General features: G+C 37.2%; 1 protein-coding gene and 1 long non-coding RNA gene across 2 annotated transcripts; both read right to left on the bottom strand.

The window, feature by feature from the left end:
* Positions 1 to 33141: 33141 nt before the first annotated feature.
* On the bottom strand, positions 33142 to 53566 carry LOC122290151. The gene is made up of 3 exons (XR_006236308.1): positions 53244 to 53566; positions 51539 to 52713; positions 33142 to 33200 (listed from the first exon to the last, which is right to left on the bottom strand). It is a non-coding gene; the product is annotated as an uncharacterized LOC122290151 (long non-coding RNA).
* An 8833-nt stretch (positions 53567 to 62399) lies between these two features.
* On the bottom strand, positions 62400 to 65211 carry LOC122290228 (UPF0481 protein At3g47200-like). The gene is made up of 2 exons (XM_043097824.1): positions 64602 to 65211; positions 62400 to 63883 (listed from the first exon to the last, which is right to left on the bottom strand). The coding sequence occupies exons 1-2, from the start codon at positions 64684 to 64686 to the stop codon at positions 62559 to 62561; spliced, it is 1410 nt and encodes a 469-aa protein (XP_042953758.1). The 5' UTR covers positions 64687 to 65211; the 3' UTR covers positions 62400 to 62558.
* Between the last annotated feature and the right edge of the window lie 6878 nt (positions 65212 to 72089).

Genomic DNA, 72089 nt, shown 5'->3' with positions numbered 1-72089 from the left:
GGAAACCGGTGGGGAGGTGCGCCGGAGGGAGACGAAGAGGATGGTGGGGGTGGTGTGCCACACGGTGGCCGGCGGCGGTGGGGCTGGGCTGAGGAACGATCCGGCGTGAGGGAGAGAGAAGAGAGAGAGAGGCCGGGGGGGGAAGGGTCGATCGGGGAGAGAGAAAGAGAAAAAGAAAAGAAAGAAAAAAAGAAAAAGAAAGGAAAAAAAAAAGAAAGAAGGAAAAAGAGAAAAAGGAAAAAGAAAAAGAGATGTAGGGAAAAGATGAGGTCTAATCCTCATTCCGGGAAACAAAACTAAACTGCCAAAAAGAGATTAAAAACCACAAAACAATTTAAAGAAATAAAACACAACATCAAATAAATTAAAAACTAATTTTAAAACGTAAATAAATTAAAAGAAATAACTAATATATTAATTAAAATAAAAACAACCATATCAGCAAAAATACACTCAAAAACGGGTCATCACAGGTAACTCCAACGTTAGCTTACAGTAACTGTTTTGCTCACTTTGAAGATCAATCCACTCAAAAAAGTCACATTGTTTATTCATCTTATAGTTTGGACAATTGAAAAACCTTCTGCCAAAAAGTATTTGCTTTTCCAGAAATTCGAAGCTTCGCTTGGGAGCCACAATAGCACAGTGGTCTCTCCAAACTTGACCCGGAATGAGAAGCAGAACTCATTTGCTATCATGATATAATCAGCAAACAGAGCCCCCACATCAGTATATATCAGACAGTATATATATGCTTGAATGCAAAGACATATACACTGCAGCTATGGCATACTTTAAAGCAATGAAGATATATACTAACTACCCCGTTTAGGAGACCCAAAAGTTTAGTGTTATCATTCAAGTTTCCCACTAAGTACATAAACCAAAAAAAAAAAAAAAAACATGCAAGGGTCGGCTACGCAAGGGAGGGGATAAAACAAAGAACCAAAAAATACAATTAACAAAATAAGAAAAAAGGGAGATAGAAAAGAGGCATGTTGATGGCTATTATGTGTCACAGCTAGGTCTTACAGCTAGCTGTGACACCCAAGGCATGGCAATATGCACATAATTGTTATAAAAAACAGGCATGACAATATGCACATAATTGTTATAAAAAACATTAGTTTTGTTATTAATACAGTAAATCAAACTATCCAAATAAGACAAAATAATAGTGTGGTTACTTATTTTGCATGTTTAGAATCCAAAATATAAGACAAAGTTAGAGAAATTTTTATGAACTAACAAAGGCTACAGATGCAGAACAGACAACTGAAACATGCAAAAGTTACAAATATGGTAGTCAATAAACATGCAAACCAAACAACCGATCAATAATAAATTTTTTTGTAACATTAAGTCCAGCATTGACAGCAAAATTTCTATAGAAAACAAAGGCTACATATGCACAACAGACAACTAAAACATGCCAGAGTAACAAATCTTTGCAAGTCAAGAAACATGCAAACCAAAACAACCCATCTAAGAACAGGTTATGGGCTTCAATCAGTAAGTCCAGCCCAAACACAATTACTTTCAAAAACAACAAAAATCCCACACTCCTAAACCATAAGCCGTCTGATCCATCCTCATGTTCCAGGAAATTTTCTCGTGTTACACCCTTCCTTTTGCAACCATTTTCATTACTTAAACAGAATTCATACGAAACCAAATACATTTCTCCTAAACAGCGATAGTCCAACTTCCAAATATTCATTACAATAAGAAAATATGAAATGGTAATCTCGCAAATACACAAAATAATGAAATACAAAAAATCGCAACTATACAACAAATACAAAAATTACAAAAATGCAAAAACCCAAAAATATAACAATACCATAATGCAAAAATAAAATAATAATGTAAATGAAAAACCTGGAGAGGTGCGACTGATTACCAGTTTCGGGGGAGAGGGTTAGGGTTCGGGTTAGATCTAGGGGGTTAGGGTTTCGGTGTGGGACGAAGGGTTAGGGTTAGGGTTCGGGTTAGGGTTAGATCTAGGGGGTTAGGGTTTCGGTCTAACCTAGGCTGCTTAGGGTTAGGGTTCAATATTGGATGAAGGGGAAGGGATTTTGAAGGGTCGGTTGCAGCTAGTGGACACGAGGATTTCGAGTTCCTGCACTCAGGCTGACACATATACAGCGAGAGAGAGAGAGAGATTTCACAGCAGAGCAACGATAGCGAGATAAAACCAGAGAGAAAGGGGGAAATTTATGAGAAATCGCAGCAGAGACGAGGGAGGGGGAGAACCAGAGAGGAAGGGGGGAAATGTCAAAATGAGCAGAGAGGGGTTCGGAGGGAGGGAATCGAGTGAGCTGATGAATGTTTTCATTTAAAGTGACACAGTGCGTTTTGCATTTTTCATAAAATAATCCACGTTAGCAAGCCATTTGCAAGCCGTTTACATCAAACGACTGCACTTAGACTTTTTCTATTCAGAATCATCTCTTTTGCATATCTATTTTATCATTCAAACAAAATTTTCATATTGACTTATACATATTTGAAACAAAATAATAATAAAATATGATGTTTTATTATTTTGGAGGAGAGAGAAATAATAGAGAGTGTGTGAAAGAGTGTGGGAGGAGAGAGAAAGAATAAATAAATTATATTTTAGAAAGTAAATAGTAGATATATAAAAGTGTAAAGTTACTGTTTATAACTAGCTAAATATTTGAAGATGGATAATCCAATGCAGTTGAATTTATGCTCATATTATGCAAAAATGACTTTGCATATATATATATACATAGACCAATGTGAATACTCTAATAAGTGTCTATCCCACATAAAGAGTAATTTTCTTGTTTTTGTTGTGTAGTTACATTTTTAACTCTGAGTTGTTTTTATTTTTAAACCAATAAAAAACTCTGCTTTACTTTTACATTTTTGCCCATTGATCTTCTAATACAACAAGTATTAATTGCAACAAGTATTAATTGCTAATTAAAAGTTTTTGCCCCTTCTTTGTTCTCTAGCTCTGAAGCTTTGCGTCGTCAAGTATGATTTGTTATTTTCCTTATTCTCAGTTAATTTTTTTTTATTGCTTATTACATAATCTGTTTACAGAGCACTTAGATGTAAACAAAAATTACATAACCTCCTAGGAATGTATGAAAAGGATTAAAAGGCCAAACAACAGGGACAATCGAAATTAATCTTGGATTTGTATCTCTGTCAGTGTTACATCAGAAGCTACTAACTGCTAACATATACAATATCTGGACAAAAACAAAAAAAGTAAGATCTAAACAAATTGTATATCTGCTAACATATACAATAACAGGAAAATAAATCCCAACAGATTGAATAAAGACTTTCAACTCAATAAATAAATGAAATACAAAAATCAAAAGATGTAGTACATGTATAGATCTTAACATATTTTTTAAAGTCAGAACGAAACTCAGAGTGACAAAAAAGATCAATATAGATAGGAAAGAAGTCAACTTTTCAAAACCTATGAATTACACATACGTTCAGATCACATCCAAACAAATATCATCCATACCGAGTATGAAAAATAGTACAAGAAAATACATTTGCAAACAAGTAAAGGGAAAAAATTATTACACAAACAGAAATAATAATAAAATAACTTATTTTAGATGTACAAAAAACAATTCCTCCATATCTGAAAAATAAACTTTCAGATTTGTAAAGTTTTGTAAGGATCTTTGAGATCTCGGTGATGCTAAATACAAGAGACAAGAGAAGAGATTAGAACTTCAACTTTCTAGATTAATAGTCAATCCTTTAATCAATTTACACCCCACTTCCAAATCTTTTATAGAACCCCAAAATATGCCGAAGAAAAAGAAAAAAAAATCTCACATTAGTCGTATGTGTTGAAGTGGTCCGTGAGTTTGGGTGTGGCTAGAACTCTCTAGTTCGGTAAATGGCGGTGCATGGCGATTCTAAGTGGTGATTCGTCATGGATGCTAACAGAACGGAGAAGAGAGAGAGAGAGAGAGGGCGGGTTGAAAAATAGAGGAGTTCGACACAAGAGGTGAAGAAGGGTGTAAATGTAAAGAAGAAAAAGATAAGCTTTTGTCATTAGGTAATGGAGAAGAAGAAGAAACGGCAAGCCGAGGAGGAGAAAGCGAGGGAGATCTAGAAGAAGGTTGGATAGATACTGGGTGACCATGTCGGTGGAAGAAGAAGAAGAGAGAGAGAGAGAGAGAGAGAGAGAGAGAGAGAGAGAGAGAGAGAGAGAGAGGTAGGTGGGTTGGGGGTAAAGGAAAAGACAGGGGTTACTTTGGACTTTTGTCTTCACATGTGAAAATTAAAGAGAGAACTTGGTTCAGGTGGGTTGGGGGGAAAGGAAAAGAGGTGAAAATAATACATACAAAAATAAGAGATAAAGAAATAGATAAGGAAAAAATAAAATCTGGAGAGCAACTACTGTTTGGGGAGTAGCCAGATCACACATGGCGTGGCTTAAGTGAAATGACCAAAAACTCCCTACAACAAACTCCACGTTTCATCTCATTTCACCTATTTCAAATTCTTTTTACTTCATCTCTCCCCCCTTCGTCGCCTAAGCACATGCTCCCCCCCACCCCCAACCACCTTCATTGCCCATTTTCTCTCCCATCCCCCTGCGTCGCCCATCTTTTACAGGATCTGAAAGGAGTGGTCATAGGGAGGCTATGGTGGAGCTGGTGGTTTTGTTGACTGGCGAGGTGGTGGTACAATGATTCAGTGGTGCAGATTTGGCCATGAGGGAGAGAGGACCCGTGAGGAAGAGGGCGTGTGAGGGAGAGAGGAAGGTTGGCGTGGGCTAAGGAAGGAAGGTATGGCCGAGGGGTGGAGGTTCGGCGTACTCGTGGGCTACAACATGTGGCTGTAGGTGGCAGATTTGAGCTGCGAAGTGGGAAATTTGTGGAGAGAGAGAGGGAGTGCGTGAGAGAGAAGACGGAGGAGCTACAAGCCTCAGACAGAGGAGCTACAAGCCTCAGGCTGAGGGAAGAGGAAAGGCTCGGTGGTTGTGTTCGGTGGCTGCGATGGGAGGCCCAATTGACAACAACGGTGGATCTGGGTTGTAATGGGGACACGTGTTAGAAGAGAGAAATGGGAAGGAGAGGTAGAGGGGCTATGTGAGGACCGGCTTTAGGAAAAAAAAAAAAAAAAGCAGCCACGTAGGGTGTGCAATGTGTGCACCGCTATAGTGGCTGCTCCCTGGAATAACTCAAAAAAAAAAAATATATATAATAAATTTTAAAATCAAATTTTTTATTCTTGATCTAAAATTAAAATTTTTTTCTTATAAAATAAAATGACAAGTTTCAATAAATATTTCTTAGGAGAATAGAGTCATCTAAATAATTAGAGTTCTTAACATAAAATAAATTAATGATTATTAAATAATCTTCTTAAAATAATAAAATTATTTAAATAAATTAATATTTTAAAACTATATTATTTTCGAAACTCCAAAATATAAAAAGGTTTACTTGAAAATTAGTCGTTGTTATAATACTACAAATACCTCATTTAAAATGATTTTGGTAAAATATTTAGAAGATTAATTTTAGAATACTTGACTCAATTTAAAATTCATCAGCTAGATTTAAAATAAAGACCTTAAATTTAAAATAATTGTTTTAAAGAAATGATATTCATCATCTCCATACTACACATTAATATGTAATTTTTTATTTTTTTGATGCGTAGACACACATATTTAAATATTAATATATATATGTTTAAATTGAATGGCAAAAATAAGAAATCACATGTTATGTATAATATAGGAGATGATGAGTTGAATTTTTTTTCTATAATTTATTATTTCTACTTTTTATAGTAATTTCTTTGTTTAGAAAATAAAAAATTATGTAAAATTAAACTGAAGGGCACGTTGTCCTTTCCTAGTATATATACAAATTTGTTGCGGATAGTTCTTCTTCTTTTCAAAAAACATATTTTAAAATATATTTAAACGTATTTTTACAAAAAACAAAATATAAATTTATTAATAATTACTTTCATAATTATTAAATAAAAAATATATAAACAGTCAAATTAAAAGATAAAATCAAAGGATAAATTAGCATTTTCTTAAAAATTATCTGTTGTAGTTGGGTCATGCATCTTGCACCCATTAAAACTGTAAGAAAAAATATAGTTGCAAGCATAACTATGCATTAATATATACATCAATCTAATATGATAAGTCAAAAAGTAGATTTTATTGAAAATAGTGCTAATTTAAATTTTGAATATGAAACATAAGTATTGATACACAGATTAGTATGCGATTTTGCTTATATGTTGTAAAATTTAATAATTTTTGTAAATATTTGCAAAATAATAAAAAATAAAATAAAATCCACTAGTAATAAAATCTTAGAAGCAAACTAGAATTTTCCTTATTTGTATTAGTTAAATAGAAAATTGTTATTTGTACTTGTTCGTGTTTTTTAATAAATAGAATTATTTGTAATTTTTTTGTTTAATATCTTATCATGGTGAATTTTTTAAATTCATTTAATTTTTAAGATTATGAGTTATATGGGTTAATAATTGTGGGTCATTGAGTGCTTATTAAATTGTTTCTGTTTTTCTATATATATTTAATAAGAACGGCCTCCAGTTTAGCCCCATGAAAAACACTTGCATTTTGTTTTTCAAGGAAAATCGCTTGTACGTTTGAATATTTTTTTCTCATTAATTTTATTACTTAAGGCCCAGTTTGGACGTTGAAATGAAATAAAATAAAAATGAAAAATTTGTGAATGATAGTGAAATAATTTGAGTTAAGATATTTTATTAGATTTAAAAAAATAAAAGAGAAAAAGTTGAATAAAAATATAATAAAGTTAAAATATTCTTACAATATAATTTTTTAATATTATTTTTATTTTGAGATTTGAAAATATTGACTTATTTTTTTGTATTATTTGAAAATTTGAAAAAGTTATAATGATTAAATGAAAATGTTGAAAATTTGAAATTGAAAAAAGTGTATTTTTATGTGTTTAAATATTGAGATGAGATTGAATAAAATGAGATGAGACCATATTGCAATCCAACCGGGACCTTAATTTCTTACTGACTGTATGTTTATGGTCCAAGCTCATGCAAGCATTTTTTAGTATTAAATTGGCTACCTTATTCTTATTATTGCCCGGTTGCTAGGGCTGTAAATGAACCAGTTTATTTGATAGTCAGCTCGATATTCGCCTAGTTAAACTTGAATCGTAAATATATATATATATATCAATTGTAAAAGCAAATGCCCGCTCGATTAGTAAATGATACATACCCGACGAAACCCAACTCGACTCGACTAAAGCTAATTAAGGCTAATTACGGCTTGCTTGTTTATATTTGAGTTGACTCATTAGCTCAATTCAATTAAAGCTCATTTATATACTGATCAGTATATACATGCACATATGTATATATACGTACATATATATTAGCTAATAATATAAGCATAATACTTTATAATTAAATATATAATATGTAACCTAATTACTTATATGTTATCATGTTATGCATGTGTATGTATTAATAATTTATGTATGTATATAATATATTGTTATTATGGATAAATATTAACTAACAACATATTAATTATTTATAGATTTTTAAAATCATATAATTTAATAGAGATTCTACTTGTTAATTGTATAAATTTAATATTATATTATATTTATTTATTTAATTTATTAAATATTAAATCATTTTTAATAAATAAATAAAATAAATAACTCGAGCCGAGCTAGAGCTTGAGTTGGGAGTTTAGCCTACCGAATTGAGCTCGAACAAAGGTTAAATAAATATCTCGAGCTAGCAAGTTAATGACTAGTTCAGTTCGGCACGACTATAGTCTTACAAACTCTTACTGATTGCTATATCTTTTATAAAAGAGAAATAATTAAATTCTAAATAGACAAGTCTCATATAAATACTTATAAAAAAATAGATCTCACATTTAGAAAGTGTAAAAACAATTATTATTAATTAGTGGGACCTATTTTGTTACAAAAGATTTATACGAGACTTATCTATTTAGAACTTTAATAGACATTACTTTTTATCAAATGTCCACCATTCATTAATTGTCTTTTTATTCAATGAATAATGCTGGGAGCCGAGAAACTGCCTACATTATACCATAATATAAATTGTAATTTTTTTCTTCAAATATTTTTTAACCCTTTAAATTATTTTTAACAAATTTACAAACTCATTAAAAATAAAAAAATTAGTATCAGTCACTTTTGGGGCATTGTTCTTGATTCCCCAAGCATTTTCCTTGTTCAATTGTCGTCTTGATCTACTATTCATTCTTAGTGGTGAATTTTCATTTCCGTACGAAAATAATGTGAAGTTTTTAGAAAAAAGAAAAAATAAATAAATGTGTATATTCTTGAAAATTTTTCAAATAAAATAGAGTTGTTTTTATTAATAAAACTTTGAGCTCAACCACTTATGCAAAGTTGATTTGAACTATACGACAATTAATTTGATTATTGAATCTTGGAAGAATATTGAAAGAGATAAGTCAATAGGAGGTTTGTTGAATCGATTCATTTTAAACTTTATAAACCATAGAAGGATTGAATCTCCTTAAAAGACTGTAATTTTCGTGCCTCAGTCCAAATTGGTTTTACCTGCATTTTAATTCATTGTAATTTCTATTATGTTTTATTTTACTATGTATTTCATTAATAGTACTTATAATTTTTACTAACGTACGTAATAATACATGCGATATGTTAATTATTGATATATTGAAAATTATAAAATTTAAAATTTATATTAAAAATCTAATAAAGAATAAAATAGATCTTATAAATAAAATTATAAATATATATAGCATTATTGTTAACTAATTAATTAGATATATGTTTTTTTTTAAGGAATAAAAAAACAAAAACAAAATCACCGGTGCACCCATTCTTGCCCGCTTTCCCATAAACGGTGTCTTCGTCATCGAAGGCAGGACCAAAAACATTATGCAACGCCATACGCCATGCCACTTGCCCTTCCCATATTCAACAGTTGATTATTTATCAGATCATGTTTTCAATCCCAATTCTTTTACGGGTACGATCACTTCAAATTCTTTCTCTCTTTCTCAAAAAAGGATCTGTATATGGCCTTCTTTGCTCACTTTCTTTGAATTTTTGTAATGATGGAAGCTTTTTTGCAAATGAAACGGTTTTGTTTTTTAAGAAGTGGAAGGCACTGCTGGTCGTACCAAGGAAACTTGTTAAGAGATGGACCAATGGTTACATGATTAATTTTTACCATTTGCTTATGCAATTCTTTAAATGTCCCTACCAACGACCACGGTACAGCAAGCATTAAATGCATCGACAAGAAGAAATTGCAGAGATTGGTTACTTCAATGGCTGGGAAGTTAACCCAGGTCTCTGCCTGACCTGCACATCCATGTGTTCAAGTTTCGTTGGCATGTCCTGGAAACCATGGCAGTCCAGGTTGAAGGCACCGTTTTGACTCCGACATGGGAACAATGGGTCCCAGAAACAGGCACCACAAATCATGTATTATTGTAACCAGAATTGCAGCAACCAGAGCGTCGACAGCCACTCTGGGTAAGTCCCAAGGATCACCCAGTTTCTCATCAATTCTGCACATGTAGATGAATTACTATTAGGGAAGGCCAATATAATGTTGATAGGTGAGAATAATATATAATTTTTTTAAGAGAATCCCATGTATAAATTTTTTTAGCGATCTGGGCATGGATATGCCTATAGATATGTAAGGTATATTCTGCACTATGGTATTCTTTCCACTTCAGATAAATAGAGGAAATTTTCCAGAATATATGCACTCACATTGGTCAAGGCGACGAAGACGTTCCTATTTCTAGCAATGCGGTCAGATGTTGAGTTTATGCAAGTCTTAGAGAAGAAGGAAACCTTAAACAGTTCAAAATGACTGGTAGTTAAATCCCTACCTCAGAAACATGGTGAAGCTCACGATGAAGTAGATGGCATAAAATAAGGACCCGACATTGTACATGGATGAACGTATGATCCACAAATTCATAATAAGGAAACTGCACATATTCAACATAAAGGATCATTCTCTATGCATTGTAGATTTTCATAGTATTTTCTATATACAAGTAGTAGACTTTCATAACAGTAATGAAAAGAATAAACAAGAAAGTGTTTCCTCAATATGGTAATCATATTCAGTCGGTTTGGATTCTTAGATTCTTGATGCCATCGATAAGGCTGTCGATAATGTCTGCATTGTTAAGAATAAATAAAGCCTCCAAAAAGTCCTGGTATTACCGCGGCATTATAATTTATCTACCTTTAACGTCCCACTCACATTCCAAGGTTGCATGAATTCCAAATCTATGTAAGGTTAGATGAAAGATGTTGATAATAAAATGGAGCGAAAACAGTGTCATAACATACATTGGAAATGGCTAAAGTCTCGAGGTATGCTATGAAATAGGCAAGAGCCAAAATCCATGCAGCCTCAGTGGTAATCCATTGAACTTTCTCTGGCAAGTCAGCAACAAAATGCCGTAGTCGGCGAAGTGTTGTGTTCGATGTAACGTGATAAAACCGAAAGCAAACATGTGTGAGAAGGAAAGTTGTGTGTGGTACCTGCAAATTAAGAAACAGATTAATTTATTATAAGAAATGATAACATGTAGTGAGAAGACGTAAGAAGACTTCATGTTCTGTGGCTTACATTGTGGGGATTATAAGTTGGGTATCTCCGGCCCAACGAGTGTGACGAGTTGAATGGGTTTAAAAATAGACCAAAGGCTGGTTGATTTTGTGAATAAGTGGCTATTCAAGTGAATAAGCTGGTATCATAAACAACCAAATATCAATAGAGCTAAGTGTGTATTGATGTTTGAGTTAGAAAGCAATGTAATCATATTTCATTCTCACGCGCTGGGATAAAATTGATCATTCGGTTTGATCCATTTTTTAGCAGTTTCCTCAACTAGACCGAACTGATCTGTTCTATTTTTATGGACCCAAAACTGATAGCAGCTTATTCACTTGAATCTTTGGCCTAGTTTAGTTTGTAGTTATTTTTGGATACGATTGAGATTTTATTTCATTTTATTTTATTAGGCTTCATGGTTAGGTTAAATCATTTGACATTTTAGAAGTTGAGTGGAGTCCTATTAGTTCTTATTAAATATTTGATCCATTAAAATAAAACCAAAGAAATTATTTGGACTGCTCTAATCGGCCGAGTCCATTTGTTAAGACCTTTCACTACTCAAGACTTGGGCCAGAATTTTGAAATGAACCCACTTGATTATTCGAAGGCCCAGGCCCAGATCCATTTGCTCTAAACTGGGAGACCCAAGGTCCAGTTTAGTTATAAACTACCCACCATGAACATCTCCTTCAACTAGGGTTCACGGTAGCACATGAAATCCCCATTGTTAGGGGCGAAACTACTAAGGAGCTTGGAGGGGCTTCAGCCTCGTCAAAATTTTCAAAATTTAATGAAAATTAGAACTTTAAAGGTGTTTTTATAAAATAGACTATATGAAAATTAGTATTTAACCCCCTAAACTATTTTTTTAACCCACCCAAAAACCAGATTTTATGGTTCTAGCTACTGTCCTCCAGCTTTTTTTTTTTTTTTTTTTTTTTTTTTTTTTTTTTTTTTTCAGTAGAATAGTTCACATACACACATATATATTATATATATATATATAGATGTATATGTATGTACATTCAAATATGGGAGGTTAAGACTAGCACCTTTCCACGTGAAGTCCAGCAGCCATGTCTCCTAGCCACCACGTTGTTGCTGTTGCTATCATCTTCAGCCACCACATTTCTGTCGTCCCTATTAAGTATTGAGTGAAAAAGAGAGTTGAACAAGAGGAAGATGAGAGAAAATTGTATTCTCATTCAAAATGGTGATAAAAAGGAAAACTTATGTTTTTCAGTACATTGCAACCACATATATATATGCTACATATTGCAGCTGCTCTAGTTGAAAATGATAAAGAATACAAAGGTAACAGCTATACAAATAACAAACTTTGCACTATATACAAATAACAACTTTTGCACTATGTACATATACGTGAGTGGCACAAGCAAAAGTCTCTAGCATGTCAGTCCTGGTGGTGTGATGCTAAGGCATATCAGTGATATGGTTAGTGGCCTCTGTTGTAGACTGCCTTTTGTCTTTTCTTTGTGCTGCTATGACCTCTTCAGTAGAGGAATCCATGTATTTCCTTAAGGCTTTTGTGTATAATTCTTGACACTTCACCTCAAGATACGCATATATGTCAAGTATGCCCATCTTGGACAATAACAAGTGGAAAGAAGGTGTTGTTAAAGCCTTGGTGAGTATGTCTGCTACTTAAAACTTCGAAGGCACATGTACTGGTTTGATCACCCCTACTAACACCTTTTCAATAACAAAATGATAGTCCAATTCCACATGTTTAGTCCTCTCATGGAATATGGGATTTTTGATCAAGTGTATTGCGGATTGGCTATCACAATATAACAAAGCAGGTTGTGAGTGTTTAATGTTGAAGTCTTCTAAGAGAGATTTTAACCAAATGATCTCACAACTGGTGTGTGCCAATGCTCCATATTCAGCTTCAGCAGATAATCTTGACACCACAACTTGTTTCTTTGACTTCCAACTAATCAAAGAGTCACCCATAAATATGTAAAAACCAGTTATAGATCTCCTAGTTTTAGGGCATGCAGCCCAGTTTGAGTCACTGTATCCCTTAAAATGTAAAGAGGGCTTTGATGAGAAGAAGATTCTTTGTCCCAGTGAGCCTTTGAGATACCTCAATATCCTATGAGCTGGGTGGAGTGAGTGTGAGTGGGTTTATCCATGAATTGGCTAAGAATTCCAATAGAATAAGTAATATCAAGCCTTGTGGTACTAAGTAGATCAACTTACCTATTAATCTTCGATATCCAGTTACATCTGAAAGGTACTCACCAGAGGGATGTGACAATTTGAGATTTGGTTCCATTGGAGTGGTCACAACTTTACTCCCAAGCAAACTAGCATGTTCAATGATCTCTAAGGCATATTTTCTTTGGCAAACATGAATGCCATTATTTGATCTTGCAACTTCTAGTCCCAAGAAGTATTTAAGCACCCCCAAGTCTCGGATTTTAAGTTGATCATGCAGGTAAGCTTTCACTGGATTGATTGCAGTCAAGCTATTACTTCCTAAGATGGTATCGTCTACATATACTAGAAGAGCAACAAAACCATCTTTGTTGTTTCTACTAAACAATGAATAGTCTGACTTTGATTGATAAAAACCAGTAGCAACAAGTTCAGTAGTGAACTTTTCATTCCATTGCCTTGAGGTTTGTTTCAAGCCATATAAGGATTTGTGAAGCTTACATACCATTTTTTGTCCTTGGAATTGAGATTCTCTCTTAAGCTGAAATCGAGGTGGAAGGTCCATATATATCTCCTAATCAAGATCACCATGTGGAAAAGCATTATGAACATCTAATTGTTTTAAATTCCAACCATGGTTTGCAGCCAGAGCAAGAAACATTTTGACAGTGGACATCTTTGCCATAGGGCTAAAGGTTTCTTGAAAATCAAAGCCTTCTCTTTGAGTATAACCTTTTGCTACTAGTCTTGCGTTGTGTTTGTCCACACTCCCACCAGATTTTAATTTCACTTTGAACACATATTTGCATCCAATTGCTTTCTTTCCAATAGGAAGGGAAGTAATTGACCAAGTACCATTAGTTGCAAGAGCCTCAAGTTCATTATTGATAGCAGTTTCCCAATGTTTATGCACAATAGCCTCCTTATAAGTTTTGGGTTTAGATGTGAGGGTAAGGGATAAGGAATATTTTTGATGAGAATGAGAAAGCCTTGAGTATGAGAGGGACTGTTGTAAGGGTTGTGCAGTACAGTAAGTGGAGAGGAGGGTGAGAGAGAGGAAACAAGCTGACAATGATAGTCATGCAAGTCTGAGGGTGGATTTGGAGGTTGGAGGTGAGGTAGGTGACAATTGGGAAGGAATCTCAGGGTGATTTGATTCAGGAAGGGAAGGTGAGGATGTAGGAGTAGAAGGAGGTGTAGTGGGACTTGGAGGTTTAGAAGATGATTCTGTATGGGGTAAGGGAGAATGTGGTTTTGTGCTATGTGAGGGAGAGTTTGAGGGGAAAGCAACAAGGTCAGGCAAGGCTGGAGGTAAGGTAAGAGAGAAGTTGAGTGGAGAGACTATTTTGGCAAAAGGAAATTTAGATTCAATGAATATGACATCCCGAGAGACAAAGGTAGCATGATTGGTGAGATCATATAGTTTGTACCCTTTAATCCCAACAGGGTATCCAATAAATATGCATTTCTTGGACCTAGGGTCAAGTTTGGTTCTATCTCTATTGAGCGTGGAGACAAAACATAGGCAACTAAATACTCTGAGATGCTCATAGGATGGTTGATATTTAAACAACTTCTCATATGGTGATTTATTTGCAAGAAGTGGGGAAGGGATTCGATTGATTAGGTGTGTTGTTGTTAGAACAGCATCACCCCAGAATTTGGTTGGAAGATTGGCTTGAAGGAGGAGTGCTCTAGCCACATTCAAGAGATTTTGTTGTTTCCTCTCTATCACTCCATTCTGTTGGAGTGTGTAGGCAGAAGATTTTTGATAGATTATTCCATGAGATTTGTAGAACTCGGGCATGTTAAATTCAAGTCCATTGTTAGCTCGAAGTTGTTTTATTTTTGTTTCAAATTGAGTGTTGATCATGATGAAGAAAGACTGTAAAAGGGATTATGTTTCAGACTTGAATTTCATGAGATATATCCATGTGGTTCTACTATAGTCACCTACTATTGTTAAAAAATAGTGATGTCCATGTAATGAAGATTGAGAGTAGGGGCCCTAAATGTCGATATGGACAAGATCAAAGGTAGAATTTGTGGAGGTAACACTTGACTTAAACTTCAGTCTTTCCTGTTTAGCTAGATAACAGATAGTACAATGAGAATGACCAAACAACGGACTGATTACTTTTGGAAACGAAGAATGAAGTAAGTTCATTCTTTGACTAGATAAATGACCAAGTCTAAGGTGCCATACATCAAAGTCTTGCCTATTAAAGATATTATAGATATGACTCTCAGAGGAAAGTGAAAAAACTTGAGTGAGATTTGGACAATTGTTGGAACTGAGGGAGCTTAGTAGCAGATAGTATAGGCCACGATGGATCTTAGCTAGTCCAATCATCATCCATGATGCAAGGTCTTGTATAAAACATAAATTCTCCATGAAAATGAGACAAAGAAGGGGATTGAGAATGAGCTTGCTCACAAATAACAAGTTGAAGATGAAAGAGAGGATGCAAAGTACTCCTGTGAGAATGATAGAGTCAGAGAGTTGCACAGTTCCAATGTGAGTAACTGCAACCTGTGAGCTATTTGGTAGTTGAACTGGAGCATTAGTGTTTGAGGTGATTAAGCTTAGAAGGCTTGGGAAGCAGACTATGTGGTCTGTGGCCCTAGTGTCAATTATCCATTGTGTGGAATTATATTGCAAAAAATGTGAGAGATGATGTTGATGGTAGTGTGAAAAAGTAGAAGTATGTGAAACAGCAGACAAGCATATACCTGCCATGTTCAACTGAGTGATATTAGGTGATGAACTGGATACTGATGAAGGGGTTGGAGGAGATTTTGTGTAGGTATGACTTGACTACTGTGCTGAACCATTGACTAGTGCCATCAACTTTTGAATTTGAGACTGAGTGAGGGACAACTGAGGTATTGTGAAAGACTCCCTTGCCTCGATGGGGGAGAGAACTTGATTTGCAGAGTGTTGAGCTTGAACATGGTTGGGAAATTGGTCTTGCTTGGGCTTAGTGAACTTAAAATTAGGTGAAAATCCAATCAACCTATAGCATTTCTCTCAAAGGTGGCCAGATTTCCAACAATGACTGCATGTCATCTCTAGTTTGTCTTTCTTTTTGAATGAGGTGTTTTGAAAAACTGCCATGGTTGAGGATTCAGTAGAAGGAAGCATCATGACTCGAGTTTGCCTCTACCTTTCTTCTTGTAAAATTAAGGAGAGAGTCTTATCAAGTGATGGAATGAGGCTCACCAATATTATCTGTCCTCGGATGTCTTCATATAAGTCATTGAATTCCATAAGGAACTTGAAAACATAACCAACCTGTTAAGTTTTACCAACTGTAGAACGAGCTTTGCAGGTACAATGATCACATGAGTAATATGGTGATGGCCTGTAGTTGTTGAGCTCCTCCCAAATGCGATTGAGGTGAGTGAAATATTCACTCACAAACTATGTGCCTTGCACAAGTGTGCCTAGCCGCTGTTGTAGTTGGTAAATTCTTACTGAATATGGTTGAGAAAAATGAGTGTGAAGTTTATCCCATGCTATTTTGGCTGACTAAAATAAAAGACATTAGAGACAATCTCCTTGGTGATAGAATTAAGGATCCAAGACAAGGTGATGTTGTTGCAGCACATCCATGGAATGTAAAGGGGATCATCATGAGGTGGGGTGGGGATGCTTCCATCGAGGAAGCCAAGCTTGTTCTTAATTGAAATGGCAAGAATAAAAGATCTCTGCCATGATAAATAGTTGGGTCTTGAAATGGATGATGAAATGGCCACAGTGTAGGAGTTGTCACTATGGTGTATGTAAAATGGGCTATTTGGGTTGTCTAAAGGTGAAGAAGGATTGTGTTGAGGGATGGTTTCTTGCACATTATCATCTGTCGTGCTAAAGAAGCTAAGAAAATGGAGTGAAAAAGGAGTAAAAACTAAAGATTTGTGAAGAGAATGAAGGATTTGCAGTGGAATTGATGGGCTGAAGCTCAGCCTAGGGCTCTAATACCATGTTAAATATTGAGTGAAAAGAGAATTGAACAAGAGAAAGATAAGTGAAAATTGTATTCTCATTCAAAATGGTGATAAAAGGAAAACGTATGTTGTTCTGTACATTGCATCCACATATATATATATATGCTACCTATTGCAGTTGCTCTAGTTGAAAAGCATAAAGAATACAAAGGTAACAAGTATACAAATAACAAACTCTGCACCATGTACATATATGTGAGTGGCACAAAGAAAAGTCTCTAGCATGTTAGTCTTGGTGGGTGATGTTAAGGCATAGCAACAGTATGGATAGCAGCCTCTATTGTAGATTGTCTTTTATCTTTTCTTTGTGCTACTGTGAACTCTGCAATAGAGGAATCTATGTATTTCCTTATGGCTTGGCTTTTATGCATAATTCTTGAGAGTCCCCTCCCCTCAACCCTTATAGCATGAATTAACAACCTCCATACACATCTTGCCAGCCACCTAGTGGCACCATGAGATAGTTGACCACCCCACGACACCGCAAGGAAAGTGTATCAGGGAGGGCCCAAGTTCCAGTTGAGAAGCAACACGGCGTCACGCCCTGTGTCGCTGCACTATGACACTACCCTAACAACACACTGTGAGAAGAAGTAATTTCCAAGAACTCCATCCTAATTTGTATTGATGAGCAGATATGCTTTTATATACAAATAACATAATCTTTTCTATTATGCCACGATATCACAGGAAAATAAAAAGGAAAATATCAAAGACTATTTTACAAAGTACTATTATGAGCCTAGACTATTTATAATAGATTTATATAGGTTAATATGCCCCCTCGAGTCCATTGGGGTATTTACAATAGTGAGACTCGATCTAAATAAAGCAAATTTATCTGAAAACCAGTGGTTTGGTGAGAGCATCAGCCACTTGATCTTTTGAACTACAAAAGGTAACTTGCAAGGTCTTGGTAGCCACCCAGTCATGAACAAAGTGATAATTGATATCCATGTGTTTTGTTCTTGAGTGATAAGCCAGATTTGCAGAGAGGTAGGTGGCTCCTATGTTGTTATAATAGAGGATGGGCGGCTTAGATAGAAAAATTCCAAGTTCTCTTAGCATGGTTTGAAGCCAAATTAGTTCAGTAGCTATGGAAGCAAGGGCTTTGTACTCGGCTTTGTACTCAGCTTTAGTACTCAAGCAGGCCATTGTTTTCTGCGTCTTAAAGATCCAGGAAATCATATGATTTCTTAAAAATACACAGAAACCACTAGTGGACCATCTTTCATCTGGACAGTTGGCCTAGTTTGCATTTGAATAAGTTTGCAATGTAAGAGGAGAGGAGTACTTAAAAAATAGGCCATGATTTTATAGTGGACTTAAGGTACCATAGGATCCTCTTAACAGTAGACCAGTGTGGTAATTTGGGGCAATGCATAAACTAGCACACCTTATTTATTGCAAATGAAACATCAAGTTTGGTAAAGGAGAGGTAATGCAACCTCCCCACTATACTTCTAAATAGTTTAGTGTCATCAAAAGGAGAATCATACTGAGAAAGTTTAAGAGAACCAGCCATAGGAGATGTCATAGGCTTAGCACTCAGCATATTACTTCGAGTGAATAACTCTTTGACATATTTTCTTTGAGATAGAAATAAACCATATGTAGAGTAGTAAACTTTAAGACCCAAAAAGTAAGATAATTTCCCAAGATCGTTGACAGGGAAGGCCAAACCAAGATCATGAATAAATGCATCTATCATATGCAACTTAGATGAGGTTACAACCATATCATCAACATATATGAGGACAAACATATGAATATCACCATTGTGTAGGATAAAAAGAGATGGATCAGATTTTGAATATCACCAGGAGGTTAACTGAGCAAACTAGGCTCTTGGCGCCTGTTTGAGGCCATATAGGGCTTTGTGCAATTTGCACACATGAGTGGGAAATTTTGGATCAATAAATCCTTGAGGCTACTGAATATAAACATTGTCATGCAATTCTCTATGTAAGAAAGCATTTTGAACATCCAATTGGCATAAAGTTCACCCATAGGCAACAACAAGAGAAATGATTAAACGAATGGTGGATGGTTTTACAACGGGATTGAAAGTCTCGTTGTGATCCAAGCCAGAGAGTTGGTGGTATGGTAAACCACCAATCTTGCCTTTCTTCGTTCAAAGGAACCATCATAGTACAATTTTGTATGGTAAACCCAACGACAACCAAGTACTTTAAGAGAAGGATTAGATGGTACCTGACTCCATGTTTTGTTTTGGATGAGGGCATTATATTCAGCGCACATGGCAGTAGTCCATTCTGGGTATTTGGACGCATCTGAAAAACTTGAAGGCTCATCTAGAACTTCATGTGTTGTGAGAAGACAAAGTTGTCGCAGATATGGTACAGTGTCGTCTGAAGTCACACAAGGTCAAAAAGAGTTGGTAACACTGCGAGTAATGATTGGAGATTGGGGAGGATGAAGGATAGGAGCAGAAGAACATGGTGGAGGAAAAATAGAGGAAGGAGTTGAGGAGATTGGAGAAGAATTTGTTGTAGGATGAGGAGGAGTGGGGTTCGAAGGTTTTGAAGCATGGGAATTAGGGTTAGGGTTGGATGAGGGTGCGGAAGCAGAGGAGTTAGGGTTTGTAGTCTTGAGAGAGGTAGCGTTTGAGGGTGGTGTTCTAGATGGATTTATATGTGGGTTAAATGAGAATGGACCGAGCCCAAGAATGGATTTGGAGAATAATGGGAGTTGGGCCGTAGTGGATGGTGAGATTGGTTTTAAGTAGAAAGTGGAAATGGGCCGCGAGATGGAGTAGGGAAAAGAATCTTCATTGAATAGGACATCTCGAGAACTATATAATATATTGGATTGGATATCTAGACATTTGTAGCCCTTATGGGCTGGGCTGTAACCGAAAAAGAGGCATGAGACTGATTTGGGCTGAAGCTTGTTTTGTTGTAGGGCCTGAGATTAGGCTAGAACTCACATCCAAAAGTTTTGAGAAAATTAAAGTTGGATTGCCGGTTATGAATGAGGAAATAGGGAGAATTATTTTGAAGTGATTTAGATGGAAAAAGATTTATTAAGTATACAGTCATTTCAAAGGCTTCAACCCAAAAATTAGGAGGAAGAGAGGCATGGGCTAAAAGAGTGAGTCCAGTTTCAACAATGTGTCGATGTTTACGTTCAACAATACTGTTCTGTTGATGCATGTGAGGACATGAAAATCTGTGAGTGATTCGAAGTTTTTGTCATAGATTAGAGAAAGGTGTAAATTCGTCACCTCTGTCCATTTGAAGTGTAATTAATTTTGAATGGAAGAATCATTCAAGAAATGAGAAAATGGAAATTGCATCAAACTTAAGTTTAAGAGGGTAAATTCAAGAAAAATGAGTATAATGATCTATAAAATATATATAATATTTGTGACCATTTCAGGACATTATAGGAGCTAGGCCCCAAAGGTCTACACTAATGACTTCTTAGGGCCGAGAGTACATGGCCCTACTTGAAGGAAATGGTAAATGATGGCTCTTGGCCATCAGACAATGAGAACACATAAAAGGCTTTAGCGGGGCAAAAATGAAAACAATTGTCCTGCAAAATGCGATGAATGATGGCTTGAGCTGGGTGGCCAAGACGTCGATGCCAGTGAGGAAGAGTGATCTGATGACTAAGATGAGTGGACAGTGGTGACTTGGAGGTTGTGAAGGAAGGAAACACGTAAAGACCATTACGTGTTGGGCATGTGATGAGTGTTGTCTTGGTCCGATTGTCCTTCATAGGGAAATGGGTAGAGTGGAATTTAGAAAAGCAAGAGTTGTTAGAATAGAATTTGGGCACAGACATGAGATTTTTGGTGATATCAGGAACATGAAGTAAATTTGTAAGCAAGAAAGAAGATGAAGATGAAGTAAGAGTAGAGTTACCATGGTGTTGAATAAGAATGCATATGCCATCGCCAACGCAGATCGCTTCACTTCCACTGTAAGGTTCAGATGAGAGATTCAAGTTATTCAAATCATTGATTATATGATGGATGGCAACTGAGTCTGGGTACCAGGGGGAATCGATGTAGGGGTTGTTTGAGGTATGGTTGGTAGAGAAAGGGGTGGGTGTGGTGTAGTTGGCCTGGAATGATGTAAGAGGGTCATTTTGGTAGGAATGGTTGAAACGATGTCGACATTGGATGGATGTATGCTACGATATCATAGGAAAATAAAAAGGGAAATATCAAAGACTATTTTACAAGTACTATTATGACCCTAGACTATTTATAATAGATTTATCTAGGTTAATACACACAACAACAGTGCACTCTCGCCCTCTCTCTCCACCATAAATAGAAACCATCCCCCACGTCCAATTGCTTCACCTCGTAGCCATGCAACATGGTGGAACACTGCCCAGCCCCAGTATCAACTGGCAACCCTGTACTGAGAGCCACCAACATACAAACAACCACGCAAAACCAACCACCACTTCATCTTGGAAGCCACCTCACATCTCTAGCCCTATGTTCAGCCACCCACACACATCCTTAACCATCCCCTCTTTTAAACAACCCACCCACATCCCTCAGTTTCAGCCCTATTACATGTTGGCGAAGCCCAGTGACGTTGCCTCCACCTGCACAGAAGGTGCTGCCAAGCATTGCATGCCACCCCAATTATTTTTTCTCTTAGTATGCCCATAGCCTCTTGTCTGTTTCTCCCCCTCACGTCTCTCTCTCTCTCTCTCTCTCTCTCTCTCTCTCTCTCTCTCTCTCTCTCTCTCTCTCTCTCTCTCTCTCCTTGTGTTTATGCCATTGCGCTTGCCATCATCGAGCTCAACTCCACCACCCATGTTGCACTGCCTTCTCCCACACGGTAAGCCCGTCTGTCATGCAACTCTTGTACCCAGAACTCCTGCCCCTTTTAAAATGGATATGGCCCATGGGCCACAAGCCCATGAGGTCAAGTGACCATTATCAAAGTGGCTTAAATTTTTTAAGAGGGTTGGCTTTCACATGGGCTTATTCTTAATTCATTCTAGGTTGGGATGTTTTGTTTGAAATTGGGCTTAAATTTTAAAATTGGACATGTATTTTAAGTTAGGCTTGACTTTAAATAGACTTGTGATTGAGTTGGAATTAGGTTAAGTGAATATTAAGTGGATGTTGATGATTTGGGAAGTGAAGATATTTTTGGGTTACGAGAGTCTTAGAATTTTAGGAAAATAGGTTACTTTAGTATTTCAGGTTTAAGTATTGAAATACGTGTTTGATTGAAACTTACAGAAGTTACGTGACTATTTTATAGGTGATGATTAATATTCATTAGGCACTATTGTGAGAAAATTCAGAAAAGTTAAAAAAATAGGTAAGCGGGGTTCCTATACTAAACTTTACATAAAAGAAAAAGATTGAGGTTGATTTTGAAAATATGCATGTTTTTTTTGTAAAGAAACCTGAAAACAACCTCATATATGTATTCTGCATACTCATGAAATCTATATAAAGAGAAGTCTTTTATCATGACTGGTGTAGACATGAGCAAGTTTTTGTTGGCATTCAATTTCTAAATTATGAAAATCTGAGAATTTGTACACAGTTTATGAAGATGCTTTGATCTGTTTATGAAAATGCAAGAATGATCTGAATCTATTTTGTACTTTGTTTGATATTATATGGCATCTGAAAACCTTTGGCTTGATGTTCTGATTCGGTATCTGATTATGATCTGGTTTTGATTCTGTTTCTGCTTTGTTCCATTACAACCTTGCCACAGGTAATAATAGCAGTATATGGCCGAGCCATGAGTATAATAATGGCATACGATCCTGCTACGGGTAATAATAGTCGTATACGGCCTAGCTAAGGGTATAATAGTAGTATACGGCCGTGTTACGGGTATAATGGTGGTTTATAACCCCACCACGAAGGTTGAACATGGTCTCTGTTCCGATATGATACTTTGATATGATATGAAGATGATGTCTCAGATTATGATATGCCAAATAATATTTTAATAAGAATATTTATGAAATTAGTTTTGCTCTGATATTTTGATAACATGTTTTGATTCTGCATTCTACAAGTAAAATGTTTTGTTTTGCATTTTAACTCTATTAATGCTCATGTTTAGATACTAGTATATATTCTCCATCTCCACAATATTGTTCAGGATAATCTTGATGGTTCAGCTGGAAATCAAGAGTAGGAAGTGTTAATTAGGTTTGATGATCATAAATGAATAAGTGTCAAAGGGTACAAGTATTTTTTGGAGAGTCCTATTTAGTAGATTTATTATTTTTTGTTATTTTGATATATTGAGTCGTGGATATTTTCAAGTCTTTGTGGAGATTTTAATTTACTTTATTGGGGTATTTCTTTGGTGTCCCTATGAAGAACATGGATATTTGTGTCAAACAAATAAGTTAATATTTTTATAGCCTTTGGAATATATATAATTGTGTTATAGGAGATGTTTTAGATAATAAGAGTTAACTTTTCAGACCTCTGGGAACGGGACGTTACATGGATGCTAGGTAAAGTGCCAAAAAATAATTAAAAGAAAATAATGGCTAAAAATTAATTAAAATAATAATAAGAATAATAATATATGGTAGGGATGGCCAAACCGTAGTCAAAGAGCCACCCACCCTGTGACGCCCCCAAATCCCCACGCCCGAACACGGGGAAATTGAGACGTCCGGATGGTGACAACCCGGGTCACCATCTCATGGACGGGTGCCGAGTGTGTGTACAAGGCAACAGATGTGTACAGAGAAACACGCAGCGGATAACGAAAGTCATAACTAAGTACCAGAATTCTTTCTTAACGTAATACAAGCTGTTTAAAAACGTACATAGATAAAATATTACAAAACACAAATACAGCTTTAACAAATATAAAAGATAGCATCAGCAACCCGGCGGAGTCGCATCCTCGGGCTCAGCCTCCTCCTCTTCGTCCTCTAACTCTGCACCAAAAGCTACGGAACCACGAACGGTACCGCAGGTAAGTAAACCCAAACACTACCATATAAAAACACATAAAACTCAAACAAGATGCATGAACCATGCCCAATGCACAAAGCCCATAAAACCCAAGTTTTCCACACACGCCAAAAACCCATTTGGCCCAAAAACACATCCTTTCCGAAAAACACGCCAAAAGTCACATTTGGCCCAATATCTCGCCAGAAGTCCATCTGGCCCACGCCAAAAGTCCCATTTGGCCCCATAAACCATTATCCAATTTTAACCGTATGCACCATGACCTCCCCTAGGGATCATCCGCACACCCTGGCTCCAGTGTCACACCGTAGAGTACCACCACGCACGTGACACCTAATGAGCGATGCCAAGTTCCGCGCCCCGCGCGTGCGTAGCCAAGCATCCTCTAGCCCTCGCCAGCGAAGGGCCACGGAGTCGGTGAGTAGGGCGATGCCCGGTTCCGCGCCCGGCGCGTTCGTAGCCAAGCATCCCCTAGCCCCGCTCCCGTCATCGCTCTCGACAACTCAGGGGACATCACTCAGTTTATTCCGCTCCCGAGTGACCAGAGGAGCTCCACCGAGATAATAACCCATCCCGGCTTGGGCTCGTGATACACACGCACCCGCAAAACCACTCACGCCAATACACAGGCTTTTCACACAATTCCACAAACACACGTGCATGCACCATGCAATGCCATAACAATGCATAATAAAATAAACCAACAATCATAAATCAAATAAACAGGCAACTCCGTCCTCCATCCATCCGACCCCCGAAACTCCTCGGACTCAATCCGGAATCAACAACCAACAACAGTAAATAATTGAATGAGCAATATATATTAAAATCTGAAAATAGGGTTTGGAAAATACTTACAGCGCTATATGGCAATTTTAGAAAACAAGCGGCGTCGCAAACGGCGCCGGAAAAGCAACGTCACAGTGAAAATTCACTGTGGCCGTGGGTTTGAAAAACCCACTTTTGAACGGGGACAAACTAGGACACGAAATTGATAGGGGGTGGTCTAGGGATGGTTGTGAAGCTATTGGAAGTGATGAACGGCCGTGGGTGGCGGCGGAATCGCCGGAAAATGACCGAAATACCCAAATCGGAAAACAAGCTCGTAGGAGCTGCTCCGGTGGTCGTTGGAGGCCGGAAATGGGTGGGTTAGGACGGCAAGGGACCGGTGATGAAGTGGTGAAGAAATGGTGGCCGGAGGTGGAGCGACGGCGGCGGATCGGAGCCAAAACCGTGCGGCTTTGTTGGGCTTTTTCCGGCCAAATGGCCGGCCGGTTGGGGGTGAGCTTGGGTGGGGTGGTGCACCGGAGGGAGAGGAAGAGAATGAGATCGGTGGGGGGTCGATTGGTGGCCGGACGGCTACGGTCTGGTAGAGAGAAGGGACGCCGGCGTGAGGGAGAGGGAGGAGAGAGAGAGAGAGAGAGAGAGAGAGAGAGAGAGAGAGAGCACGGGGGGGTTCGGTCGAGCGGGAAGCAGGAAAAGAAAAAGAAAAAAAAGAAAAAGAAGAAAAGGAAAAGAAAAGAAAAAGAAAAGAAGAAAAAGAGAAAAAAGGAAAATGATGTGAAAAGAGATGAGGTCCAATCCTCACTCTAGGAAAACGAAACAAACCGCCGAAAAAAGATTAAAACCACAAAACAACTAAAAGAAATAAAACACAACCTCAAATAAATTAAATTAAATTAAAAATTAATTTTTAAAACGCAAATAAATTAAAATAAATAACTGATATATTAATTAAAATAAAAACAATTATTTCAGTGAAAATACACTCAAAAGCGGGTCATCACATCCTCCCCTCCTTAAAAACAATTTCGTCCTCGAAATTGCAACCCAACCACCAACTTAAAGCAAGCCACATAAACGCTCATAAACCACCTGAGATCAAGATGAAAACACATACCTTCCTTATTCGAACAAATACGGGTACGGCTCCCTCATGTCCGCTGCTCGCTCCCAAGAGAAGTCTTGAGCTAACGGATCTCCCCAAGCCACTTTAACTAAAGGTATCGTCTTGGACCTCAACTGTTGCTCCTTCCAATCCAAAATCTGCGACAGAACAACTTCGTAAGTGAGATCCGGTTGCAACTGAATACCTACTGGGTCGACGAAACGTGGCTCTTGCTGTCCAAAGCTCTTCTTCAGGGATGATACGTGGAAGACATCATGAACATCCCCAAAATAATCTGGCAAAGCAACTCTATAGGCGACGGACCCTACTCTCTCCAGAATCTGAAAAGGGCCGACGTACCTCGGATCTAACTTCCTCTTCTTACCAAAACGCTTAACACCTCTCATGGGAGAGACTTTAAGATAAACCCAGTTACCAACTTCAAATGACAATTCTCTCCTCCTGGTATCAGCGTAGCTTTTCTGGCGATTCTGAGCTGCCGCCATTTTGTCTCTGATGATCCGGACTTGGCTTTGCATTTCTTGAATTATTTCGGGTCCAATTACCCTACTCTCCCCAACTTCATCCCAACACAAGGGCGACCTACACTTTCTCCCATAAAGAGCTTCATAGGGAGCCATCTGAATGGTCGCACGGAAGCTGTTATTGTAGGCAAACTCAATGAGCGGCAAATGATTTTCCCAACTCCCTTGGAATTCCAGGACACATGCTCGCAACATGTCTTCCGGGGTCTGTATGGTGCGCTCTGACTGGCTGTCTGTCTGCGGGTGATAAGCAGTACTGAACTTCAACTTAGTACCCAAAGCTGCCTGCAAACTCTTCCAGAACTGCGATGTGAACCTCGGGTCTCGATCCGACACTATACTCTTTGGTATGCCATGTAGCCGCACTATCTCCTTGACATACAAACGGGTCAACTTACCCAAAGAGTAGGTGTTATTTACAGGCAGAAAATGGGCGCTCTTCGTTAACCGGTCCACGATCACCCAAACAGAATTCTTTCCACTAGGCGTTCTCGGCAAACCCACTACGAAGTCCATCGTGATGTCATCCCATTTCCACTCAGGAATTGGGAGGGGTTGGAGCATGCCTGCAGGTCTCTGATGCTCGGCCTTTACCTGACGGCACGTGTGGCATTTCTCCACATATAAGGCAACGTCCTTCTTCATTCCATCCCACCAGTAAGTTTTCTTCAAGTCTCGATACATCTTTGTACTGCCGGGATGAACTGAATACGGGGCCGCATGAGCTTCCGCCATGATCCGTTCTTTGAAATATGAGTCCTTTGGGACCACTCTGCGATCTCGGAACCGAAGTATCCCATCACTATCCATGCTATAGTGCAACGGCCCTCGAGATTTTCGGACTCTTTTCCTGATGTTTAGCAACTTCGGATCCTTTCTTTGGAGAGCTTTCAATTCTTCAAAATCAGTTACCCGAATATCAAGAACTGAAGACAAAATCTCTACTTGCTGCGAACTCTCTACAAGGAGCCTTCTCATCCCATAAAGTAACGAATCCATTCCTGACGGTTCGGCTTCACCCTCCAAATGTGACTTCCGGCTCAAAGCATCAGCAACTATATTAGCCTTCCCCGGGTGGTACTTGATCTCACACTGATAGTCACTGATTAGCTCCAGCCATCGCCTCTGCCTCATATTCAGATTTTTCTGGGAAAACAAATGCTTCAAGCTCTTATGATCAGTAAATACCTCGCAAGCTTCCCCATACAAGAAGTGTCGCCAGATCTTAAGGGCAAAAACAATCGCAGCCAATTCTAGATCATGCGTCGGATAATTCTTCTCATGGTCCTTAAGCTGACGAGATGCATAGGCTACAACCCGTCCTTCCTGCATAAGGACACAACCCAAACCAAACTTAGACGCATCACTGAAGACCACGAATGGCTTATGCGGTTCTGGGAGTGCTAACACTGGTGCCGTTGTCAACCTGTTCTTCAATTCCTGGAAGCTTCTCTCACACTTCTCCGACCAAACAAATTCTGTATTCTTCCGAGTCAAAGCTGTGAGAGGTCCGGATAGGCGAGCAAAACCCTCTACAAATCTTCGGTAGTAACCGGCAAGCCCCAAGAAACTCCTAATCTCACGTACTGTAGTCGGGCGTGGCCATGACAAAATGGCTTCTACCTTACTAGGATCAACTGCCACTCCGCCCCGGGAAATTACATGCCCAAGAAATTTAACTTCCTCCAACCAGAACTCACACTTGCTAAGCTTGGCGTATAGCTGGTGTTCTCTCAATCTCTCAAGTACCAGACTAAGATGATACACATGCTCTTCAACATCTCGGGAATAAATCAGTATATCATCAATAAACACTACCACAAAGGAATCCAGGTAAGGTTGAAACACCCTATTCATCAAATCCATGAACGCTGCAGGGGCATTAGCTAACCCAAACGGCATCACCTTAAATTCATAATGCCCATACCTCGACCTGAAAGCAGTTTTAGGCACATCCTGGTCTCTGATACTCAGCTGGTAATATCCCGACCTCAGATCAATCTTAGAGAACACGGCTGCTCCTTGAAGCTGGTCAAACAAATCATCAATCCGCGGGAGAGGGTATTTATTTTTGATGGTCACCTTATTCAATTCCCGATAGTCAATGCACATACGGAGGGTTCCATCTTTCTTCTTAACAAATAAAACTGGTGCACCCCACGGCGACGTACTAGGCTGAATAAATCCCTTCTCTACTAACTCTTGCAACTGAGTCTTCAACTCTTTCAATTCAGCCGGCGCCATGCGATAAGGAGCTTTATGCACTGGAGCCGCTCCAGGTTCCAAATCTATAACAAACTCCATCTCCCGAACAGGGGGTAGTCCGGGCAAGTCATCCACAAACACATCGGGGAACTCTTCCACAACTGGAATGTCTGCCAAAGACTTCTTCTCAGACGGCGTGGACACCATCTGCACCAAGAATGCATCCGCTCCCCATGCAATCTCTCGTCTTGCCTGAATCGCCGATATAATCATTGGCTTTTCTTTTAATCTACTCCCCGCAAATTCCAGACAATCACCATCTGGAAGCTGAAAGCTAATTATCCGACTTCTGCAATTAATACTCGCAGAATATCGGTATAGCCAATCCATCCCGAGGATGATATCAAAACCCAACAGCTTGAACACCACCAAATCCGCATCCAAGAATCTTCCCTCAAAATTTAACGGGCATCCCAAAGCAACCTTGGAACACCACACCATCTCGCCATCGGGTAGAGCCACTACCATAGCCTTCGGCAACGGTTCCGTGACCAAATTACACACCCGAGCAAACGTGGAAGACACAAACGATTGTGAAGCACCGGAATCAAACAAAGTACAAGCATAAAACTCATACAAACGGACTCTTCCTGAACCAAACACACAACCCATGAAATCCAAAAAAAACAACGAAGAAACCAAATGCACCAAAAATTAAATCCAACTTAAAAATTAAATTAATCCATACCTGTGATTACTCCAGCATCATGGGTCGCTGGTGCCTCATCATCCACCTCTCCGGGTGTGACAGCATAAACCTGGGCTTGCACTGCTTGTCTCGGGTTGGTTCTTCCACCGTGTCTACCTCCACGGCTTCCTTGAACTCTGACGGGGCAATCCCGAGCAATATGTCCCACTTGGCCGCACCGATAACACTGGGGTCCGCTACTCGTCCGACACTCGCCCTCATGAGCTCTATTACAAACTCCAGAAACAGGCATACGTCCTCCCATGCGAACACTTGAGGATGCTTGAGGTCGAGTTCCGGTCCGCTGAACAAACTTCTGAGGCGAACCCGAGTTGCTTCCTTCACCAGAAAAACTCCGCCTCTTTTGCCCTGGAGGGGAGCCCATACTCAGATTATTTTCCCGCTCTATAAGGGTGGCCACATCCACTAACTCCTGAAAAGTGGATATCCGATGGCTGACCACCATACGGCGTATGTCATGACGCAGCCCCTCCTGGAAACGATCTGCTCGCATCTCCTCAGTGGCGACAAGGTGAGGAGCAAACCGCTCAAGTTCTATGAACCTCCGGGTGTACAGCACCACTGTCGCGCCCCCTTGGACCAGATTGGAGAACTCTCTTGCCTTTTGCTTCCTTACCGATGCGGGAAAGAAGAGGTCATTGAACTCCTTCTTGAAACGCTGCCAGGTCACCGCAGCGAAAGATCCCAGTTCAGATTCCAACAGCACTCTCTTGGTATCCCACCAATCAGAAGCGGTACCTTGCAAGAGATAGCTGGCGTAAAGTACTTGCTGTGCCTCAGTGCACCCACACACCTCAAAAGTCTTCTCCAGATCTTTGATCCATTTTTCAGCCTGAATTGGATCCTCATTTCCAGTGAAGTGTGGAGTCCGATGCGCTAGGAAGCGCTCATAGGTGCATCCGGCTTGCACCATGCTACTGGACCCTCCTGGATACATCCAAGGCCCTCCCTGATATGGCCAGGGACCTCCTGGTTGTGGCCAATACCCTCCTTGTTGCGGACAAGGCTCTCCTGACGGTGGATAAGGCCCTCCTGATGGTGGACAAGGCCCTCCTGATGGTGGCCAAGGACCCCCTTGTGGTGGCCAAGGTCCTTGTGGTGGCCAAGGCCCTGCCTGTTGAGACCTCGCACTCTGTTGCATAAACTCCGTCATCTGCCGAATTGCTTCGGCTATGGAGTCATCCCTGGAGGTATTGTCCTGTGGTTCCTGAGTATTTTTCCTTGGTCTCCCTGGTCTCCCCATACTCTTGTCACAACACCACTCTTGACCCTCCTTTACGAAAACAAATAAAACCATCATAAAACCAACAAAAACAAAAACAGCACTACACAGCAAGAAACAAAAGAAACCAGCATGCCAAAACATAACTAAATAAATAAAAACAAACAAACAAGCTCACACAAATAAAACAAATAAAACAACTATACTCAACATAATTTTCAAAACACAACTTTAAAAACATTCTGGTACTACCTACGGGACATGTGGTTTTACCCAGAGCCAAACCGCTCTGATACCACCTGTGACGCCCCCAAATCCCCACGCCCGAACACGGGGAAATTGAGAAGTCCGGATGGTGACAACCCGGGTCACCATCCCATGTATGGGTGCCGAGTGTGTGTGCAAGGCAACAGATGTGTACAGAGAAACACGCAGCGGATAACGAAAGTCATAACTAAGTACCAGAATTCTTTCTTAACGTAATACAAGCTGTTTAAAAACGTACATAGATAAAATATTACAAAACACAAATACAGCTTTAACAAATATAAAAGATAGCATCAGCAACCCGGCGGAGCCGCATCCTCGGGCTCAGCCTCCTCCTCTTCGTCCTCTAACTCTGCACCAAAAGCTACGGAACCACGAATGGTACCGCAGGTAAGTAAACCCAAACACTACCAGATAAAAACACATAAAACTCAAACAAGATGCATGAACCATGCCCAATGCACAAAGCCCATAAAACCCAAGTTTTCCACACACGCCAAAAACCCATTTGGCTCAAAAACACATCCTTTCCGAAAAACACGCCAAAAGTCACATTTGGCCCAATATCTCGCCAGAAGTCCATCTGGCCCACGCCAAAAGTCCCATTTGGCCCCATAAACCATTATCCAATTTTAACCGTATGCACCATGACCTCCCCCTAGGGATCATCCGCACACCCTGGCTCCAGTGTCACACCGTAGAGTACCACCACGCACGTGACACCTAATGAGCGATGCCAAGTTCCGCGCCCCGCGCGTGCGTAGCCAAGCATCCTCTAGCCCTCGCCAGCGAAGGGCCACGGAGTCGGTGAGTAGGGCGATGCCCGGTTCCGCGCCCGGCGCGTTCGTAGCCAAGCATCCCCTAGCCCCGCTCCCGTCATCGCTCTCGACAACTCAGGGGACATCACTCAGTTTATTCTACTCCCGAGTGACCAGAGGAGCTCCACCGAGATAATAACCCATCCTGGCTTGGGCTCGTGATACACACGCACCCGCAAAACCACTCACGCCAATACACAGGCTTTTCACACAATTCCACAAACACACGTGCATGCACCATGCAATGCCATAACAATGCATAATAAAATAAACCAACAATCATAAATCAAATAAACAGGCAACTCCGTCCTCCATCCATCCGACCCCCGAAACTCCTCGGACTCAATCCGGAATCAACAACCAACAACAGTAAATAATTGAATGAGCAATATATATTAAAATCTGAAAATAGGGTTTGGAAAATACTTACAGCGCTATATGGCAATTTTAGAAAACAAGCGGCGTCGCAAACGGCGCCGGAAAAGCAACGTCACAATGAAAATTCACTGTGGCCGTGGGTTTGAAAAACCCACTTTTGAACGGGGACAAACTAGGACACGAAATTGATAGGGGGTGGTCTAGGGATGGTTGTGAAGCTATTGGAAGTGATGAACGGCCGTGGGTGGCGGCGAAATCGCCGAAAAATGGCCGAAATACCCAAATCGGAAAACAAGCTCGTAAGAGCTGCTCCGGTGGTCATTGGAGGCCGGAAATGGGTGGGTTAGGACGGCAAGGGACCGGTGATGAAGTGGTGAAGAAATGGTGGCCGGAGGTGGAGCGACGGCGGCGGATCGGAGCCAAAATCGTGCGGCTTTGTTGGGCTTTTTCCGGCCAAATGGCCGGCCGGTTGGGGGTGAGCTTGGGTGGGGTGGTGCACCGGAGGGAGAGGAAGAGAATGAGACCGGTGGGGGGTCGATTGGTGGCCAGACGGCGGCGGTCTAGTAGAGAGAAGGGACGCCGGCGTGAGGGAGAGGGAGGAGAGAGAGAGAGAGCACGGGGGGGTTCGGTCGAGCGGGAAGCAGGAAAAAAAAAAGAAAAAAAAGAAAAAGAAGAAAAGGAAAAGAAAAGAAAAAGAAAAGAAGAAAAAGAGAAAAAAGGAAAATGATGTGAAAAGAGATGAGGTCCAATCCTTACTCCGGGAAAACGAAACAAACCGCCGAAAAAAGATTAAAACCACAAAACAACTAAAAGAAATAAAACACAACCTCAAATAAATTAAATTAAATTAAAAACCAATTTTTAAAACGCAAATAAATTAAAATAAATAACTGATATATTAATTAAAATAAAAACAATTATTTCAGTGAAAATACACTCAAAAGCAGGTCATCACACACCCACTGTTATGGGGTGGCTAATGAGCTGGCCAACCATGGATCCAGTTTTTTGTTTTCTAAAATTATTTGTTTATAATTTTTATTTTTTTAAAAGTTATTTTTGAATCCCATGTGAATTTTGAAATTGATGCGACATTAATTAAATAATATTCAAAGGAGACCTACTTATTGAAAGAAATACACACTAAGGTCAACTAAATTACTTGGCTGATTTAGAAGCACTGTCATGTCCTCATTGCTCAAACCAATAATTTGTAGAATATGTTTCCGTTTGAGGTGAAGTGCATCTGCGGGAGACCTAATCAGACAATCCAAGAGAACAACATAAGAGGTGATTTCATAGCCCTTATTGGGATCACAATGCTCAAATGCGATGAGGTTTCTAAACACAGATTCTGTGTTCTCTCCTCTACAACCATATCTGGCCATGAAAGTTGTCTTGGGCACATCTCCTACCTTGATCATTAGTTGATGATACCCCGACTGAAGATCAATCTTTAAAAATACCTAAGCACCCTGGAGTTGATCAAATAAATCCTCTATGCGGGGTAGCAGATATTTATTATTTATGGTTACTTGGTTAAGTTTCCTATAGTCAATACACATCCTCATAGTCTCATACTTCTTTTTCACAAATAAAACTAGAGCTCCCCATGGTGACGCATTCGGCCTGATAAAACCCTTGTCTAATAAATCTTGCAACTGTTCTTTGATTTCTCCGAGCTTGGATGGTGCCATTCGATAAGGAGTCTTAGAAAGAGGTGTCGTGCCTTGAACTAAGTCAATGCCTTTTGGCTTGACTAATGCCTTAGCGGTATTCATGGACTTGATGAATAGAGCATTTCACGACTTCTTGGATAAGTTTGTGGCTATATTTATTGATGACATATTGATATACTCCAAAAGCAAAAGTGAGCATGAAGAGCATTTGAGACTGGTACTCAAGACACTTAAGGATAAGAAGTTGCTTGCTAAGTTAAAGAAGTGTGAATTTTGGCTAGACTCAATTGCATTTTTGGGGCATGTAGTTTAAAAGAGGGCATTTCAATAGACTCAAGGAAAGTTGAAGCAATGGTTAAATGGTCACCACCAAAAAATGTGCATGAGGTTAGAAGTTTCTTAGGATTAACAGGATATTACCTTCAATTCATTGATGGTTTCTCTACAATAGTAGCTCCTCTCACTGTACTCACTGGGAAGAATAACAAGTTTGTATGGACAACCAAATGTCAAGAAAGTTTCTAGGAGTTAAAATAAAGGTTAGTGACAACCCCTGTTTTGATAGTTCCCATTGCTAAGGGAGGACTCATGGTTTATAATTACGCGTCAAGGTTGGGTTTGGGGTGTATATTAATGCAACACGGGAAGGTTATAGTATACGCTTCATGCCAACTGAAGTCACCTGAACAAAATTACCCCACGCATGATCTGAAACTAGCAATAGTCATTTTTGTACTTAAAATTTGGAGACATTATCTATATGAAGAAAAGCGAAAAATTTATATGGACCATAAGATGAAGTATTTCTTCACCCAAAAGGAATTAAATATGAGCCAGAGAATATGGCTTGAGTTGATCAAGCATTATGATTGCACCATTGACTACCTCCCAGGCAAAGCTAATATTGTAGCTGATGCACTAAGTATGAAGTCAATGGGACCAATAGTTGCAACTCTTACTACTCAACATCAGTTATTAATGGTATTCTTGAGGATTGCATAGCTGAAAGGAGTTATGAGATTTGGCAAGAATGGCAAGTTGAGCACTAAATATATCGGACCATTTGAGATCCTTGATCAGATTGGACCAGTGGTTTATAAAGTGGCACTACCACTGACACTTGTAAGAGTGCATAATGTATTTCATGTTTCTATGTTGACGAAGTGTATCCCTGACCCACCCATATTATTAACTATGGGCCACTTCAAATCTAGGAAGATCTTACTTATGCCAAGGAACCAGTGCAAATTTTGGGCGAAAAGAATAGGTACTACAGACTCAAACAATACCACTGGTTTAAGTATTGTGGAACAATCATGCTATTAGAAAAGCTTCGTAGGAACTTGAGGAAGAGAGGCAAGTCAAGCATCCATCTTTGTTTGATGGGAATCATGATAACATGTAGCAAATTTCAAGGAAGAAATTTTTATAATAGGGGAGGATGTGATACCTAGGCCCAGGCCTAAGCCCATCTTGAAGACCAAAATAGCATCATTTCGGTAGTTCTCTCCCTTCCCCTTTCAGTTTTCTTTTTCCCTGACAGTTTGTCCCCTTCCCAACTTTCTCTCTTCCCACATCTCTACAGTTATGCCTCACACCTCAAATCTCTCTGAACAAATTTCCTTTCACTCTCTCTCCATCTCATCAGTTCTCATTCTATTTTTCTCTCTCAAAATTTTTCCAGTTAGGGTTGGGTTACTCACTACCATTGCCATTTGAGAATCATGTCGCCGACGAGCTCCACCTCCTAAGTAATGCCTGTAAGGGCCTTGCCATTTTCTCTCACCCCCTCTGCTATATTTTGTCCACTGCCTCACATTACTTTTTTATGAGATTTATTTCCCTCGCGCAGGTCCTTCCTTTCCATTAGCTTGATGTGCATTCCTCTATCAAGGGTCATCGCCAATGACTCTCCTCAAGCCAGTAAGCCCACTTTCCTCTCTTCCTCTTATGATGATTACCCCTTTACTCACATGACTCTCTCTCTTAATTCTGTTTTAGTGGGTAAAATTTATTTGATATACACAGTGTTGACAACCATTGCTACCACTCACTATCGCTACCAAGCCGCCACACCAGGCGCCTTCAGTCTCTACTCACACCATTGGTAAACCCTGTTAATTCTCTTTCCATGAATTCCAGTGTATTTCTCTCTTTTAATTCATATTGATTTTTTTTTTCATAATTCCCCATCAAACCATCAAATTTTAATTCCCTTTCATAGTAGAACTCGTCCATTAATATTTAACTATGAATTGCTTGGACCATCTGAGTTAACATATATTGTGACACACATAGGTTAATTTCTCTACTGCTTACTCAGTTTGAGTTATTCCATTGCATAAAACTTTCAAAGATAAAACATAATCTTAGTGTTGGTTGCTGGTTCAAAGGGTAGTATTTACGTCCTTGAACAGCATTGCTCTGCTCGCTCATTTTGCCGATCACCTCACAACATTAGGTATGATACTTCAATGTAATAGGCCCATGTTTTGGTTACGTCTACGAGATGAATAAAATATGATTGCAAGGTTCTTTTTTTTTTTTTTTTTTTATGAAATATATATGTATGGTTGATTTTATTGGTTGTGCATTTTTTTATTAGATTGTTGTCTTGGGAGTGCTCATAGTTTGAAAAAGGGTATGGAGGAGTGTATGATGCTAGCTGTGAGAGTCGATGTTGGTTGTCAAAGTTGATTTATAGTAGATTGAGTTTATTTGTGGCTATTTGTTGGTTGATATGTAGCTTTTCGAGGTTGGTTTCATGGCGGTTTATGGGATGGTGTGTTGGCTAGTTGTGTTGGATGTGCTATGAGTTGTTTGTAGGTTTAGGGTTGACATGTGGGCTGTTTCAGGTTTAAGTGTTGGTTGTTTTAGGTTTAGATGCGGGCTATTGAGGGGATGTTGGTTGTTTTGGATATATATGTTTGCTAGTTGTATTGGTATTGGTTGGTTGGATTGTTTGTGAGATAAGGGGAGTGATTGTTGTAGTACTATATGCTGGTTTTGAGTGCTTGATAGGTTAGTTTGTGAAATGTTAAATTGATCGATATGTTGGGAGTAAATGTGGGCTGGTTGATTGTTGGATATGGCGAGTGTTGGGCTATTTATAAATGTATTTGCTTATGGGCTTGTTCTATTCCATTCTTAGGATGGTTGAATTTTGTTATCTAAGTCTATGTGTTGGTATGAGTTATTAACAAGTGTTTCCTGATTTAGGTTATTGTGACACGACTAGATTGTGATGCCAAAACATAGAGAATACACTACAAGATGTAGGTAAGTGGAGTTCCTATATTAGATTTTACATAAAAAGAAAGAAATGAATTGAGGTTGATTTGTGAAAATATGCATGTTTGTTTTGGAAAGAAATGTGAAAACAATCTCAATTATGTGTTCTACAAACTTATGAAATCTGTAGTAAAGAGAAACTATTTTCTGTCATGACTAGTGTAGACATGAGTAATATTTTTGGCATTCTATTTCTGAATTGTGCAAAAAGAGTGGATATGAAATCTAAAAAATTGTGCATGATTATGTGAAGATGCTCTGAATCTATTTTGATTACGTGAAAATGATATGATTCTAGTTAATACTCTGTCTTTGATATGATGTGACATCTAAAAACGTTTGGCATGAAATTCTGATTCTATATCCTGCTCCGTTTATACTTTGCTCTGCTCTAACCTTACCGTGGGTGTAAAATTGTTGTCTCTATTTGGGTTGATATCAACTTCTCTATCTCTGAGTGCACATACTTTGAAAATAAAGTGGTTTTTTGTGTGATCTTTCTTATGTGCACACTTGAAGCTTCAAGAATGATAAGGGAAATATTCACTCCTGTCTCTGTCCTGTTTTTCCACTAAGGGAAATATTAACCCTACCAGGGGCATTAAACATGGCCTCTGTTCTAATCTGATTCTCTGATACGATATGATATGAGATGATATCATGATGTTGTTCAGTTATGCTATGCCAAAGGGTTTTTGAATATGAAAATTTCTAAATTGTCACTTTGATATTTTGAGAACTTATTTTGGTTTTGGATTCTGAAATTAAAAATGTTTTGATCTGCATTTTGAACTATGTGAAAAGGTTCATGTTTATATACTAGTATATATTCTCTACTTACTGAGTTATTGATAACTCACCCCTTATCTCGATAATATTTTTCTGATGATTTTGATGATTAAGCTATAAATCAAGATTAGGAAATATGGGCAGGGTTTAGCTGAGAATTGTTATTGAGTACCTAAGGGTACTTTAATTATTAGAAGAAACTTTCCTTATGTTGGTCTGATTTATTGGGAGATTGACATTATTATGTAGAATTTGTGGAGTTATTAATTTAACTTGTTGAATTATTTCATTGAGGACCTTGTAGGGGATTGCATATATGTTTGGTTAAATTAGACGAATTGATGTTTGTGGATTCTTTGGAAATTATATTTGTATTGTTAGGAGATGATTTTAGGTGATAGGTAGTAATTCTTCAACGCATCTGGGTACGGGCGTTACATTCTTGATGTTCTACATGATCATCTTGTATTTCCAATGATCTTGGAAAAGCTTTTGTTCACCTACCTACTATTGATGCTTGTCAAGCATGCAGCATTGATCTTTCCTCTTGAAAATCCAAAATAGTTGAGAATCTACTTCAGTAATCAATAAAAATATTAAAAAAAGTAAAAACAAGAAGTTTTTTGGGTTGTTTTCTATAAATATCTAACAAAATTACAACTAATTGAAACCACAATCAAGTAGAAGTTATGCTTCAAAGTTTATGTTTACACCTATGTAGTAGATGATTTCTTTCTAGCCTTTTTATTGGGGGAAGATAAAAGGTGTATGTAGGAATTCTTGAAAACCTTTGTATTCTATATTTACTTCCCATGAATATTACAGTGAGGATCAGTGCCCTTTGTATACAGAGTATGGTGTAAAAGAATGTTCTAGTCTAATAGAATATTACAGCTAGTGCTATGCACAGAGGCATGCACGTTACATGACCTATAGTCATTACAGCGGATGGTTTATTGAGGATATTCTTGCAGGAGATGGTGGTGCTCTGACATATTCGTTTGAGTGTGCATGTATGGGATCTTTTGTGCCACATGATGAGGACGTAGCCTCTTCTTGATCTGCATGGCTTGCATGGGCATCATTTATGGCTCTAATAGTCCCCCTCAAGTCAAGCTACCTCAGGCGTAGACTTGTACATAAGAGCTAGAAACTAGTAGCCGACAAGGGCTTGGTAAGAAGGTTTGCTAATTGATCCTTGCAGAGATGAATGCCACTGATAATGATTTATTTAGAACTCTATTTTGGACGAAGTGGAATTGATCTCCACATGCTTTGTTCGAGTGTGGAACACAGGATTGGAGGAGAGATACATGGCACCTAGATTATCACAGTACAAAGTTGGTGCAGTGTCTAAGTTGATGTCGAGGTCTTTATAAAGATGTTGGACCTAGATGATTTCAGTTGTAGCATTTGCTACAGCCTTGAACTTGGCTTCAGTAGAGGATCTTGCAATTGTCAGTTGTTTCTTTGATGACCATGAAATTAGGTTTGGACTAGAGAAGAGAAGGTATGTACTGGTCGATCGTCAATCTTCAAGACACCCTGCCCAGTCGGCATCAGAAAAAGCCATGATGTTCATCGTGGAAGACTTGTTGAATACAAACCAAGATGAGAGTTGTGTTTTAGGTAGTGGAGGATTCGTTTAACTGCTTTCCAATGAGGAACTCGGGGAGTATGCATATATTGGCAAACTTTATTCACAGCAAAGGCAAGATAGGGCCTTGTGAAAGAAAGGTACTGCTAGGACCCAATTGTACTGCAATAGAGAGATGGGTCTTCAAAAACATTGCATGTATGCAGAGATAATTTTTTAGATGTGGTCATGGGTGTCTTAATGGGCTTTGCTGAGGGCATGTTGGTTCATTTGAGAAGCTCAAGAATATATTTCTTCTGAGTAAGCAATAAGCTATTTGTTGTATGTGTTACTTCAATCCCCAAGAAGAAATTAAGTTGTCCAAGATTTGAAATGGGAAACTCAACATTCAAGGTGTTAACCAGCTCTGTAATTAGATGCATAAATGAACCTGTAACCAGCAGATCATCAACATAAACTAGAACATCGATTGCGTTGGACCCAAGCTGTTTAACAAATAATGAGCAGTCTGCAGATGAGATGTTAAAACCAAGATCAAGTAATTTTTGGCTGAGGCGAGAGTACCAAGCATTGGGAGATTGTTTCAGAGCATAAATTGCTTTTCAAAGCTTGCACACGTGATGAGGAAATTGAGGATGACTGAGACCAAGTGGTTGTGCCATATACACTATTTCTGATAGTGGTCCATGAATAAAAGCATTCTTAACATCATACTAATGGATAGGCTAACCTTGACGCACGGCCAAAGCTAGGACCAAGCGAATGGTAGTGGCCTTAATGATTGGACTGAAAGTCTAGTCATAGTCCAAATCAAATTTCTGTAAGAAACCTTTGGCAACCAAACAAGCCTTCCTTCGCTCGATGGTGCCATCAACTTTATGCTTGGTCTGAAAAACCCATTTGCAAGAGATAACATTTGACACCTCAGTTGGTGACACAAGAGTCCATGTATTGTTTTTAAGTAAGGCATGAAACTCAGTGGACATGATTTTGCACCATTCAGGGTCTTTTTGGGCAATGGAATAGCATGATGGATCTTCTGGGATATCAGAGTTAAGGGAGAGATGAGCTCGAGGAGGAGGCCAGGTGATAGTGCCATCGATAAACTGTCGTGGAAGAGTTGATCCAGTTTGTGACCTTGTTGTAATGATTCAAACAGGCTGTGCACATGGTGAGGAGACATCTATGTTAGAGAAAGAGAGGAGCTGGGGGATGAAGATGAGGAAGGTGGTGGGCCTAAAATGGAATGAGTTAGGGTGGGGCTAGTATTGACTAGAGGAAGAGGAAGTATTGCACGGGTGGGCCCAAAAGGGGAAATGGGTTGTGATGATTAAGCAAATGGAAAAAGGCTTTCATTGAATCTGATGTCTTTAGAGATGTAGGTTCGTTTATTAGGGATGTGATAGCATATGGAACCATGGTGAGCCGGGCTTGATCCTGGATAGACACATTGTATGACTCGGTAATCAAATTTTTGCTGATTAAAAGGCTTAGTTAAGGGCTAGCAAGCAGACCCAAAGACCCGAAGGCCTTTATGATTAGGTTCAGTTTTATGTAGTAAAAATTGTGGAGAAGCATTTTGAAGAGAGGGTGAGGGCATTATGTTAATTAACTTGATTGCATGTTTAAAAGCATAAGGTCAGAAACTGAGAGGAATGGAAGCATGTCCAAACAGGGCCAGTCCAAATTCTACAATGTGTCTGTGCTTTCTTTCAATGATCCCATTTTGGGTATGAGAATGTGGACATGTGATGAGATGTTTAATACCCGAAGTGGCTAAAATTTCAATAAAGGTCCTGAATTCCCCTCCCCAATCAGTTTGTTAGTTGTTTAATTTTGGCATTGAATTGTAACTCAACATAGGATTTGAATTTAGTAAAAATAGACAATGCTTGTGATTTTGCTTGTAATGGAAAAAGTCATGTATGGCGGGAATAGTCATCAACAAAGGTAATGTAAGAATGAAATCGTTCACTTGAGACATGAGGGGAAGGACCCCACAAATCACTGAATACAAGTTGAAAAGGTGCACTAGACTTAGTAAGTCTAGTAAGAGCAGGTGTGCGCTGGTGCTTGGCCATGGCACAAGCATTACAAAATTGAGAAATTGAAGATGGATCAAAAGAAAGTCCATGTTGTTGAAGGGTGGTTCTAACAATCTTGATGGATGGATGACCTAATCTTGAGTGCCATGTAGGAACAGAGGTAAGAGAACTAGTGTGAGCTTGAAAGGGCTGTGATGCGAATGTGTAGAGTTCGTTAGTGGTTGTCCCTTGAAGTAGAACTCTCCCTGTGGTGTGATCCTTTACATAGAAATGATCAGAAAAGAATTGGAAGTAAACATCATTATATAGGCAAAAATGGCTAACAAAAACAAGGTTCTAAGTAAAGGAGGGAACACAAAAAAGTTTATTTAAAATAAACTGAGAAGAAGAGAAGGGAAAAGTAGCAGAACTAGTGTGTGAAATAGGAACTAGTGAACCATCACCAACATGAAGATGTTCGTCATCATGATATTTAGCAGACTATAGGTTCAAATTAGCAAGATCACTTGTAATGTGATTGGTAGTTGCCATGTCAGGATACCAGGCACTATCAAAGGATTGGGAAGAGGAACTGTATTAGGCTGAAGGAGAAGTAGAGGCTATGTATGCTTGGTTGAAACGATATAGGCATGTGAGTACTATGTGCCCGACTCTTACAAACTTGGCAAATATGACGAGTATCAGTTATTTGGGAGGATGAGGCAGGGAAGAAGTTACCTGACGGCCCAGGGGAACTACGACCTCGAGTTGAATTGGAGTGACCTCCACGACCACGATTGTTGCGGCCACGATTGTTGCGGCCACGATTGTTGTAGCCATGAAACTCACGATTGTGCCTAGAGTTGGAAGGTGCTCAAGCAGAGAAATTATCAGTTACTTCTGGGGGCGAGAAGAGTGAAGTTGTGGTTGCAAGATGTTGCATCCAAGCCTCATGAGCAAGCAGATGACCAAACAACTCTTCCGTGGAAATGGGATCCAATCTGGCAGTTACAAAGGATACCAGGGCAAGCCCAACAAATAAGTAAGGGACAAACTTTGTAGAGGGAAGAGGGTGCCCAGCTGCATTCATTGTGTCTGCTAGTATTTTCGCTCATTGAAAGTACACTTGAATGGAATTGCTGCCCTTTTTCAAAGACTCAAGCTGAAGTTGCGTCTGGATTATTCGTGCCTGAGATGATGAGGTAAACGTGGACTCTAAAGAGAGCTAGACATCCCTTACAGAGGCACAACCAATCACTTGTCCAATGATGGACTCAGAGAGGGAAGATATTAAAGCAGACATGACCAATTGATCATGTTGAGCCCAGAGTTCGTGTTCAGGATTTGGTGTGCCATCAAAAAGTTTGGCAGGAGGGGATGGACAGGAACCGTCAATATATTCAAACTGACACTGCCCTCTTAAGTAGGGAACAACTTGAACCTTACAAAGAAGGTAGTTTTCAAGAGTAAGTTTAACTGAAATTATATGAGAAAAGTTGGGTAGGGAAGAAGGGAGGAAAGAAGTAGAAGAAGAAGACGACATGGTGGATGGCGAGTCCTAGCTTGTGGCTCTTGATACTATGTTGAAAACCTTTGTATTCTATATTTACTTCCCTTGAATATTACAGTGAGGATCAGTGCCTTTTTTATACAGAGTATGGTGTAAAAGAATGTTCTTGTCTAACATAATATTACAGCTGGGGCCATGCATAGAGGCATGCACTTTACATGAGCTACAGTCATTACTGGAGATGGTTTGTTGAGGATATTCTTGCAGGAGATGGTGGTGCTTTGACAGATTCGTTTGAGTGTGCATGTATGGGATCCTTTGTGCCACATGATGAGGACGTAGTCTCTTCTTGATCTGCGTCGCTTGCATGGGCATCATTTATGGCTCTAATAGGAACTAAGTTGGTGAGTCCAATTTTGATATTTGGATATTAATTTGATTAAGCATTTAATCTTTAGGATCATAACAGACCAACTCAAGGGTTTGTTATCATACTATCAACCTGAAGCTCCATTGTTTATGATTTCCATTCGAGGTCAAGATTTGGATAAAAGATTCACATAGTTTTTACTTTGTCATCAATCAAATCTGAATGCTACTGTTTCTTTCTGCATAAACATATAAACTGCTTCACATAGTTTTTACTTTGTCATCAATCAAATCTGAATGCTACTGTTTCTTTCTGCATAAACATATAAACTGCAGAACGGAAAACATATCATTTCGAGGTGTATAAATCAAGCATGCAGAGTTGTGCATGTCCTACAGATCGAGCTCGGGGATGGATCGTGATCATATAATATAGTCTAAAATTTTAAAAAATAACTGGTGGTAGGAGGGGATCCGGCCATTGCCACCATGTGTAATCCTGAAAATTCAGATCAAATCCAATCAAATACTAGCCATATAAGGAAACGAAAAGAAACGGAGAGAGCAGGGAGCCTAGGTTCAATAATGGATGGTTTTTTTCTGTTTTTTGAAAAGAATAATTGATAGTTACAATTAGCATATCATCTCTTACCGTTGATATATTATTAAAATATATCAACGGCAAGCATTATCAATCCTTTTTTACTCCCTTATAAATCTTTTTTTTACTATACATGTTAGATATATTAAAATAATGATAATTAAAATAATTCAAACGTTGACGACGACTTGTTTAATTATATAATTTTTAATTATGATTGATGTGATATTTAACGACTCAAAAATTATTATTTTTTCTTTTTTATTTATTTGTAAATCAATTGATGTTATATATAACTAAAAGATGATTAATAATAATTTTATCTAAATTTGAATGATTAAAAAAGATTAAAATAACTTGATCTATGGTTTGGTTGTTAGATGATTACTTCTTGATGCTTAGTTTTAGACTTTTTCATCCGTGTGCTCTTTACTTCTGTCGGTTTGATAATTCCCCTACGTATATGCAAGGTCAGCTAATGAAATCTTTTACACGTGGATCGTAAGTCCCATCATTGCCAATTGCAATGAGCCACGCGTCGTATTTAGTAACATATATATCCATTTGTCGCTACAAATAACAAATAAGAAAATAATCCAATATAAAAATAAGTAAAAAAACTAGAAAACTTTTAAAAAAATCTCAACTACAAAACAGAAAAAGAAAAAAAAAAATCATAACATCAGGAGGGTACCCTTAGAGGTAGGTGGTGGGGCCCCTACACCACGTTCACCCATCCTCCATAGGTCGGCCCTACTTTGGCAACGCGGGGTGCCCAAAGTGTTAGATCCAGGCGGCGGGCTATCCATCTGCATCTGTGAACTAAGTAATACCCTGTCCGCACGGCCACACACAGATGTAAACAATTGTTATTAATAAAATAATATCGTTTTACCTCAAGTTTTATTTTTATTTTTAAATAAAACGACATAAACAACGTTGTATAGGGTTAGGTCTAAGTTAAACCTAGTCCTATCCCCCCGTCTATTTCTTTTGCCTCTCCATCTCTTTCCTTTCTTAGTCTCGTTTCCTCCCCCCATCGTTCTCTCTCTCTCTCTCTCTCTCTCTCTAGCATCGTGGTGCCCCTATTCTCACATCTGCTTCTCCTTCCTCCACTTCTTCTTCTACTTCTCCTCCTCTCTCTCCTCTTTCTCCATTTTTTCTTCTCCTCCTTCTTAAAGCGTGGCCGTGGAACCACAACCACGAATGGTTGAATAGTCAGAATATGTGGAACTACAACCACCAAAATCACGAATGGCTGAAGAGTTAGATCTCCTCACAGAGTCAGATATATTGTTGTTTATGTATTGGTTGTTTTGAATTTTTTTTCTTATTATTTTTCGATGGAACTGTGGATTTGTTTTTAGATTTGAGTTATTAGTTATAGTACTAGTACTCGTGTATTATTAGTTATAGTAAATAAGTTAATAATTATTACTAATTTACTATATACTAATAGACTAATAGTATTAGCGTATTACTAATATATATAATAGTATACTATATGTATATATATTAAATATACCACAATATAAATACGTAAGTAATAAACAAAATGCCCTAGGATATATATATATATATATATAAAAGAAAAAAAAGAGTCTAAGGTGGACTAACGGACCAACCGGACTAGACCGTCCTGAATGGGACTAGATTGGACCAAACCTTAGGGAGTTCTGGTATCATTATTATAAAGTAGCCTATTTAAGAAACTTTCCATGTCCTCATTGTTCAAACCCATAATTCGTAGAATACCTTTCTGTTCAGGTTCAAGTGTATCTGCAAGAGACATATGTTGTGAAGGTTCCCTCTTATATGGAGGATGGCCCACGTGGGTCCATTAAGCCCACATTGAGAGATGGTTTAGGCCCAGTTTAATTACGTTTATTAAAACCTAAGTGTTGCTGCTATTAACAGATGAGAGTGCGTGGAAAAAGAGGAGAAAAACGTGTGAGAGATTGAGAAAAGGAAGAGACAACCAAAAACCGAAGAGTTCGTCTAGTTTCCATCAAACGCTTGGAACGGACTCATCTGTGGTCCGATCGAGCTGAATTTTTGCAGGCACGTTTAAAACTCAAGGATCTATACTCTGAATGGTGAAGATCATATTTGGAGTAGTGTTTATGGTGTTCGTGATCGTGAACAGTAACACATCTCTTTGGTGAAATCTCTTCTATCACATTATTTGGTTGCCAAGAAAGTGTTTTTTCTTGAGATTATTGTTGATTGTATGCCTCTAGTGTTATTTAGAGAGAAATTTGTGTACACATCATTATTGACAGTGGAAAGTTTAACTGGACTAGGTCTCATGGTTTTTCCCTTTGCATTAAAGGGTTTTCCATGTAAAAATTATTGGCTCTTTGTGTGTGTGTGATTTTGATTTAGATTATTTTTTATTGAATTACTTCCTAACAGATTCACACATAGTGGGAGAGAATTATTTCCTTTGTTTGGTAATTTATTTGGTTATTCCAAGTCGTTGTTTAGATTTCTCTCAACAAAGTGGTGTCAAAGCCAAATTATAGCCGTTCAATACTTTGTGTTGAATAATGAAAGCTAATTTGAGTAGAATGGTTACTTTGAATGGTTCTAATTATCACACTTGGAAAGGAAAAATGGAAGACCTTGTGTTTGTGAAGCAATTTCATCTACCGATGTTTGCTACTAAGAAGCCTGAAAATAAATCTGATGAATAATGGACTTTGCAACATCTACCGGTGTTTGATGTCTTTGAGATACCAAGATGGAACTCCGTTGACAGATCACTTGAACACATTCCAAGGAATAATTAATCAGTTAGCTTGAATGGATATCAAGTTTGACAATGAGGTACAGGGTTTGTGTTTGCTTGGTACATTGCCGAACTCTTGGGAGACATTTAGAATGTCATTATCCAACTCAGCCCCAGATGGTGTAATTAATATGAATCTGGCTAAAAGCAGTGGTTTGAATGAAGAGATGAGAAGAAAATCACAGGGTTCTTCTTTGCAGTCAGAGGTCTTGGTTGCAGAAAACAGGGGGAGGAGTAAAAGCAGAGGTCCGAAGAACAGAGATAAAGGCAGAAGCAAGTCAAACAAGTTTGCTACTGTTGAGTGCTATCATTGTGGCATGAAAGAGTATATCAAGAAATATTGTAGAAAATTAAAGAGAGAATACAAGGAGAAAGGGAATGAGAAGAAGGACGTCAATAAAAAGAAGGATGATCAAGTTGCTGCCACTACTACCGGAGACTTCTTCATTGTTTATGATGATAATGTTGTGGTAAACATTGTTTCTCATGAAACTAGCTGGGTGATTGACAGTGGTGCCTCAATTCATGCTACATCCAAAAAGGATTTCTTCACAAATTATGTACCTGGTGACTTTGGTACTGTAAAGATGGGCAATGGTGGCTTGGCTAAAATTATTGGCATTGGAGATGTATGCCTGGAAACTAACAACGGCACGATGCTCGTTCTTAGAGATGTGAAGCACATTCCTGATATCCGTTTGAATTTGATTTCTACAAGTTAACTTGATGATAAAGGGTATTGCAACACCTTTTGTAATGGGCAATGGAAACTTACAAGGGGTGCTATGGTTATAGCTCGAGGCAAGAAGGTTTCAACTTTGTACATGCTACAAGCAAGGCTCTCTAGTAACATTATTAATATTATGGAGAATGAGCTCACAGCACAATTGTGGCATAAGAGATTTGCCCACATGAGTGAGAAAGGCTTGGCAATATTGGCTAAAAAGAAATTTCTATCTAGAATGAAGAGTGCATCTTTGAAAAAGTGTACTAACTATTTGACAGGAAAGCATAATAGAGTTTCCTTCAAAAGTTATTCTCCTTCAAGAAAGTCAGATATATTTGAAGTAGTTCATTCAGATGTTTGTGGTCCTATGAAGACAAGAACACTTGGCAGCTCTTTGTATTTTGTGACTTTTATAGATGATCATTCAAGAAAGTCGTGGGTCTACACCTTGAAAAGAAAAGACCAAGTATTAGAAATGTTTAAACAGTTTTAGGCCATAGTTGAAAGGCAGACTGGAAAGAAGCTAAAGTGCATCCGAACTGATAAAGGGGAAGAGTATTTAGGCCCATTTGATGATTATTACAAACAACAAAGTATTCGACATCAAAAGAAACCTCTGAAGACTCCTCAGTTGAATAGTTTAGCTGAGAGAATGAACAGAACACTGATTGAGAGAGTGAGATATCTGCTTTCACAGGCACAATTGCCTGGATCTTTTTGGGGTGAGGCTTTAAATACTATTGTACATGTTCTTAATATGACAACATGTGTTCCTCTTCAGCTTGATGTACCAGACATAGTTTGGACTAGTAAGGATGTTACCTATGATCACTTACATGTCTTTGGTTGTAAAACTGTTGAATCCAAGATTTCAAGTTTTGTGTAATTATATATTTACACATGGATTTTGATGATAACAAATGAATTCAAAGAATAAAGAAGTCTCAAGCTCAAGTTGTCTACACAATGGAGTCAAGCACATCAAGAAAACAAGCATAAGCAAGAAGGGAACAAGTTCACATTAAAATTATAGAGTAATGTTGTAAATCTCTTCAAAATTCGAAATTAGGATTAATGCTCAAAATTAATATTTTATCATAAAGCATTAAAATATATTTTCCACATGTGCATGAATATTTTTGAAAATTAAATTTGAAAATTTTGAAAGATGATTGATTGTCATCTTTTGCATATGCATGCCTTGATTAAAGGGTTGAACTTTGAAAATATTAAAGATTATGGATTGTCATCTTTCACATGTGCATGTTTTATTTGAATATTTTCAAAAGTGATTGATACTTTTTTAGACTTATACAAAAGGTAGATGATTTTGTTTGAAAAATTTAAAAAGTAAAGTGTGCTCATTTTGTCATATACAAAAAGTAAAAAATTAGGTTTGAATTTTTTGAAAAGGAAAGTGTGCTCATTTTGTCATATGCCAAAAATAAAAGATTAGGTTTGATTTTTTTGAAAAAGTAAATGATGTTGTCTTTGACATGTGAATCTTTTTAAATTTAAATATGAAGTCTCATATGCCTATAAATAGATCATTTGAGAGTTTCACATTTACAACACCAAGAGCATACAACATTCATTCAAAGCTTTCATTCTCTCTTCTCTAAGCATTGAGCCTTAATCCTTGTTCATTTTGAGAGATATAGTTTGCGCTGTATTGTTCTTATTTCACTCATTAAGGAGTGTTTTCTAATAACTTACCCACTATCAGCTCTTGTATCAGAAAAAGGGTGTATATAACCCTTGTGTGTGTAGAAAGTATTCTACACGGGGAATAGTTGAATCACCACGTGTAAGGTGATTGCAAGTGTAGAGGGTGTTCTACACGGATCCTTTGTAGCGGTATTGTTCAAAGATGTAATAGGTTTCTATCTCCACTTGAAGGAGGTTGAATAGTAAATTTGGGAATCCTCAAGGGGTAGCTTGAGGCGAGGACGTAGGCAGTGGGGCCGAACCTCATTAACATACTGAGTTTGCTTCTCTCTTACCCTTACTCTTTATATTTATTGTTATTTCATATTTTGTTTATATTTTATATTATATATTTGATTTATAATTGTTATTTTTTTAATACAAATCAATTCACCCCCCCCTCTTGTGTTAGTCATCTGGGCAACAAAAACATTTGTGCATATTCCAAACAATGAGAGGTCTAAGCTCGATGTGAAGACCCAACAATGCACTAGTTGATAAGAAACTAGTGAGAAGCCAAGATGTTGTGTTTATTGAAGATCAAATCATACGAGACATTGAGAAGATAGAAAAAGTAGTGATCCGGTGCAATGATGGTTCGATTGATTTGGAGCCGGTACCATTGACAGATTTGCCAACACAGGATGAACATGCTACTCAAGATGACCAATAGAGTCTAAGTGATGTAGATGCTCCCTTATAGAATGAGACCCTTGATCAGTTGCCAGAACCAGAGATAACACCAGATGTTCCACTTAGGAGGTCTATCAGAGACCAACATCCTTCCACCTTGTATTCTACAGACAAGTATGTGTTAATGACTGACGAGGGTGAGCCCGAGTGTTATGCAAAAGCCATGGAAGACGAACATAAGGCAGAGTGGGTTGATGCCATGCAAGATGAAATGCAGTCATTGCATGATAATCAAACTTTTGAACTGGTAGATTTGCCCAAAGGCAAAAGAGCTTTGAAGAACAAGTGGGTTTATAGATTGAAGCAAGATGAACACACTTCCCACTCACGATACAAAGCTAGACTTGTTGTTAAGGGATTTAGTCAATGAAAAGGTATCGACTTTGATGAGATCTTCTCTCCAGTTGTGAAGATGTCCTCCATCCATGTGGTTCTTGGTTTAGCAGCTAGTCTGGACTTAGAAATTGAACAGATGGATGTGAAAACTGCCTTCCTACATGGTGATTTAGAGGAAGATATTTATAAGGAGCAACCAGAGGGTTTCAGGGTGAAAGCCAAAGAAGATTGTGTGTGTTGACTAAAGAAAAGTTTATATGATTTAAAGCAGGCATCTAGACAATGGTATAAGAAATTTGAGTCAGTTATGGAAGAGCAAAGCTACAAGAAGACCACCTCTAACCATTGTGTATTTGTGCAGAAATTTTGTGATGATGACTTCATAATATTACTGTTTTATGTTGATGACATGTTGATTGTTGGCAAGAATTCTTCAAGAATTGTAAACTGAAGCAAGCAAAGAGTTGATATGGATGAAGAAGTTCTTAGAAGAACTGGGTCAGAAACAAGATAAGTATACTCTCTATTGTGATAGTCAGAGTGTCATCCATCTCAGTAAGAACTCAACCTTTCATTCAAGATCCAAGCATATTGATATAAGGTATCACAGGATTCGTAATGCATTGGATATGAAGTTGTTACAAATTGAAAAAAAATCCATACTAATGAGAATGGGTCAGATATGATGAAAAAACCACTACCTATGCAAAAACTTGAAGTATGCAGAGTTAAAGCAGGTATGGTGAGTCCCCCCACATAGTCAGGAAGGGGGAGATTTGTTGTGTGGGTTCCCTCTTATATGGAGGATGGCCCATGTGGGTCCATTAAGCCCACATGGAGAGAGGATTTAGGCCCAGTTTAATTAAGTTTATTAAAACCTAAGTGTTGCTTCTATGATGAGAGTGTGTGGAAAAAGAGGAGAAAAACGTGTGAGAGATTGAGAAGAGGAAGAGATAGCCAAAAACAGAAGAGTTCGTCCAGTTTCCATCAAATGCTTAGATCGGAGTTGTCTGTGGTCCGATCGAGCTGAAGTTTTGCAGGTACGTTCACAACTCAAGGCTCTATAATCTGAATGGTGGAGATCGGATTTGGAATAGTATTTATGGTGTTCGTGATCATAAATAGTAACGCATCTCTTTGATGAAATCTCTTCTATTACACTGTTTGGCTGCTAAGAAAATGTTTTTTCTTGATATTATTGTTGATTTATGCCTCTGGTGTTATCTAGAGAGAACATTTGTGTACACATAATTGTTGATAGTGGAAGGTTTAACTGGACTAGGTCCTATAGTTTTTCCCTTTGCATTAAAGGGTTTTCCACGTAAAAATTATTGGCTCTTTGTGTGTGTGTGATTTTTATTTTAATTATTCTCTATTGAATTACTTCCTAACAAATTTACACATAGTGGGAGAGAATTATTTCTGCTATTTGATAATTGATTTGGTTATTCCAAGTCACTGTTTAGATTTCTCCCAACAACTTAATCAGGCAATCCAAGAGAGCAGCATAAGACGTGATTTCATAGCCCTTCCTCGGATCACAATGCTCAAATGCGATGAGGTTTCTAAACACAGATTCTGTGTTTTCCTCTATAATTATTTCTGGGATTTTCATTTTGCCTTCTTCGAACTTTACATCGAGGATGTCAGCTCCGTCTTTAGCTTTCAAAGGAAATATTCCATGCAGGATAAGCTCTGTCACGGGCTTAACTGGTTTCCACTCTGAGGCTGCTGACCAATTACGCCGTTTTACAGTGCATGATCCATCTAATGAACAGTTTCGGAAGCAATCGAGTAAATGCTTGTGCTTTTCATGACTGTGCGGTGAGTAGGCTGCTGAGCAATTATGCCGTTTTACAGTGCACGACCCATCTAATAAATAGTTTCGAAAGCAATCGAGTAAAGACTAGTGCTTGTGCTTTTCATGACTGTGCGGGAACATTTTATACTTGGAAAAAGAAAAGGAGACAAGATCATCAAGTTGGGAGCACCGTTGATGAGTAGTTTAAGGAGGGAATGAGGTTGAACAGACAGTGGAGTACGCACCATGGAAGTTGATTCTCAAGTAGAAGCAAGTCGGCTATTATTTTCCTTCGCATCCATGACGTTTTGAACACGGGATCATCCTCTCCTTGTATTACCCCCCGTTTGATATCTGTAGTGGAATTCGAGGATAAAGCAACCATCGATCACCATCATCTCTATGAATTTCTTTCTACTAAGATCAACCACTTCTGCATAACATTCCCGGCAATTCCGCTCAATCCTATCGATGGCTTTTACCAAGCACTCCAATCTCCTAGTTTCTGTTCGACAGAGGAATCATTTCAAATACTGTAGCTTATAAATTTCCATTGCTTGCAGCTGCGTATTCTCGTGGTGAAATGGACCGATCGAAACTACTACTGGCAGGAAAGCCTTTTCATTATGCCCGCGTAGCATCTTTGGAACTCTAAATATGGAACAGCACTGAGATGATGGAGGTAGCTGATACGTTTGGAAAAGCTTTTGTCGAATCGAACATGCAATTCCTCTACATCATTAATCTGGGTAGAATTTTGATTGCTTCTGTTGGAATTTGCCATCAAATGTTCTTGATCTTCAGCAAGATCATCTTGTATTTCCATCGATCTTGGAAAAGCTTTTGTTCACCTACCTACGATCGATGCTTGTCAAGCATGCATTAATCTTTCATCTTGGAAATTTAAAATAGTTGGGAATCTACTTCAGTAATGAATAAAAAAATAAAATAAATAAAAACAGGAAGATTATTTTTGGGGCGTTCTCTATATATGTCTAACAAAATTACAGCTTGAAACCATATTCAAGTAGCTGGTTATCCTTCAAAGTTTGTGTTTATACGTAACTATCTAGTACATGATTTCTTTCCAGTTTTTTTTTTTGGGGGGGAATGAGATAAAAGGTGTATGAAGGAACCAAATTGGAGATGAGACGACGGACAAACTCCAAGATTTGTTCTCATGGTATCGACTTGAAGCTCCATTGTTTATCATATTGACAACTACGAATATTAAACCTGATTTCCATTCCAGGTCAAGATTTGGATAAAAGGTTAAAGTATTTTTTATTTATAACTTAAGAATGCAGAGTTGGGCATGTCCTACAGAGCTCGGGGATGAATGATCATATATAAATAAAAACAAACAAATAAATAAATAAATTTACCTGGTGGTAGTAGCAGGGGATCAGCTGGCCATTGCCGCCATCATGCATATATGTGTCATCCACCTGAAATTGCGGATCAAAATCCAATTAAATTCTAGTGCACAGAGAAAGAGAGAGGACCAGGGCATGAAGTCAAGGTTCAATAACTGATACTTTTTTTTTCTTTTTTTTTTTTCTTTCTAAGCAATAATTGATACTAACATTATGGGGTTTGGAATTTAGATAAGTTGTGACGTACGTTGAGATCCGTCAAGATCCTCCGAAGGCGAACTGCATTAAATACAATACCCACTCGAGAGAGACCGGTTGGGCAAACCTGATCATGTCAGGGAGGGTTCACCTAGGGTAATGCACGGATACAGGCCCACCCTCGAGAGGGCAAGCCCATGACAGGCTTAAATAGTCTTAGAACTCTTTTACTGCATTAAACGTAAGGTAATATTATATATAATCGTAGAATTACAAACGTCGCGTAATTATTTTGAAAAAAAGTGAGGTTCATAATTAAAAAGTTAATTTTTTTTATGTAGATCCTATATTAATTCATTTTTTTCAAAGTGACTGCGCATCGCTTATATAACCATGACTACAAATATCATTTCTCTTAAATGTGACAGCATATCTCCTCTAGAAAGTGTCAACCACCGAATTGTTAACCAACAGAAAACGAGATCCCCCACCCCCCTGCCGCCCCGGGAGGTAGGATACATATACTAAAAAGAAAGGTAATATGGGGGTATATCGATATCATCTAAAGCTTTCTCATTTCTGTATAATCATCAATTAACACAATTCCAGTAAGAGCTAACTTATGCATCGGAGGTATCACTTATGCATCGGAGGTATCACCTGGTCGGAGAGGCTATGCTAGCCGTCTTGATTTCAAGAGCGAATGGGTTGCCTAGTACGGATTGGGCACAGTCGTGGGGGTTGCAAAACATATCCTTAATAGTTTAGGCACCACTTGTGGAATTTAACTGAATTCATTGTGCCTTTGCATGCCTATGACAACGCTCTCTCAAGCAACCCGAGACCAAGAAGCCATTGCTACGGGCGAGCAAATGAATGACAACATGGATATGAGGTTTGCAAATATGAAGGAAAGACTAAGGACAATGGCATTAGAAATAGAGAACCCTCAGAAGGAGAACTAAGCCTTAAAACGAAGAGATGTGGGGTCCAATCGTGATGGGCAAAACGAAGCAGAGCCCCAGGGTGGAGGCAGGCCAACTTTTGATGACAAAGAGAAAAGGAAGATGCTTGAAGACTTGCGTAACCTCATGGTTAAGTACGAGGATATGACCAAAAGGATAGGCTCATCCTGACCACTTACTCAGGACAACAGACCTTCCCTATAGCACAGACATCATTATAACACCACTCCCGCCTAAATTCAAAATTTCGAAAATTGAGTCGTATGACAGATATGGGGATCCTGTCGAGCACCTAGAAACATTTAAAGTACATATGACACTCCATGAGTTTTGGGAAGAAGTCGCATGTCAAACTTTCCCCTTGACCCTTAAGGGAGTGGCAAGGGTTTGGTTTGGAGCCTTACAACCAAGTTCTATTGACATCTTTGAAGAGCTAGGCTGGCAATTCCTAATCTAATTCATGGAGAGCAGGCAAAGGAGACGACTGGCTTCCCCTTGCGGTGAAATAGCAGGAGAATGACAGCTTCACAGTGTACCTAACTAGGTTCAAGTTCAACAAGGAGCGTATGGCAAAAGATCAGGATGAGAATATTACACTTACAATGCTTCTATTAGGCATCTAGCCTAGAAACCCATTCATGGTTGAGCTAGCATGGAGGTCTATAATGACATTGTGAGAATCCATGGATAGCACTGATGACTTCATCAATACAGAAACATCGTAAAAGCCTTGACTACCCTAAGGGTGTCTAAATTGGAGCAAGCAAAAGCAAGGATCAAAAAAAGCCAAAGGCAACAAAAATCTTGAGAATGAGCGAAAGGCAAAGAATTATTCGTACGAGGGAGGGAAGGAGAAGTGTCCTCACAGTGGTGATGTCCTAGAGCAACATATACGAGTCTAAACGTGCGAGTAGAGAGCAAAGAATGCCAACGAAGGGTTCCCAAACGAAATAAGTATAGTAGGAGTCTCGCTTTTGTGCCTATTACAATGTGGAGGGGCAAAAGATTGAAGATTAAGTCTACCTCAAGTGGAGGATAAAGGAAATGCGAGAGAGTGGGGAATTAGAGTAGTTGGTTACTCGTAACATCTAACCTCCAGGATAGCCAGCGATCAAATGGCCAAGACGAGCCTAGGAATCATGGAGAAGTAACAGCCCAAAGCAAAGGAAGGTAATACGGGGAAATGCCGGAGGGAATACCCACCAAATCCCTATCCAAAACATCACGCCTCATGGCGAGATTTAAACAATAGCAAAAGGATTTGTTGGGGGTGGGACAACCTCTTCTAGGAAAAGCGCGTATGCTCAAAGGGCGAGATACGAAGAAATCTTCACCAATGAAAGACAATCAAGGCAATCAAAAGATCGAAAACCCTTTGCCATATCTTTTGATGACGAAGACTGTATGTGAATACAGTATGCTCAAAGGGTTGATTGTAGAAACATCCCAATAAAATGAACTATGAGTGAAACTATCCCACTAATGATCTAGAAGTACTTGCAGGAATTGTATTTAGTTAGGATATATTAATGTGATAAAGTCGATAAAGATTACAATTGCACAATTAACGTCTCTCATCACTTTATCCATCCTCTGAACCATTGATAAGTGTCTTTGTGGTGCCCCTGACTCCCATGTATGGAAAGGCGAGAATCGTGCACATCGGGATGACGACAATACTGGTTACGCACCCTAAACGAAAAATGCTAAGTGTGTGTACAAGCAAAAGGTGAACAACAAAAAGTCACAGCAAATAATTAAAAGATAGACATCTAAGTACAAGAATTTTAAATATAGATTCACTTAAATCAATGCATTTTCAAAAGTTATACAGTTACCCAATAAAATATAATAAAACTAAAATACATGATCAAAAGTAGGAAACAAATATCAAGACACGAAAAACGACCCCAAGTAACTCCTTCGACTGAGCTGAAATCTCAAGCTCAACATCCTCATCTGCATCAAAATCTACGATTCCATAAAACGGAACCATAGGGAAGAACACCACGTGAGATTTTGAGTCTCAGTAAGTAACTTACCAAACAACACAAGACATAAAAACACATTTAAACACCATCATGAATGCATGCACATACTGAAATATGCATGAGACCAAAACATCATTTTCTCCAAAAATGATCATTTTTCCAATGCATACTAAAAATTCCATTTGGCCCAAAACAAGTCCAATAAAGAAACAACTGTCATTTTCCCAAAAAATGGTCCACATATCCATTTATTAAAATCTACAATTTTTTCAGAAAATAACCTATTATCCAAATTATCCTGTATGCACCATGATCTCTCATAGGGACTGATGAGTATATGAAAATATATTCTAAATGCCCTATTATTGGACTAAAATGCTAAAATATGAATATAAATTATAGAAATTAATGTTTATTCTTGAATTAAGTTTCTATTTACTTTGGGATATTCTTAATCAGATTTTTATGTTTAATTTCAGAATCTATAGAAGAGCAAGTCAAAACCCAGTCAAATTCAAATGATGACTTTCCTAAGGTTTAAGAGCAATTTGGATCAAGAAAAAAGAAAAAAAAATCACAAAAGGAAACCGCAATAAGTCTAAGTCCGAAATTCGCTAGGAGATAGCTGGACATATTTTAGTATTTTGACCGTAACTTTCCACTCATATATCCGATGGATGTGATTCTTACTATATTGAAAAGCTATCTTAAAGGGCTAAAAATTTGTGTCTAATATGTATTTCTAAATTCGGAATCCTGAAGCATGTACAAGGCTACTAAGTGGAGTCCTAAAAGTTAGGCGATTTTTTAGACGCAAATCAGGAAAACATTAGAGTTTCTCTTCTATCCTATATAATCATAGCATTGGCAAGAAATTGAGGGGAGGAGAGGAAAAGAGACGGATCTGAAGAGGAAAATATTTTAATTTTGTACTTTTTGAATTCTCCCATAGAGAACTAAATCTTGGGTAAAACTTAGGGCAGAAATTGATTGGTGAAAATACTTTTATTTTATTTCAATTCATAGATTAAGCTTTATTATTTAATATCTATGATTCAATTCTCTATTTGTTTTGGATACTATAAGATTGAGACAATTATATTAAATCTTGCTATGGTTTAATTTGGTTCAGCTATAGGATTATGAATATGTATTTATGACTTAAACATGTTTTCATGCCTTTAATGTGATCTTCTGCTACACTATTGTTTGTGAACATAGAGTCGTCTTTAGATAGATATTTCTTTTTATACATGAAAATTGTGGTTTGTTAAGGGAGAATAGATTCTAAAATTAAATTTGAGAAAATAGATACATATATCATATCTTCCGATTATGAATTTGGTGCTATAATTCTTAATTGCGAATATAGTTTCGATTGAAAAAGTCAAGAGTATTGGATCTCATTAATAGAAACCCGAAGCTTTACTTCCTTCTTTATCTCTAATCTCATCTTAATTACATGCTTTAGGTAGAATTTTCATATTCTTGTCTTATTTTCATTTAATCTTTTCCCTTAAGTCTTGTACCGTTTCATATGACTTCCTGTGGATCGACACCCTGAACTATACTATACTACAACATAATAGTTTGGGCGTAATCAAGGACCATCCGCATATCTTGGCTCCCTTCGTCACACCAGGAGTAATGATCGTGTGTGTGACTTCATAATAAACGATGCCCAGCGCATTTGTAATCAAACATCCTCTAATCCTTGCCAGTAGAAGGGCAACGGAGTAGATGTGAGAGCGTTACCATATCGTCCGATCTCATTGTCGCCTAGCGATAACTTAGCAAACGTTATTCAGTTTTACCCGCACCTAAGTGACCAGAAGAGCTCCATCTAAATAATGTCTCATCTCAATTTGGGGTCATGATACACACATACCCAAAAATCGTTTCTTAGTATGAAAATCCAATTTCATCCTTAACACATAAAAATGCATGAAACATAATGATGAATGAAAAAGTCTAGTTACAAGTGCCCTGCGCACCACCCGGCGCACCATTGCTAACCTGTCAAATGAAACGGTGCGTTTCACTGATAGAGTTGCACATCATCGTCTGGAGCGGGAAGTGACTTGGTCTTCATCAAATGCGAAATTCATTCTCCTTTCCACCAAAATCTCCTTCTTCCAGCGGCAGACCATCAACATCTCAAGTGACAAGCCAGTCCGATCTCCTCCTCCAGACTTTATCCTCCTTCACTATAAAGACTGAAACCACTAACCCTAACCCCTCCCAATCCAATCTCCTCCTCCTCCTCCATTGAAACCCTTGCCCTTTTAGTCTTCGTTTTCCCAGCCAACAGTACCAAACCACATTAATCGGGCTGACGATGGCATTGGGGGTGGCGACGTCGCTAGGCCTTCGCCGTGCAACAGGTTGAGAGCACAACCGTGCTCTGTTTCGGCTGAGAGAACAAAGTTGGGCGCGTGCATTTTCGTGCGTATATGTAGATTTATGGATGAGCTATGGACTTCGGTTCAAGAGGAGGAGGAAGGGGTTGGCCAAGGCGACTTCGTGGCGATGCTCAGTGGAGCTAGAAGCTGACGATGGCGGAGCTAGGAGTTGCTCATGGTGGCTGTGTGTGTGAGGAGTGGCTATCGGTTTTGTGGGTTTCTGAAACAGGGAACTTTTGGGTGCTTGATCCGGGGTTCACATGGGTTGGATATAGTGGTTTCGGCAATGGTTGGGTGGTTTGCAAGGCTGATGTGAGAGGAAAAGGTGGTGATCTTGCAATTCATGGTGGCTTTTGGCCATGGATTTGGTGCTCGATGATGTGCTCAGTTGATGCGTTAAGGTGATTTCTGGTTCAACGTGAGATGAAAATAAAGAAATTAAGAGATAAAAATGGTGAAACTGAGAAAGGAGTTGGCAAGAAGAGATGAAAATGGTGGAGGAGATCCATGGATGAGGTAGTCGCAGGATGAAAATGGCTAAAGCATGTTCTGATTTCATTTTCCTCTTCTTCTATTTTTTTTTTCTTCTAATAATTTCGCCTACCACATCAGCAAGTGGTGCCCAAAATGGTGCGCAACATGCATGTACGTAGAAGAATTCATAATAAATTGCATGACGCACTACACAACAAATAAAAGAAACACAAACACCGCCAAACTCCACAATTATGTCCAATCTCCAATCCGACCCAAAAATTTACATTTTTTGGACCCATGGTCAGGCACAACTAAACAAATTACAGAAAAATATATTAGCTTAAAAATTTATTGAAATCTCATAAAATTCTTTGAAAAATTACTAACAATACCAAAAATGCAAAATTCTGAAAAATTGAAGTGCACAAGTAGGGGTGAGCATCGGCCGGTCCGGACCGGCAAAACCGACCGGACCGGCACTATTTGGACCGGACCGGACCGGACCGAATTGGGTCCGGTCCGGTCCAGTCCCATTTTTAAGGGACCGAAAAGATTCGGTCCGGTTCCGGTCCGGGAGTTTTTCACCCCGGACCGGACCGGACCGGACCGAATAAAAAAAAAAAAATATTATTTATATATATTATTTATATAATAGTATTAGCATATTACTAATATATATAATAGTATACTATATGTATATATATTAAATATATTACAATATAATTACATAAATATTAAAAAAAATGTCATTAAATATTAGCATATTATATAAATATATAGTTATCACTATTACTATTATTACATATAGTTATTAGTTATAGTATAGTTATTATTACATATATTTATTAGTTATAGTATTATTACTAATAGACTAATAGTATTAGCATATTACTAATATATATATAATACTATATGTATATATATTAAATATATTACAATATAATTACATAAATATTAAAAAAAATGTCATTAGATAAAAAAAAAAAAAAAAAAAAAAAAAAAAAACCTTGGACCGAATGGACCGACCGGACCGGACCGGACCGAATAGGACCGGACCGGACCGGTCCTGATGGAGTTCGGTCCGGTCCAGGGTTGGAAAACCCTGGACCGAATAGGTCCGGTCCGGTCCACAAAACCTCCCCGGACCGGACCGGACCGGACCGAACTCACCCCTATGCACAAGCACTAGATTATTGCCAAAATAGAACCCCAAATAAAAATCACCGTTTTTCTTGGATAAAAAATGGAGCTCGCAAACAAGGAAATTTGAAATGAAATTTTGTGGAAGAAAATGAGCTGATTTACAAAATAAAACTAGAATATAATGACCGGAAAAAGGGGGGGGGGGGGGATGAAATTTTGCGGGGCTGATTTACAAAATAAAACTAGAATATAATGGCTGGACAAAACCCCGGGGGGGGGGGGGGGGGGGGGGGGGGGAAGATTCATGGCAGAGAAATTAACCCAGCAAAAATATAAAATCAAGCTCACGGTTTGGGATCAAAACAGGGCACTTTTTTAAGCCAAAAACAGAGCAAGGCTCATGGGTTTGGGGAAGAAAACAGAGCAAGGTGAGGCCAACAAAATAGCGCACAGTTTGGGAAGCAAAAAAAACAAGAGCCAGAAATGCAGAGGGTCTCTCACAAGCATAAATGCGAAAATACCAAAGGAAAAATGAGAGAGAAAACCGAGCATGGAAATGGCTAGCGGACGGACCTGTAATGAAGAGAAAACAGATGAAAAAAATAAATGCAAGAGACAAAGAGAAAACCACAGTTAGAACAAGGGACAAATTGAAGACAAAGGGGATTAAAATGGGATTGCACCAGATGAAATGGAGGAGTTGCAGCACTCACCGATAGCTAATGACGAAAAGAAGAAAAAAAAAGAACTGAAGAAGAATGGCACTGCGCGGCTGGGGAAGAAGAAAATGAAATAAAGAGGAAGAAGAAGAATAGAGGCGCGGCAACTGATTGCAGAGGAAGAAGAGAGAAAAAAATTAAAATAGAAAGAGGAAGAAGAAGCAGCAGCAATGCGCGGTGGGTGAAGAAGAAGAAAAGAAAGCCCTAAGGGCACTAGGCTACGACGCCGTTTACGGGAAAAGAGAGGGCTAGGCTGAAGGCAACGGGTTAGGCTTCCAAAACCAACTGGGCTAGGCCCAAAATATAAGGAAAACACCCACAACAAAGCCCAAACCGGAAAAAGAAGGTCCAAGAAAATAAAATTGGTACAATAAAATAGATAAAAAATAAATAAAAATATTACAACTAAAGATTAATAAAAATAAACAATAAACCACTAAATTAAAATATAGAGCAATTTAAATAATAAACAACAATTAATATCAAGAAAAGCACGTTAAAACAAATTTCACAATTTAGAAATCATAAAATGATACAACAAAGATCCAATTAAATTTAAAACAATAGAACAATTACTCATAATAAATGAAATAATTATTAAATTAAAACACATGAAAATATGGGATGTCATAATCTCAACTAGTGAGGTTGACGACTAGGACAATGGATCAGAGCATGTGACAAAGCCTCCATTTAGTCAGTTTTTAAGTACGTTTTGTTTTATGAAGGAGTTGAGAAATGAAGAGTCGATTTTCAAATGACTCTCATAAAAGAGGTGGACAAACGACATCAATCTATAAAGGCATTGTGATAATTTATTTTATTTTTTAGTTTGGATCTTAATTAGTGGAAGGTGCAAAAACCACTGCATTGATTCACACAGATCATTGTCGCCTAGCATTGGACATAACATGGAGTAGGGAAAAAAATATATCATTTAAAAATACTTACTTAATTATTAAATAAAAAAAATCAATACTCATTATCATAGAAATCATCGGAATCCATAGCATTTTTCACAATAAAACTAATAATAATAATAATAATAATGTATGGTAGGGATGGCACCGCTAGTTGAAGAGCCACCCACCCGCTGTTGTGAAGTGGCTAATGAGCTCGCCATCCAAGTTTTTGTTTTCTAAAATTATTTGTTTTTAATTTGATTTTTTTTTTTTTTTGAGTTATTTCTGAATTTCATGGAATTTAGAAAGTGATGTCTAATATGGCATTACTAATAAAATAAAATAAAAAATAGATATTATGTCTAATATTGTAATACGACATTTTTTTTGTTTATTTCATTGACAAGCATTACAAATAGCAGTACTTCGAGTTTGACAAAAATTAAAAAAACATGTAAAGGGCACTTATACACACCTACTTATTGAAAGAAATACACAACTGTGATAAACCAAATTACTTGGCTGATTTAAAAATTAGAATCCTTGTAGGAGGCGACAGCAAAAACTGTTTGTACCAAGGAAAAAAGGAAAGAAGCGAGGATTCCGAAAAGGAATGTAATGACCTGCCATGGTTCTCCAAAATAATCGTGCCTAATCCTTGCTTTCCATAATCCCAATCTGGTGAAACAAAAATTGTTCACGTCTCGGCAGAGGTCTGAGTAGACAAAACCATGGAAACTGGTATCATTATTATAAAGCAGCCTGTTTAAAAAACTTGCCCTGTCCCCATTGCTCAAACCAATAATTCGTAGAATACCTTCCTGTTCGAGTTTAAGTGCATCTGCGGGAGACTTAATCAGGCAATCCAAGAGAGCAGCATAAGACGTGATTTCATAGCCCTTCGCCGGATCACAATGCTCAAATGCGATGAGGTTTCTAAACACAGATTCTGTGTTTTCCTCTATAACTATTTCTGGGATTTCCATTAAGCCATTTTTGAACTTTATATCGAGGATGTTATCTCTGGATTTAGCTTTCAAATGAATTATTCCATGCAGGATAAGCTCTGTCACAGGCAGAAGTACTGGTTTCCCCTCTAAGGCTTCTGAGTAATTACGCCGTTTTACAGTACATGATCCAACTAAACAGTTTCGGAAGCAATCGAGTAAATGCGCGTGCTTTTCATGACTGCGCGCCGAGTGAGCTGCTGGGAAAGTTTTATACTCGGAAAAAGAAAAGGAGACAAGATCATCAAGTCGGGAGCACCATTGATGAGTAGTTTTTAAGGAAGGCATGTGGTTGAACAGACAGTCGAGTACGCACCATGGAAGTTGATTCTCAAGTAGAAGCAAGTCGGCTATTATTTTCCTTGGCATCCATGATGTTTTGAACACGGGATCTTTCTCGCCGTTTACATTCAGTACCATCCTGTTTTCTAGATATCTGCTGAGGAATTCAAGGATAAAGCAACCGTCGATCACCATCATCTCTATAAAGTTCTCTACGCTAAGACCGACCACTCCTGCATAACATTTACGGCAATCCTGCTCAATTCTTCCCAAGGCTTTTACCAAGTTCTCCAATTCCGTAGTTTCGGGTCGATCGAGGAGGCATTTCAAATACAATACCTTAATATTTTCCATTGCCTGCAGCTGCTCATTCTTGGGGTGAAATGGACCGATCGAAACTACTTCTGGCATGAAAGCCTTTTCATTATGCCTGCGTAGCATATCTGGAACTTTAAATATGGAACACTGAGATGGTGGTGGTAGATGCGACGTTTGTGAAAGCTTTTCTCGAATCGAAGATATTGCAATTTCATCCACATCTATAATCTGCGTAGATGTGGAATCTGCCATCACATCTCGAAATTAAAAAATAGTTGAATATCTACTTCCATAATTACTACGAATGAATAAAACACAGGAAGAGTATCTGGATATCTAACAAAATTACTTGAAAACCATATTCTAAAAAAAAAATTCAACTTCAAAACAAACATCTTTTAATTTAGGGAAAAATAAATAAAAAAAATCTATCATCGACTATATATGTCCAATCATTTGCCTAGATTTTGATAAAAAGTTAAAAATACAGAAATCGAAAGAAAAATACAATTAAAGAAAATTATATTCTACTGGTTTTTAAAGTCCTCTACTCATGTATCATAAAAACTTCTTTGCGAATTGGTTCACAGGTCGTACGTTGTATTGAATACTTTTCGAGTTATTTGATCATGACCAAGATTTGAATATTTTCTCCATACAACTACAAAATGTAAAATGAAAACATATTCTTTTGAGATCTACACATATAGAATGCAGGTTATATGTGCCCTGCTCGCTAGGCTTGAGAAATACTTATCCACGTACTTAGATCTATTTGAAAAATGTAAACTTACAAACGAATGTAGCTTAATATAGTATGTTAAATTTAAAAATATTTTTTGTGCATGCGATATAGATGTAACGATCTAACCCACGACATAAACCCATAACATGTTACAAATTTATTTTTTTCAAAATTTCTTTGTATACTTAACACTCGATATTAATTACGTATGTACGTACCTGATGATATGGGAGGAGGATTTCTTGATGGCGAGTGCTGTTGGGGAGGGTTAGACGTTGTTGATGTGGAGTGGGATGAGTCCATCTGTTACCCTGAAATTGCATATCAAACTTCATTCAAATCCTAGTAACAAAAAGCGGGAAAAGAAAAAACATAAGAAAGATCGAGAGAGGACGGGAGAAAGAGACAGGCCGGCAAGGGCGAAGGACAGTCAAGTGGACGAAGGAAAGTATCTCTCAACGTTAACACCACTCGACATCATCACGAAGGAAAAAACTGTCATATATCGTAAAACCTGAAAAATTAAAAATACAAAAACTGAAAAAAACACCAAAAATTATATTAAAGCAGTTTCTAAACTCTACTAATCATATACCGTAAAAATAAAAATTCTTGGCGAATTGGTCTACACAGAACGTAGAGTCGTGCCCTGTGAGCTCAAAAAATGCTTTCTTAGTCCACAAATTGATATGAAAAATGTAACTTTAAGCTTAATGTAATATATTAAATTATAAAATATGTTTTTATTATAAAATAGATCTATATTGTATCAAACTGTATTAATTTTAAATTAATATTCTAAACTCAATAATAATTACGTATGCTGACGAGGATATTGGAGGAGGATTTGTTAACGATGGCGAGTGGTGTCAGAGAGAATTGCTTGTTAACGTTGATGATGTCGAGTGGAATGTAACCATATGTACGCTGTAATTGCACATCAAACTCCAGTCAAATCTTCCTAAGAATAATAAGCCCAAATGGTTTTTATGATGAAAAGAAAAAGGAAAACCACATTTAAACGTCAATTTACAACATTTAAAGCTTACCATTAAATCGATGACACATAGCAAGGACGAAGGACAGACAGTCATGTGGTCGTTAGATCAAGGGAGGAAAGCATCTCTCAACGTTGTTAACACGATGGTTCTAATATAAGAACCAAGCGATGTTTGGTGGTACTTATAACAATACTAATTCCATCCTTCTTTCATTTTTCTTTACAATATTGTCATGTTGTTTAACGAAGTCAATGCTCCAGAAGATGGCCTGGGATGGCCTTGCGTTCACACGGTTAATTTCCTTTTAAGCTAATATTAAAATCATTTCAACTCATCTCATTTTATTTAATTATTATAATTTTTTAAAATTTTTAAATAAAATATAATAAATAATTCAATTTTTTTAAATTTTAAAATAAAAATATAATAATTAATTATATTTTAATAATATTTTATTTAACTTATATTCTTTCGTCTAAGATAAACAAATGTAACCTCAATGTACTTTCCTCTGTGTTTAATTATTACAGGACGGTAGTTGTTGTCCATCTGCAAATAGGATAATTTACTTTTATTTACACCTTGACGAAGACTTTGAACGATCAACTTTTACATGTGCAGCTTACTATCCTTTCATAATCTATAGATAATTTCAAATATAATAATATTTTTTATTAAATTTAAACACATCAAATCAAAAATCAAAAAATTAAAATTAAAATTAAAATAATATTATTTTATTACATAATTGTATACAAGTTGTTATGCAATAGTAATTTTATCATTTCTCTAATTATATATATATATATATATATATATACACGTGTTTGTGTTAAATTGACTTGCTCATTTTCACACTTATCAATAAATTAATTAAAATGTAATAAAATGAGATGGATAGAATATCTCTATGTCCATAACGTTCCTAAATCTTTGGTATTGGTTGGCATCCACCTGCCCTGTCCACTTTTTCATTACTTTGTTGACAATAGTCGTTATTCATCTAAAACAAGATTGTTTATCAATTCGCACGTTTTCGACGACTTCAGTCAACCTGACAAATTTCCTCGACTTTCTCAAGTTTGGTCGACAAATTGGCTCCACGCCTCCACCAGGTAACTGGGGCAAGTTAAAGTCATTCTAGTTTTATGTGAGAATCAATATTTAAAAGCAACGTGCTAAATAATTAAAAGCCACTACCACATTTTGTATCTTTTGAAAAGAAAATTTTTATCCCAAAAGATATTATTTCGTCCAAGGAAGGTTAAGGAGACCAAGACAATGCAATTTTGTAAATACTATTTCCTCCCTCTCCTTTCTATTTTTTTATTTTTATTTTTTTACACCTCCATTCACCTATCTTCTTTATCAAGATTTTTTTTTAGTTTTATTTTACTTTCCTCAAAGTCGAAAAAGATAGATATATAGCTAATTTCTAGCAACTCTAAAAAAACACGCACAGCACAAGTAAATTCACATATCAAAAATCATTTGGAGAAAATAGTAGTTTTGCAGAAACCATCGCAAGTAGTTCTCACCTGCCACTCCTTCCAGCAGATCTTCTCGACACATGCATCTATTTGCCAAATTCGCCACCACCAGACCTTTTAGATATAATATTTGTTACTGAAAAGTAACAAGTGTGTTGCCTTCACAAGCCGTTATAGATTTAAAAATCTACTAGAATTGACTGTAATCCATTCTTTTCCACATCTATCTTACTTTTTTTCTTTTTAATTTCCTTATTGTTAATTAAAATTTAAAAAAAAAAAGAGTTCGCCACTCAGTTGACTCATTTCTCTCGATGAAGGTTGAAATTGAATCTTCTATTTAGGTAGAGAGTGTTGTCTTTTAGACATTTGTCAGTAAAAAGTATCAGCAATATTGAAGATTAAATCAATCACAAAAGAAAATTGTACATTAATAAAGCGTTCAATATATTATTTTAATTTATGATATCATATTTGATACGGAGATTGGGAGTTATATATATTATTAATTGTGGGTTATTGGGTACTTATTAAGTTGTTTTATTTATATATATATATATATATTCTATTATAATAAGTAGTTATCTAATTGTGAATGATAACTTTTATTATTTTTTCATTAACTATATTTGTTTTTCCATTAAGTCGTTTTACCAGAAGACTCTGAGTGTTCTTGACTATTTGACATATAGTTCCCTTATAGAATTTAATGAAAAATCATATTTTACCAAAAAGCCCTTATTACACCAACGATAGTTGTTGTTCATCTGCAAATGGGATAATTTACTTTTATTTACATCTTGACGAAGACTTTGAACGATCAACTTTTACATGAGTAGCTTACTATCCTTTCATAATCTATAGATAATTTCAAATATAATAATATTTTTTATTAAATTTAAACACATCAAATCAAAATTTAAAATCAAAATAAAATTTAAAATAATATTATTTTATTACATAATTGTATATAAGTTGTTATACAATAGTAATTTTATCATTTCTCTCTCTCTCTATATATATATATATGCTACATTGACTTCCTCATTTTCACACTTATCAATAAATTAAATCAGAAGTAATAAAATGAGAAGAGATAGAATTTCTCTATATCCATAACGTTCCTAAATCTTTCGTAGTGGTTGGCAACTTGGCATTCACCTGCCCTGTCCTCTTTTTCATTACTTTGTTGAAAATAGTCGTTATTCATCTAAAATAAGATAGTTTATCATTCACACGTTTTCGACGACTTCAGCGTCAACTTGACAAATTTCCTCGACTTTCTCAAGGTAGGTCGGCTAAATTGGCTCCACGCCTCCACCAGCTAACTGGGGCAAGTTATAACTCATTCTCATTTGAATTTTATTACATACGTTAAAGTCGCATATTAATCTATATATTAATATTAATTTTTTTATATTTAAAATTAAAATTAATACTATTTTTAATAAAATTTACCTTTTAATCAATTACAATAAATTAATACACATATTAATATATAAATATACTTGTAACTAAATTTTTCCTTCTTATATTACGTAAGAATCAATATTTAAAAGCAACTTGCTAGATAAAAGCCACTGCCACATTTTGTATCTTTAGAAAAGAAAATTTTTATCCCAAAAGATATTATTTCGTCCAAGGAAGGCTAAGCAGACCAAGACAATGCAATCTTGTAAATATTAATTTTTTTTTTTCCCTCCGTTCATCTATCTTCTTTATCAAGATTTTTTTAGCTTCATTTTATTTTACCTTTTTTAAAATTGAAAAAGAAAAATATACAGCCTTTTGACAATTCTCGAAAAACACGAGCGGTGCAAGTATATTTATAGATCAAAAATTATTTGAAGAAAAGTAGTAGTTTTGTAGAAATCATCGCAAGTAATTATCACGTGCCACCTCTTCTAATAGATCTTCTCGACACACGCATCTATTTGTCAGACTCGTCACCACCAGATTTTTTAGATATAACTTTTGTCACTAAAAGTGATAAGTGTATTGCCTTCACGGGCCATTATAGATTTCGAAATCTATCAGAGTTTACTGTAATCTATTTTTTTTTTCGCATCTATATTATTTTTTTCCTTTATGGTTTCTTTGTTGTTAATTAAAATTTTTAAAAAAAGAATTCACCACTCGGTTGAGTCATTTCTTTCAATGAAGGTTAAAGTTGAATCATCTGTTTAGATAAAGAGAATAGTCTTTTATATATTTGTCTGTAAAGAATATCAACAATATTGAAGACCATACCAATCATAAAGGAAAATATTATATTAGTAAAGTTCTAAATATGTTATTTAAATTTATAATATCATGTTTACTACGAAGATATATCTCAAAATATATCTAATTATAGATATAAATTTCACTTAAAAAAATATATAGATTCTCATCAATGTTGAGGCTATTTCCGTCTGCACAACGTACTTTCCTCTTTGTTTAATTATTTCACAGAAGGTCGGGAGTGGTTGATGTTCAATCCACATACGATAATTTATTATTATTTACAACTTGACGAAGACTTGAACAGTTTCCTCGAATTTCGTAAGAGGTTGACGATCGAATGAAGACTTGGACAATGAACTTCAAGTATATTTGATATAGTTTATGGTTTCTTTTAGTTATATAGAGTTAAAAATTAAAAATTAAATAAAATATTATTATTTATATTTTAATATTTGATAAAATTAAATTTCTTATTATATTTTATATAAAATTTGAAAAAAATATAATAATTATATAATATGAGAAAGTTTGGTTATCAAAATGAGTCTTATTCCATCCTGATAACAAAACCAAGCATATGTTGTTAGTTGGGTCAATGGATCATGCTGCCCATTTGTTAAAATATATTGAGTTTGACACCAAGTTTATTTTATTTTCTAAAATATTAAAAAATATATAAATTTATTAATAGTGATTTTTAAATATTAAAAAAATAAAATAAATGAAATAAAATGCATTAGGTGTCCAATCTAGAAACAAAGTAACAATTTCCTCATTAGTATTAATTAGATAGGAAAATGTTATTTGTACTTGTTAATATTTTTTAATAAATAGAATTATAAGTAATTTTTTTTAATTTGGTGAATTTTTTTTAATTCATCTAGATTTTAAGATTGGGAGTTATATATATTATTAATTGTGGGTCACTGAGTGCTTATTAAGTTGTTTTATTTTATATATATATATATATATATATATATATTCTATTATAATAAGTAGCTATCTAACTGTGAATGATAACTTTTGTTATTTTTCCGTTAACTTATTTTATTTTTTGGTTAAGTACATTAAGTCCTATTTTGCCAAAAGGCTCTTAGTACCCTTGACTATTTGACGTGTAATTTCCTTATAGAATTTAATGAATGATCATGTTTTATCAAAAGGCCCTTAATAGCCCCACGACGCCCATGAATTGACGTCTCTTTTTTATGTCCTTTTTGTTCTAACATTGTTCTCATTTTCTTTTCTTTTTGTCTCAATTTTTTTAAATAAAAAAAACTAAAATAACTTTACTCTTTAAAACAGAAACGCTTTAGAGCATTCTCATTATAAAATTCAACTTTAAGTACATTTAACAAATAAAATACTTAAAACACTCAACATATAATATTAATTATTAATTTAATTAGAATATAATTATTATTAATATTAATATTTAATATTATTAATTTGATTAGAATATAATTATTATTAATATGTTAATTAGTAGAACTATAAAATGTGATAAAAATAAAAATTATTAAATTAATAATATTTTATTATTATCTAGAGAGTAAATTGATAATTAAATATAAATGCAGGCCAATTCTCATACTTTATTGAAGTTTAGATTTTTTTATTTAGATTTTTTTATCTTTCTTTAATCTTATATTTTCTTTTTTCAAGCAAATAAGCTACTGAATTTTTTACTTTTTTTTTATTTAAATCATTATGTCAGGTGAACCTTGGGGCTAACGCACCTCGGATCGTTCTCTAGTGTGTGTATATATATATATATATATTTAATAAGAACTACCTCCAGTTATTTTTATACGTCCGCCACTCATTAATTATATTTTTTGATCAATTAAAAATTTTATATGTAATTATTTTTACATACTCTTTTATACACTCCACTAATATGATTGGTTGCGTCACTTTTTTTAATATAAAATAACTATATTGACTAATTACATTAGTGAAGTGTATAAAAAATATGTAAAAGTGATTGTACGATACAAAACCTCAATTGCCGCTTGGGTCTACCAATCATTTTAGTAGTGTGTTTTCATTCCCATACAAAAATAGTGTGAAGTTTTTAGAAAAAATGAGGAAAATAAATTTGTATATTCGAGAATTTTTAGGATAAAAGAGAGGTGTTTTTACTTGTAGAAGTTTGACTTCAACTATTTGTAGACGGTTATTTTTTTAAAAAATATAAAAAGAAATATGTTTTATTGCTCAACCAACAAACTACAAGGCTTCTTGCAAAACATTAGGAGAATTACACCAGGAATAAATTTAACATCAATTAAAACTTCTGTATGAGACAGAGCATTTTTGGCAAGTGAATGTGCAGCTGCATTGGCGCCTATTATTCTTGTGTGATTAATAGTCCACTAAGCAAACGAATTAAGCAACGTTTTAGTATCTTCCAAAAGAACTCTCACTGGACTCCAGTCATGCACCTCTTTCTTTAGAAATTTGACCACTTGAAGCAAATCCCCTTCAAGAATAAATCTCCTGATCCCTATTTCTTTGCAGAAATTTACTGCCAATTGTACTGCAGTAGATTCAACCATAAAAGAATATGCATAAATGACTCTAGAATCACAACAAGATCCAATGACTTGTCCCATGGAATCCCTAATAGTCACTCATATCCCAACCTTAGCTCTGAGCTCATCAATAACTGCATCCCAATTAACTTTATAACATTCTGACGGAGGTTTCACCCAAACACAATTATAAGTAGTCAAGCTATCTTTTGAGTGTATCTTCCCTTATGCAGATTGAAACAATAATAGCCAATAGGTCCTTAGTAGCTTTATGGATCAAGTAAGAAGGACATACCTACCATGAACAAAAGCAATCATCCTCATTCGTATCAGCCTTGTGATCACAGCAGCAGCTTCTAATTCCTCCTTATTTAGTTTTTGAGTAAACTCTATCTATATCTCTGTAAAATCGTTACTTTGGAAAGACATCTTTTGGACTCCAACACACTTTA

This window comes from Carya illinoinensis, chromosome 12 (assembly GCF_018687715.1).
Source record: "Carya illinoinensis cultivar Pawnee chromosome 12, C.illinoinensisPawnee_v1, whole genome shotgun sequence".
Lineage (NCBI taxonomy): Eukaryota > Viridiplantae > Streptophyta > Magnoliopsida > Fagales > Juglandaceae > Carya > Carya illinoinensis.
This window is presented reverse-complemented; position numbering and strand designations above follow the sequence as displayed.

Excerpts from the sequence above, each read along its gene's own strand:
- LOC122290228 (XM_043097824.1), bottom strand. The coding sequence starts at position 64,686 with ATGGACTCATCCCACTCCACATCAACAACGTCTAACCCTCCCCAACAG. Across the intron at positions 63,884-64,601 it reads TCCTCCTCCCATATCATCAG|ATTCCACATCTACGCAGATT; the intron begins GTACGTACATAC and ends ATGTGATGGCAG.